Here is a 63,688-nt window from a genome sequence, read left to right as displayed (position 1 = left end):
TCAATATGAAAATCAATGTGTTCGTAACCTCTTCTTCTGGAATCCACTACGCAGCCAAGCTCTTCTCTACTTCTATAAACACAGCCAGCAGAGCAGCTCAGAGCCAGAATACATGCATCATTCAAAAGGAACAGAGTGGAGAAAGATGCTCATGTAATCAGACGCCACAGCTGCAGAATCTGACCCGGGGTGATGAGCGTGTGCTGCGGCGCTCCTCATGTTTGTGCACATGGGCATTTAGGTGCCCGCGAGTCTTGACATATGCTCATCATGCATTCATTTTTATAAAAATGAACAAATATTCAGTTAACATTTTAAATAAAAGCAAATTATGGGAAAAACTTAGTAAGAAAACAACCACAGCCTTAACTGATAGTTGATAGCGCTGAATAAAAGGAACCGGGCCATTCACAGTGGAGAAGATTTATTATGTCTGAAAACATCCGGCAAATGACATCAGACCACTACAAACGATCAGAATGCAAAGATTACATTGATTAGACTGAAGTTAATAGATTACAGGCTATTAAAGGGCCTGTATTCTGTGTTTTTCTGCTATTTTACTTTTTCCTCTCAAGGTCCGCTTATGACGTTTGTGTGGTTTTATGTACCACAGAGGGCCTTAATTCATTTTAACTTTGACACTTTTTATTTCTCTTCATGCCTTATTATAAAATAGGCCGTTTTTGTGCCTGATCCTTCAAGACTCATTTTCTATATTTAACCTTTAATTCAACCTGGCAAGTCATTAACCCTCTATTGCACGATGTTGCCTCAGGGCAACAAACTCATTTTTCCTCACTTTACAATAACATTATATATATTTAAAGACAAAAACAGGGTTAACAACAAAGGGAAGAATTTGGAGTAAGTCACTAAAAAGCATGTACTTGGTCATACTGTCTCTTAGTGTGCACATTTAAACCTCTCTTTTAATATTCAGTGTACATTTTTTTTGTTATGAGAATTTGCAGAAATAGGTTTGTTGCCTAGAAGCAACATTGTGCGACAGTGAAATAGACTAAGCCAGTCACAAGCCGGGTCTCACCACTATGTCCATGGCTCTACGTCATTTCTTCCCGTTCAAGGCAACATACTCCAAAAAGACCCCTGCACAAATTATGTTTTAAAAATGTTTTTGAACGTAATAATCATGTTTGATTATTAATAATCATAATATATTTTATAATTATGTAATTTAATAATCTGGACCACTTTATGTAAGAAAGTGAAGTTTTTAAATTGCTCTCATCATGTGTGCAGTAGAGGGTTAAGAGCATATTTTTATTTACAGTTGCAGCCTGGCAAGCAGCGGAAGCCACTTGTGGAAAAGGGAAATACAAAAGAGGAATAAAATAATAATGAAAAAGCAGCAGACAAACCAAATAACACAGCAGTCAATAACAAAAAAAAACAACATAAAACGACAAACACCAAAAATGAACAACTATAACAGACACATGATGAGCCTAAAATAAGTGTAATATATGTAAAACATATGCAAATGAGCTCTGCTGTGCCTCAAATGAAAAGCAGTCCAGGCTGAAACTCTCCTTATAACTTCAGGGTAAATGGGCGGAGCTAAACATCTGAAGGCTGATATGTGTAAACTGTTAATGTGAATTAAAAAATGAAGCTTTTCAAAATTGCAGCTCAGTCTCCACGTTTGGATAAATAGATGATATAATAACTGCTAATTGACCTTCAACCCTGAAGGTTGGTGCGCAGACTGCTGGTCACTATAGCAACGCAGTCTTGTCTAGCTAGGAGCTAACGAAAAGGCAAAGAGAGAGATTTAAGACAAAAATTGATAATTTGGTGATGAATTGACTTATTTGTATTTATAATCACTCCAGCTGGTTTCCTGATACGTTTAATCTGCAATGAGAAACTGTCAAGCAAGAAAAAGTCGCGAAGCCTCTCGTTCGCCAGCTTCTTGTTCGAATTTTCCCGTTCCACCTTAAATGGTGTAACGTTAACGTTAGCTAGCAGTTCCATTCTGGCGCCTGAGGCACCATTTAAGGTGGAATTAGAACAAGAAGATGTGAGAAAAGCTTAAAGCAGAGCAAAGTAAGTCTGCATTTCGTTTATATTATATTTTTAGCCTATACTAGAACATCAGCACATACTGAGACATATTTACCTCCAAAATAGGAAAACGGACATAAAATCTTGGGGCTCCCAAGGTGGTTTGTCTTTTGTTGAAAGGATAAAATGGCTCTTCTTAACATTTGGGCCTAATGATTGTCCCACATTAACATCTCCTCACGTGCCTGTCGTGTGTTCTCCTGTCCCACAGTGGGAAACCTGCAGCACAACTTCATCCACACTTCAGGGTCCAGCCCCAAACACACTGCCACCATCGGTAAGCTTGTCTCAACACTGTTACGGACCGCTGTGAAGGGGAAAAGCTTCTACATGCTCTTAAAGCTTTGGAGAAACCTTCTCTTAATTTGAAATAGTTTACACTTTTTTTGCTTTTAACCCCTTAAATGGCCAAAGTGGGCCCAAAATTTTATTACACACTCCTATAATATAAGAATAGCTCAGCCAGTTTGCACTGAAGTCCCTGTAGTTACTGAATAATAAGCCTTGGAATGTAATAAGCCTGAGAATTTATGGGGTTAATATTCATCCAATGCATACGTCCACTTTAAATCTACACACCATGTCTTATGAAACAGTATGTATTCATAACCAAACACAAAGATGTGTTTAAAAATGAAAATGGGGGAAAAAAAGTGTTCATTCACCACTTTAATAACTTTAGCACTTTGTAGTTCCACAGTTACAGACTGTAGTCCATCTGTTTCTCTGCATACTTTGTTACCCTGTTCTTCAGTGGTCAGGACCCCCACAGGACCCTCAGAGAGCAGGTACTGTTTGGGTGGTGGGTCATTCTCAGCACTGCAGTAACACTGATGTGGTGGTGGTGTGTTAGTGTGTGTTGTGCTGGTACGAGTGGATCAGACACAGCAGTGCTGCTGGAGTTTTTAAACACCTCAGTGTCACTGCTGGACTGAGAATAATCCACCAACCAAAAATATCTAGCCAACAGCGTCCTGTGGGCAGCTTCCTGTGACCACTGATGAAGGACTAGAGGATGACCAACACAAACTGTGCAGCAGCAGATGAGCTATCGTCTCTGACTTTACATCTACAAGGTGGACTGACAAGGTAGGAGTGTCTAATAGAGTGGACAGTGAGTGGACACAGTGTTTAAAAACTCCAGCAGCACTGCTGTGTCTAATCCACTCAAAACATCAATTTTACCATCCAGAAAAAATGTCAGTGGTGCAACCATACATTAATAAAAATATTTTAAAAAGCATAAGTTATTTATCTATACTGAAAACATGTACAAACTAGTCTTTGTATTTGGACACCTGTATAAAACTTTGTCATTGAACTCCAGTTTATACATTTTTTTCAAACAATAAGCATTATAACAGTAACAGGTTCCCTGTTTTCCTGGGGTCGCACTAGCTGACCTGGGAAAGCGAACCAGCCCTACCACGACCGTGGACCTTAGCATTGCGCAATGAAAGTCACTTGGGGTCTTCTTTGTGATGCAGTACGCCGTCCACGCCGTCGTAGAAACATGTCAGAATAAAAGTCCTTTATTGGCGGTTGTGCCGAGTGACATTTCAGGAAAGGAGTTTATGACCAAAGGTTGAACACGTTTAAAGCTGTTCCTTTTTCACAACATGTTATATTATTTCAAATGTTTCAAAGATGAAATCCTGCCTATTTCATTTAGATTTTTATAGTAACCCTTTTTAATACTTGATATGCATGTATGGTTGAACGATCACACCACTTCACATTTCACATAAACAAGGTTTTTGTAGAATAATGTGATATATGCAAAGGTTTTTAAATAAGTGTAAACACGTTAATACATCTTTTACAGAGGACACACTTCAGCACATTTTAATGCACAATTACTGTTTATTTGGTGTATTTATTTCGTGTATGGCAAAACAAACTGTGGCCTGTGCACATTTTATATTTCCCTTTTTTTTTTCATTGTGTTAAAGCTAATAAATATAAATTATGTGCAAAAATCAGCATAAAAAGCCATATTTACATTTGTTTGTTTCTTTAGATGTGTTAACGTATTTTCACCTGGAAAATCAACTAAACGTGTCATTTAACTGGGGGTTTTAAACATTTTTGAGCTTTTACTGAATCGGGAAAATCAGCTTTTAGCTGTGGTGCACTAGCCAGCTAGAACTGATCACAGGAATCTCTAAAACACCTCTCGCTGGTGTCACTCGACCATTTAAAATTTTTGATCTCTAACCACCTCCACTGCTATCATAAATTCATATTTACTCTTTTAAATCCCTTGTGTTTTTTGTATAATGCTCAGCTACACTGTAAATGAGGGTCACCCTCAGTGTTCTCTGAGTGTAAACAAAGGTTGATTGATTGATGGATTGATTGCATACAACTGCCCATGTCTGTGAATATGTATGTGCCTATTTCTCTTTGTATTCGCGTGTCACTGCGTCTGCGTTCCTGTCTGCAGAGCACGCACCGCGTATGAACAACATGCAGTTGGCCACCGGCGGGACACTGAAACCAAGCAAGCACACAAACGCCATGAAGCCCCAGCCGTCCTTCCACCACTCGCTCCACAACCTGGCCCAGTTACCGCCTTCCTATGAGGCCGCCATGAAGCCCGAGATCAACAGATACTCGTCCCTCAAACGTCTGGGTGAGTCAGCACGAGCGTCTTCACTCCAGGGTCTTCAGAAATACACTGCACTGTCCAAAAGTATCCAGACGGCCCTTCTAATGAGTGAATTCATTGCAGGCATATATTTTTCAAAAAACAATAAAATATCTATTTTTAATTGAATATAAGACTTACATGATTTGCACATCATTGCATTCTGTTTCTATTTATATTTTGCACAGTATCACAACTTTTTTGGAAATGGTGTTGAGGTATAGTGTATTTTCACAACCTATATAATATCCAGGTGAATAGGTGTATTCTCAGTTAAAAAGGCTACTATATTTTTATATTATACTGTCACTGTCGATTTTATTAGCAATCAAGTAACCTAGTGATTATTTTGATGATTAAATGAGTAATCACGTACACGCAATTTCTAGCTGCAAACGTTTTATTTTACTTTATAAACACAAAACTGCGTTAGTGAGATCCTGCTGGTGTGGGTTTCCTCTCTTTCAATGATACATGCAAAATGAGGTCTTTACACCCCTCTAATCACCATGTCACCATGATGCAAGTACACTATGAACAGCCTTGCAACTATCTAGGAATATCTTAGCAACCACCTTGCAAACCTCAGCAAAGACCTTTACAACAACCTAGCAACCAACAGCCTAGCAACCGTAGAAACCACTGAAATAACATATGAACCATTTAGCAACATCCTATCAACCACCTAAGATACTATAGCAACCACATAGCAAAATTCTAGCAACCATTTAAGATAACATAGCAACTGCCGTGCTAGACTCCAGCAACCACCTGAAACACTATAGCAACCTTAGCAACCACTTATCAACACCCTAGCAAACTCCTACAATACCATATAAACTGGTTAGAAACACCCTAGAAACCACCTAAGATACTATAGCAACCACCTAGCAAAATTTTAGCAACCCTTAAGAATAACATAGCAACTGCATGCAAAACAGCTCCCCCTTGTGGAGAATCTTCTGCCTGCTTTATTATAACTTGTGGATTCCCAGTTTAGCACTCAAATTGCAAAGCCAATTCAATTAACTTGTAAATTTTAATCTATTAATGTTTTTAATTGCATAATCACGACAGTCCTAATAGGAATAATTAGCTGAAGGACATATCCCTGATAGGGGCTCCAGCACAGCCTTGCTTAAAATTCTCATGAGGTTTGATTTAAGGCAGCGTCAGTGTTACACAAGAATGTCAAGCAACTCTAAATGTTTGTTAAGGTCATTCTAATGAGGGCAGATTGCAGCAAGGCAACCTCATTCTAGCGCAGATGCATCTAGCCTTCAGGCTTCTCTCTGCAAACTGCCTAGATGGGAAGAGAGAGAGAGAGAGACGGGGGGAGGGTGGTTAGTTGGAAGTACAATAACAGATACAAGCAAAAAAGGCCGACATGATATTTAACTACATGGGTTTGTATTTATCAGTACTTTAAAGCTTAAATGTTAATAATGTGATTTACCCGAATGTATCTATGTCTCAGCTGAAGGTGACAGATGGTCTTTCATCACTCACAGAAGAATCGCTAAAGTTAAACTAACACCTACAGTGTTAAGCTGGTTTCCAGTGGACAATTTGTAGTAATATCCCTTCACTGTGCACTGTAAAAAAAAGGGGAACTCTGTGGATTTTTCAAAATTACTGCATGATTAAACGGTTGAGATGTAAACAAAGTCGTTCAGAGTGGTTTGGTGTGAAACACTCTGTTATAGAGAAACTTACAGAGTCAGAATTGTTCACAGTGGTGGTGATAGGAACCAGACGTCCACCTCTAAAAGCTCCCTCACAGACAGATATTACATGAAATGGTTATGAAACGCGGTCTTATGTCTGAGAAGTTGCTTTACAGTAGTTTTGAAGCAAAACATGTTTTTAACCCTATTCATGGTGGAGGGATACATGCAGGTCGTTCTAAGGCAAAATAGTGCCCAAAGAAAACTTATTTTTTCAGGTTTTCCACTATTTTACCATCATCTACATTCCATATAAACTCAGAAGACATGTGTGGGTTCACTGGTGGTTTTGGACAGTGACTATGTTTGTGTTGTCATGACGACCCCTAGTTCCTATCACCACCACTGTAAAGAAATCTGAGTCTCCACAATCAATGATTTCACACCAAACCGCTCCCCTTTAAATGAGTGCTAGTGATTTTTGCTGTATGTGCTGGGGAAGTCAATACCGCAGCATTGACGTTTTCCCATAACATTTCCTCTTAAGATGAAATTCAACGATTTCAGATTTCTTTAGAAACAAAACAAAGGTAAAATCAAAATGTTAGCCAACATCCACAACTGCTTAATAAAGATATTGCTGATTGAATCAAAAGAATTGACTGTATGAGGGCCTGATAAGACTGCTAATGGACCAGTGGATAGCAATTAGCTTGCCTAGTCTCATGCATAGTGAAAAGCTGGTGTTTCAAAGTGAAAGATTGAGCAAAAAGATTATGACTGGATCTCTGAACACTTAACAGTGAAATAAACATTAACCACCCACAGAAATGGTGATTTATATAATTTTCTCAGATGCCAATGACTTTTGCACAGTACTGTAAGTGTATATGACTAGCCGGGGTGTGAAAATGCATCAGTGCATCATGATGGATCGATCTGAGGGAGGTGATTCACCTGCAACTGGAACCCACAGCAGAACGTTTGGTCTGGTTATGATTGTATTCAGCTTTTTGATTGAACGTACAGTTTAACCGCAGTAACCATTAAAAGTCCCCTTGGGAATGAATGGCAGAATCATGTAAAGTTTGTACACCCCTCTAATCACCATGCCACTATGTACAAGTACACTACCACCACCCTAGCAACCACCTGGGAACATCTTAACAACCACCCTGCATACCTCAGCAAAAACCTTAGCAACAACCTAGCAACCATGTAAACCACTTAGCAACAGCCTAGAAACTTTAGAAACCACCTGAAATACCGTATGAACCATTTAGCAACACCCTAGCAACCACCTAAGATACTATAGCAACCACCTAGCAAACTTGTAGCAACCATTTATGATAACATAGCTATTGCCTAGTTAGACCCCAGCAACCACCTAGGGACACCCTAGCAATCACTTTGGATACCTTAGCAAACATTTAGCAACACCATAGCAACCTCCTAAAATACCGTATTAACTGGCATAACCACCTGGAATAACATATGAACTACTTAACAACACCCTAGCAACCACCTAAACTACTATAGCAACCACCTAGCAAAACTGTAGCAATCATTTAAGGTAACAAAGCAACTGCCTAGCTAGATCCTAGCAGCCGCCTGAAATACTACAGCAACCAACTAGGAACACCCTAGTAATCACTTTGGATACCTTAGCAACCACCTGCAAAACCCTAGCAACCTCCTAAAATGCTGTATCAACAGGTTCAAAACACCCTAGAAATCACCTGGAATAACATATGAACTGCTTGACAACACCCTAACAACCACCTGAAGCACTATAGCAACCATCTAGGAACACTCTAGCAACCTCCTAAAATACCTATCAACTGGCTACAAACACCCTAGAAACCACCTGGAATAACATATGAACTGCTTAGCAACGACCTGAAACACTATAGCAACCATCTAGCAACACCCTAGCAATGCAGTGGAATTAAGCTGTGCCATCTTTCTGCTTTTTCTTCAGCAAATGTACTTTTCCAGTTATTACTATGATGGTTAACCATTCAAGCTTTTGTCAGAAGTGTAATATTTCTACCTGATTGTCTGTCTGTCTGTGAGAACTTCACATTAAACATCTTTTCTTCTCCCTGAATCACAGAAAAAGGAGGTTTGGAGGAATACTCTGGTTACTGCACCACTAAACGGAGACCCAATAATGCCCCTCCATCCTTCCACTCTTCTCAGCACCACCTGCCTTGGGGTGGCGACTACACCCTCGGGGGACGGGGCACGCTCCCCACCCACGCCACCCGCCCCCGGATACCCCACCCGCAGTCCGCCCCCAGCCACACTCCTAACCCCTATCCCCTCGACCCACCGGAATCGAAGCACAACCCGAACTATGACACACTCTCCAAGCCGCCCCGGCGAGTCAAGTCCACCGACCAGCTCCTGGCACTCGCCGATGGAAACACGCTGTCCAGGATGAACAAGAACCAGCAGCACCAGTACTACAAAAACGCCAAGAACTCCAACAACCAGAACACCCTGCGCAAGTCCAAGGACAGGCTGCTGATGTCACCGGACCACCTGGAGGAGGAGGTGGGCGTGGGTGGTGTGGAATACGGAGGTGGGGGGAGCGGCATGGGCATGGGCGACTACACAGGGGGAGGAGGCATGGTGCCCACGCTGCCCCGGGTCAGCCACCAGAAGGCTCAGTCGCAACAGAACGTGTGCGCCACGCCCTCGCTCGACCGCCACCACATGATCAAGATGAACTCCCACCCCACCTCGGGCCGGGAGCAAGAGCGGAACGCGGCCGCCATGTCCGGTCACCTGGGCGGGGGCGGAGGCGGAGGCATGGGCTGGAGCGACATGCAGGGGACGGGGGTCGTCATGGGTACGGGAACGCTAGCAGGACACAGCGCCAGGAGGCTAGCGTTCGCGGCAAAGCGGCAGAACACCATCGAGCAACTACACTTTATCCCCGGAGGGGGAGGGGCCAGCGGAGGAGGCGTGGCTGGGAACCAGGGGGTTAGAACAGGGAGCAAGAATGAAGTGACTGTGTGAGAAAGAGGATGGAGAGAGAGAGAGAGTGAGAGAGAGAGAGAAGGAAAATGAAGGAGAAGTGGGAAGATGGCGGAGAAAAGAGTGGGCAGAAGAGGGAGTGAAGTACCGAGAGAAGAGTGTAAAGAAGGAGTGGGCGGATGGTAGAGAGGCAGAGGAAGAGAAAGAGAAAGAGAGTGAGGGAGAGATGGAGAGCGAGGAGATAAAAGGAAGAGCGGAGAAGCCGAGGGAAGCGCAGAAGCTGTACATACGGAGAGAAGACAACGGTCTAAAGCTTCAAAAGATGTTTTCTTTTTTTTTCTCTTTGTAAAATTTCAGCCATAATTACAGTATAATAATTCTGTATATGTTTGAAGTTCGATGATAGCCACCTTCATGAACAAACATACATGTATACATACATGAAGAAGCAGAACGGTCTGTTGTTTGGCTGGAAACCTGGTGGAGACGCAGAATTTTCATGCCACTGTGTCTTGTTTTTACTGGATATTTACATGACGTTTAATGCCATTATAGAGCCATATGTTCGGGAAATGTCCAATGGAACATTCATCCAAAAAAGACAGAATTAGAATATATATATATATATATATATATATATATATATATATATATATATATATATATACACACATACATATATGGAAAGGGAGAAGACCGGCAGACACGTGTGCAATGTGCTTACATCAGGAGTTCCCTTTGGAACAAGGATTGGTCACTCCAAGTGTGCCGAAGACAGTTTCAAAGGAGGTCAAATGTCAAATGGAGTCCACCTTCATGAGAGCTTTTTAATGTACCACCATACACAATATACTGCCACAACAAAACGACTCAACATTGCATTCGAAAAACTATTGCCACGACCTTCTTGCAGTCTGCAGTATGAGATTACATGGATTGTATTCCTAAGAAAGCCCACAGGATTATTGCCTTTGTCATACACCATAAACTCTTCACATCTTCTGCCGGACCCGGCGGTGGACGTACTGCTCTTTTGAATCTAGTTTTGAAGGGATATTGATATAGCTCACACAAAAAAACACCTATCCTCAACTTTCTCCATGGAGTAAGGTTATTTATTTATATATTTACCCCCCTTATATCTCAAGGAAGGGACTGGCAACCTCTCTTATCAATAAAAGCCATTCTGATTGGGCAGAAAAGCCCAGCCCTGAGGGAAAAAAACAACGACAGATATGTCTGACAATCATCACGATGAACTCATTAACGATCAATGGCACTTTTGTTCAGATTCTGAGCCAACACTTTCTTCGACGTCCGAGTGCGTGGGCTGAAGGATGATGGCTGCGAACGCTGGAGGACACTTCTATAAGGCTGTGAACATTATGTTCATGGACGCTATGTATGCTGTACGTGTTGTAGAGACATTCTTAAAGGGGAATTCTGCCGATTTTCCAAAATTGCTGCATATTTCAGCTGTTGCACTGGTCATTCAGAGTGATTTGATATGAAGCGGTTCATTGTAGGGACTTGGATTCCTCTACAATAGTGGTGACAGGAACCAGGGCTTGAGATGTCTACAGGCCACCGCATACTAGTCATGTTGCGCAGCATCCAAAAATTCAAAACTGTTATTTTTAATGAAGGTAAGCTGACATTTTGCACACTGGTCAATTCCTCAGCACACCTGCCATCACTATGGTAAATTAAAGCCATATGAAGAGCACAGAAGGGCACAGTAGAAAGACAGTTTACACAAAGAAAGATAGTCTTTTAGATAAGTAGTCAATATTAGTGCTAGTGCAATGTTACCTCAGCTAACGTCACTAGCCTAGTCTGTTTTTCCCCTCATACTGAGTTTGTGAAGTGGTAGTAAAAGGATGCCAAGTGTGATCAATTATGTTGAAAGTTTTATTTAATCAAAAATGAACTTGAACTCGACTCAATATCAATGCTCACAGTGCGATGCAGTATAGCAGTGCTCTGCTATGTGATGCTAAGTGGCGCAGCCATCGAAAAATATGAAACCACTGTTTTTAAAAGAAGATATACCGACATTTTTTGCACTGTTCTCATCATTTAATCATCACTATGTTAAATTAAAGCCATACTGAGAGCACAGAATGCCATAGTAGATCACAAGTGGCTTAAAATTTACACAGAGAAAGTCAGTCTTTTAGATAAACAGGCTAATGCTGATGGTAAATTGCCTCAACTAACATTACTAGCCTAGTCTGTTTTTCACTTTGTATCTTTTAATGAGTGACTGAGTGTGATAAATGATGCTAATCATTAAATTCTTACATGTAAAGTGTTAAAAAGAACTCAAACTTGAAATTTTATCCTCGTTCTTACTGCGACACATTCTATGTAGTATAGCAGCGCTCTGCTGTGCGATGCTAAGTGGTGCAGCCGTCCAAAAATTCGAAACCACTGTTTGAAAGAAGATTCAACGACATTTTTTTGCACTGTTCTCATCATTTAATCATCACTATATTAAATTAAAGCCATATCGAGAGCACAGAAAGCCGTAGTAGATCACAAGTGGCTTGAAAATTACACAGAGAAAGACAGTCAGACTTTTAGATAAACAGGCTAATGCTAATGGTAAGTTACCTCAGCTAACATTACTAGCCTAGTCTGTAAAGTGATACCGAGCATGATAAATGATGCTAAACCTTAAATTCTTACATGTAAAGTGTTAAAAAGAACACAAACGTGATATTTTATCCTCATTCTTACTGCAACACATTCTATGTAGTATGGCAGCGCTCTGCTGTGTGATGCTAAGTGGTGCAGCCGTCCAAAAATTCGAAACCACTGTTTGAAAGAAGATTCACCGACATTTTGCGCACTGTTGTCATCATTTAATCATCACTATATTAAATTAAAGCCATATCAAGAGCACAGAAAGCCGTAATAGATCACAAGTGGCTTGAAATTTGCACAGAGAAAGTCTTTTAGATAAATAGGCAATTGCTAATGGTAAGTTACCTCTGCTAACATTATTAGCCTTGACTGTTTTTTCACCTTCTATCTTTTAGTGAGTTTGTGAAAAGGTAGGTAGTAAACTGATATTGAGCATGATAAATAATGCTAATCATTAAATTCTTACATGTAAAGTGTTAAAAAGAACTCAAACGTGATATTTTATCCTCGTTCTTACTGCAACACATTCTGTGTAGTATAGTAGCGCTCTGCTGTGTGATGCTATGTGATGCTAGGTGCTGCAGCCGTTGAAAAATTCGAAACCACTGTTTGTAAAAGAAGATATACCGACATTTTGTGCACTATTGTCATCATTTTATCATCACAATGTTAAATTAAAGCCATATCGAGAGCACAGAAAGCCGTAATAGATCACAAGTGGCTTAAAATTTACAGAGAAAGACAGTCAGTCTTTTAGAGAAACAGGCTAATGGTAAGCTCTGCTAATATTACTAGCTTAGTCTGCTTTTCACCTTGTATCTTTTAGTGAGTTTGGGAAGAGGAAGTAAGCTTAAAAGCGAGTGTGATAAATCATTAAGTTCATACTTGTAGAGTGTAAAAATGAACTCAAACTAGACATTCAGTATAGCAGTGCTAAGTGATTCTACACATTGAGTCGCAGCACCTCCAGTATGTGGTGGCTTTAAAACACAAATCTAGCCATTTTATTAACAATCCAAAACCACCAGTGAACCTACACGTGTCTTCCCAGTTTTTATATGTAACGTTGATGATGGTAAAATAGTGATAAATCTGAAAAACATAGGTTTTCTTTGGAGATCATTTCCACAATGCCCTGCATGTACGCCTCCACAATGAACATGTTTTTTTTTTTTAAAAAAATCATTTTAGGCCAAAATATTATCTAAAAACGTTTGTAAAACAATGTCTGAGACCATCAGGCAGCATATCTATAACCATTTCATGTAATAAGTTTCTGTTCTTATCCTTATTTCCTTTTTAAAATGGTATATTCAAGTATTTTAGTTAGAAAATGTAGTGTAATGTCATAAAATTGGCATATTGGCTAGATTTGAACCCTACCTACCTTTGTTATTTGCACATTGCTGCATATTTATAAGTTCTCAGAGTATGAAAACTTGATCTATGGGCCATTTTTTGGTCTTCTTGGCTTTTGGCCCACTACAAACATTGCACTTTGGCCAAAACTTTAGGCACACCTGTCCATATTTGAGAGGCATTGAACTTTTCAGACATCTGGTTCCCTTCACCACCAATCAAACCATTCTGAATGACTTTGCAGAAATTTTGGAGAAAAGAATTGGTGGAACTGTGTGAATGCCTCAAACTGTTAAACGTGGCTCGGATGAGCGGTTTTACAGAGGGAGAGAGGCTTGTTTAAGGGTCATCTGTGTCCGTTAAAGGCAGCAGTGGTAAATGCTGACCGCGTATCATAGCTCAGGTGTGCACAGGCACTTAGATGAGCTCTTGGAACTGGGTTTCTCCCTAAAGCCATGACAGCGTCAGTGCCGTGAAAGCAGCGACTGAACAGGGGCGAGAGGAAGAGTCAGCTCGAACGGTTCAGCTGTACTTTCATATCTGCTGTCATTCGGAAGCGGAACAGAGCACCACACCCAATATCATAATCAATAATGCTTATCAATATTAAGGGCTATACTACATGTGTGTCAGTGGTACTTTGCCTACCCGCAGTTTTTGAATTATTATTTCAAAGGCAATGACGACATTGATGGCGGTGAAACACTGATGTACATAGACAGAGATGATGGTGAACCTGTGGTAGGAGTGAGGTGACGATTACGTCGGCCTAGCCTATAGGATAAGCTACCCTATAAACCAGTTTAGTTCTTCTCATGATTATTTTCGGCTCACTGCAAGTACTGGCGGACGTTTCGGTAGATAGTCACACACGACCGCGCGTCCCAGTATGAGCGGTTTTGCCTCCGTAAAAAAACGGAAAGACGTTACGGCAGTTTACTTTCTGACGGGAGCTAAAACGGGGGTCTTTACGAACAAAACTTAGAGACAATCTTCCTACAGACTCTTATACATAAGTGTTTGTTATTGTCATTACTATGACAGTTAATATTATGGTTATTGGTGATATTTATTCTTGCTGTTATGATTACTGATTATCTTCTCATTATGATGGTGATATTTTTTCTTCTGTGGTTTTAGTGTTAACTTGTTTTTAGATATCTTTCTCATTTACAAGAAGAGTTACTTTTAAAACTACAAGTACAAAAAAACACAAGCACAAAGCAGGCACTCGTTCCTCTGCTAACTTCTCAGTGCATCCTGATTACGAGTGCGTTCGGACATTCCTTAGTGTGATGTCATAGTGTAACCATCATGAAGAAGCTTGCCAGTGTCACTGTTGCAATGACATCACAGTGATGTCACGGTGTGTATGTAAATGAACAATAGATTGATTTTAATGAAAAATATTCAGCTGTTTGAATGTTTATTTCAGGGAATATTAGAATAGCTAAATTAATTTAGCGTTTTTATTTGTCTGTAGCAACGTCTGTTCGGTTTTGTACCCACAAGCCATAACCGTAAGTTTTTAATGAAACGTTTCAACTAAAACTGCATTGAATAAGATGCCATCAGTTGAGCTAATGTAGGCCTACGACCAGTACGATAAGACGATGCTCAGTGACCAACGTTGGCGGTAAAGACTACACTCTTAAAAGAAAAGGCTCCAGGTTGAGTTTCCAGGTTGTCACTAAAGGAAACCCTTTTGTAAATAGTCTTAAAGGAACGGTTCTATGTTCTACTTATGATTAAATACAGTGCAAAAGAGTGATAATTTCATCATTTGGGCCTTTTTAGTGGAGGAGGTCCCTAACTGTAACATCCTTCCCTTGTCTTGGTCAGTTTTCCCTTCTTGCTTACCTTCTTTTATGTTTATGGCCATGTGCTCTGCACTTTTTGTCATCCCCCTCACCTGTGTCTTGTCTGTAGCCCTGTCCTGTAATCATTCCCAGGTGTTTTACACTTGTTTTCCCCAGTTTATTCACCTCACCCCTTCTTGCTCTTAGCCTGGCATTGTTTATTTGTTCTTGGTTGCCCTAGTTGGCAAGCGTTTCACAAAGCAGGACGTCTGAGTTAGCCAGATAACTTAAGCCCAAAGTTGAGAATTCTCCAAACAGAAATGTCCATCAACTTAACGTCAATCATTTAAGAACACCGCTTTTTTAGCAGAGGAAGCAAATCATCCTACAAAGATATTAAGAAGCACTTATTACCCCAATAACACCAACGCTAACAGCGCTGCTGTGTATCGTTATGAATGCTTTACTTTCTACATATTTACATAGATTCCTGTTTGCTTCTTTGAAAAATAAGCTGCTTAATTTCTCCTTCGTTTCAGGCGATCAGCTGCGTGTTATAAATGTCATGCTTTCATATCCAAACGCACAAGCTTGAGTATCTCAACCTTAGTTAACAGAGAAAGTTGTTAACTGCCTTCATAAAACGATTTAACCACAGTTTCATTTGTTAGGTTTTCTGAAGCTGAAACTTCAACTGAAACAGGAAGCTTCAGGATGAGGAACCCTGTCTAAGCTGAACTTACTTTGTGAGAAAGGCCACCGGGCAGTACTTCACAAAGCTGGATTTCTAAGTTAGCCAGATAACTTAAGCCCAACATTAAGCATTGTCCAGACTGAATGCCACTCAGCACTATTTCTATTGAACAGGCTTGACTTTAGGCTCCAGTTATCTGACTAAACTGAAAAATCCTGCTTTGTGAGACCCCCAGGACTTTGCTCCTTCTGTTGTCAGCTCTGTTAGCTCCTTTGTTTTGTGGTGTTTCAGGTGTTCTTATGCTGCTTTCAAGTGCAAGTGGGTGGGTAGTTTTCTCGTTCACCCAATATGCATGTTAATGTGGTTTATATGAGAGATTATCAGAACACTGAGGTTGTGAAATAGGTGCTGTAGTTTATTAGCTAGCTTGGCCTATTTTACTGATGTTTTGAACTCATATGAATCACTGTTTATTGTATTTGTACAGTTTATCTGATTGCTTTCCGTTTGACTGCGTCTATACAGAAGCACTGAAGGGTTAGATGAAAAAAATTTAAAGTGCGGTTCACTTTCTTGGTTTTTTTGAACACTTAGCATGTTACACCAGCTTTAACCAACAGGGGGTGGCAGTTTTTTTCCCCACTTACCCTTCAGGGACCACATAAATAAAAAAAAAATTGGGAAGCTAAGTGGCTAACAATTAGCATGCTGTACCAGCTTTGATTTGATGGTCCAGCGCTGTTAATCAACATTTATAAAACAATCACTGAACAATTTGACCTGTACAATAGCGAGCTGTCTAGTTGGCTCTGGATTGGCAGGCTATTGAAACGGATCTCCCCCTTGTGGTCAAATCTGGTATGGTATGCTAATTGTTTGCAGGTTAGCTCCTGTTTTGTGAAGTGCTTTGTTTTTCACCTGGTTCACGTAGGGCTAGGGGGAAAAAATCATCTGCCCCCTGCTGGTCAAATCTAGTGTTACATGCTAAGTGTTAGCTAATATATGTATTTTTTATATGAGGGAGAATTTTGTTTTTTTAGGTTTTTGATGGCTATAATTGTACAAGTGATGCCAGAAATACTTTTTCGTTGTTTTTGGTACGTCATACAGGCAGACAGAAAATATAAAGTTGAACGCACATTTAATTGTTTTATTTCAACCCTTCAGAGCGTCCGTACTCGTGTCCTCTGGCATGATGATAATGGCGTTGACATCACAACTCGGCCATTTCGAAGAAACTGGTGCGACTTCATCATCCCACTTCTACGGGCACTTCCTGGCGGGAATCTTGCTTTTACAACGAAACAATAAAAAAGATCACTTGAAAGCAGCATTAGTGTACAATTTTGGTTGTGTTCCATTTGTTGTTTTTGCCCCTGCATTCCTTGTTTTCTCCTTCACGTTCTACATTTTCGTCATCTTGTATCTTAATAAATCCCACATCCTGCTTCCTTTTCAGTTTGTTCTGTTACACTGATAAAGAACCCTATTTGCAAGTGAAAGAAGGGTTTTAAATGGTTTTCACAACCTTTCGCCCTCTTTCTTTTAAGAGTGTAGTGCGGAAAAAGGTGAGTCTGGTTAAACACCTTTGAATGTACTTTCAAATTTGTAAGGGAATGTACAAGAACAGAACCGGAGAGGATGTTTGGTCAAGCTCTTATTCACTAAAATGTCCAAATCCCATACTATTGTTTTACGAAGTGCTTTGTTTCATATATCCCTCTTAGGTAACAAATATAAGGCAAATTGTGATAATTTCACCTTTGTAAAATAAAGTCAACTGATGAAAATGCTGTGTTTGGGATCACTGCCTCGACATTGGAAAGCATCCAAAATCTACATTTTTCTTTTTCTGAACTCCATTGTGATACATTTTGTTTGGGTTTATGCACCAAAAACACTCTTAATTCACTTTTTATGACCATTTTCTAACCTCTCTTCATCCTCTAGGATCAAACTGGCTGTTTTTTGTTACTGTGCATTCAAGACTGATGTATGTAAATAAGCTCTGGAGTTGTGACGTCACTCTGTTGTCGGCATTATGCCCATATTAGGAAATCCAGGTGTGGTTTTAAAAATGAAAAGCGTTTTCAAAAAAACGCTGCTATCGTGTTCTGTGGTATATAACAACCATACGAACATTTTCTTCTGAATGTCTCTGCTTTATGAGGTTGTTAAGGAGCCAAACTATGAATATTTCCAGTCTGAAGCATATATCAGTCTGCTAGCTTGATAAGGAGGCACCCCGCTAACTGTATGCCACTGCCGGTCCACTGTCAGACCACCCAGATTATTGTCCTGCACACAAGGTCTAACTGGTTTTTGACCTCCTCAGACAAAGTTTAAATGCACACAGACTTTTATTTTGGAAAATAACCTAGAAACTATTACAAACAATTGAAAGAAAAATAATGAGGCTTAAAATAAAATTATTTAGTTGAAAATGCTGTTGCTGACATTGTGCTAGATTAGTTACAGCTGTGTAATCAGCTTTATTAATTAATTTATTTACTGTTAAAATGTACTGGTGTACTAATGTACAAAGGATAACGAAAGGAAGAAAGGAAAGAAAAATAAGTAAAACTGGACTGTAAGTTCAAAAAATAGGCACTGAAAAGTGGCATTTTGTCTACACTCTGCTTAACCACCAGTGGGCCGCCTGGAAAATGCTGAGTGAAAGCCAGTGGGCCGTCAGCCTTGTTGTTAGCGGGCCAACAGTGGCTCTCTATCTTCTTTCTATCTGGGTTGCTGCATGTTAACACTGTTGTATGCTGAACAGACATCATAAGACACTAAAATGCCCCACAAAAACCAGCAAGCTTTGTCAGTTGTGGTAGTTCAGAGGCTTTGACAGTGTTAGGCTGCAGTTTGAGTAGCTGGTCTTGGTTCATAACAGTGTTAAAGTTTAATAGACTTAACCTCATTTCAGTGCGCAGAAGTGTTAGCTTGCTAGCAGCAGTGTAGTTTCAAGTTTATTTGTCATTTGCACAACATGTCAGGACATTCATGCACTGAAATGCTTGTGGTGAGGCTCAGCTAGTCAGTCTACAGAAAGTAAATAAGTAAAAATAAAAATACAAGAAAAGCAAACTGAAATATATTAAATATACACAAAATATAGAGACAACATACATTTATGTACATAGCATTATTCATGTTTTGACACCTTGACAACCTCATAATTCAGATCATCCGGTGACACTGAGGGAAAAATGTACTAAAGAGAAAACATAACAGGTTTGGAACCTTTTTGTGAACCGCAGCAGCAATTTATGAAGAAACCATTCATTTTTCGCAGAGAGAAAATCAGCTTAGACCTGGACTTCCTGATATCCTAAAACAGAATGAGTGTGTTTACATGGACACCACTAATAAGATCAATATCAGATTTTGTTAGTTATCTAATTATTTAAGTGGTCATGGAAACAGCATGATTTCTTGGATTTAATCAAGGCCGTAATCAGATTTAAAGGATTTCAAGAGCTGGATTTTAGCTCAGTAACCTGGTCGTCCAGCGCATGTAAACCCTCACTCTGATATCTTTTGTTTTTCTCAGTCTGCTTTCAGCGAACTGACCAGTTTTTAGCTTTGCAGCACAGTATTTAATTACAAAGGCAGTTTTGCCTGCCACATTACATCATTCACACTGGAGTTTTGCTTCTAATCTATTATCATTCCCATCAACAGTTTTTTCTTTCTCAGATTTTACGCACTGACTCTTTGGCAATTATGTGCCAAAGTAGCCTTGGGAAATCATTCTGTTTTGCACTGTATAATACAAACGAGGACCCGCCTTTCTTGGTTGCAGCCTGGCTTTTGGAACGCAGCTCTTATGACTTTAGCATGGCAGGCTGGAGCTACACTTCCATTGGCTGAATAGGTGAGTATATGTAAATGTGCTGGTTTTAATGACATCACAAAAGCAGTTCAATTCAAAACGGGCAGTTTTTTCAGCTTTGTTTTATGTTTAGGGAAGGGTACATTTCAAAACATTCAACGATTTTTCAAATTTTCTATCTAGTTAAATTGTTAAGACTCCGAATGTGTAAAAAGCTCCATTCTAGATAAGTTCTAGATGTTTCAGATACAAGATGGAGTCAGCAGAGCTGTGTTGTAGTCATGGTGACCCCTGGTTCCTGTCACCCCCACTGTAAAGACATCTGACTTAACTAAGCGCTTCACATCAAACCAATCTGAGAGACTTTGTTTACATCACCACAGATGACTTATGCAGAAAGTTTGAAAAATGGGTGGGATTTCCCTTTAACAGTGTTTACATACTGTATCCAACACTGTATCAACATTTTTCATAATATGGGCCCCTTAACGCTCACTTCCATATTTTAATGCAGTACATGTTGGAATCTCTGACATTATGAAAAGAAATTATGCGCCATGGTGATTATTTTTTAATGCCCCGTGGCCACAAATTAATATATTAAGGCCACAATTTATTACATTGAGGCCACAAGGTCTGAGAAACTTAACTTGTGGCTTCAATATATTAATTCGTGGCCACGCCTTATTAAGAAATAATCACTCTGTCACTTCAGGGGTCCTCAAGAAACCCAGGGAAAAGCTAGATTAAAGCGTTTAACGTGCCACTCCAACATGTGTCTTTATTCAGCCTCCACCTGGAGAGGAACTGTGCCAGAGGCAAGGCAGCCATTTTGATGCGAACAGGGATTTTCAATTTGAGCTGCTACGGCGTAATAAAATGGCCCCTGTCTGCTCACATCTCACAGAGACAGAGCCGGACAAGCCGAGGCATCGAAGAGGATCAGACATTTAAAATCACAAACGCCGTAGGGCGAAAGAAGCCGCGGCGAAATGTCAGTGAACACTCAATAAACGCTGGGGCTGCGTTGTTGGCGGGCTGGCGGCTGAAGTGACGGAGAGCGCAGTGTTTAATACGCTGTCAGCGTTTCTATCATCGAGCACCGTGTTTATATAAAGCGCTGTTTCTGTGTTATAACAGTTTACAACGGTAGAGATTTAAAATAACCACAAATCCACCGCCTGTCGTTAGCGTTTTCCGTTCCACCTTAAATGATTTTTAAGGTGGAACGGAGCAGCGTTCGGCTATCCGGAAGTGTTATAAAAGTCCGGGTGTTAAGGGTCTCCACGTCATTGTTTTGCTTCTTTTTAAATACAAAATATTTTAAAAAAGACAGCGAAAAATTTCCAACGCGAGGCATATACAAACAAGCAAAACCAAGCACCGCCTGTCGCTGCACAAAAAACACTTGATCGCATTTTCCGTTCCACCTTAAATGGCCATTTAAGGTGGAACGGCGAAGCTAACTAACTTCTCCGCAGATTCGCGTATCCGGAAAGTGTAATAAAAGTCCGGATGTTAAGGGTCCCCACGTCAAAAAAAAAGAAAAAAAGAAAAAAGAGACAAGGCTAAAAAAAAAAAAAAAAAACAAAACAAATGCATCGGACGAAATTGAGGGGTTTTGGAGCCGTTTAAAACCGGACGTCCACCTTTAGTCGTTAATATGACGCACAAAGTGTCTGCGGTGAACAAATAACTGTAGCCAGCAGGATAAACAGCAGGCAGAACAAGGGGGCATATGAGGCAGAGGGGCAGCAGGGAGGGAGAGGGAGAGAGAGGGTAGCAGGCCCCGCTCATCTCATGCTCTCATGCCCAGTCCTAAACAGATGGACGCCTAGGTAAAATAAGGCCTGTTTTATTGTCTCGCGGTGCGCTCGCGGTCTAAAGTGTGTGTTTTCGTTTTTTTTAATGCACGCTTGCAGATGTTGGGGGCTCGCGCATCATGACATAGCAGGCTCAGCTAGCTGAGTGTGTGGCGTTTGGTTAGCCAGCTGTTTTGCATGCTAACGACGTGTTAAGCTCGCTGCTGTGTGTCCGTATTTATTTACTTTGTTCGCATTGCATTCCGTGCTGCTGCGTCCAGCTTGTTTCGTTGTTGTTGACGATGTTTTTGGGCAGAAGCTCGTGCGCCGTTCTCCTCCGCTCCCCCGAGCTCCCAGATGGACATTTTCTTTCCCTTTCTCGCCTTTTGTGACACGCAGTGCTCTCGGCAGATGTAATAATTACTTCAAATTCACCTCTTCCCCCCCACTGACGATTCGCACGCGCGTCTTTTTTTTCCCATTTAGAACCAGCAGCTCGCGAGCGAATGTGCAAGAGCGCGTGCAACTTTTGCACATGTAATTTTTTTTCGCTCATTGTTCTTTATTTTGTTCTTGCATTTGGCCGCTGCATTTTACCACTTTGTGCACTATTAATAGTGACGATATGACGCTTGTTATATGCATTCAAGATTATGAGTGTTGTTTACACTGGAGGTGGGTGATATGGCAAAGATAGTATATCACGATACTTAAAGACATTTTCACGATACACGATATGCATCACAATATTTAGTTTTTCTGAGATTTTGTAAGTTGGAACGGGCAAAATAGAGCCTGTAGTGCCGCATATAAAATACTACACTATTATTACTACTATTACTACTACTAATAATAATAATAATTTTATTTTACAAACTTGTAGTGTTTTACTAAATAATTTAACAGGCCTAATTATGCTTACTTTGTAATGAAACATGCGGTTAGTCAGTGTTCTTCTAGTACTGACGATTAACGATATGCTCTGAAAAGCGTATTGTGACAGAATTTATCGAAATAACACTAAAATATCGTCATATCGCCCAGCCCTAGTTTACATCCATTTTTTTGAGGTATTAGATAAATCCTGCCTCAGTCATCCATTCAGAACGTTTTAATGATTGTTATTATTTCACTCTCATGTGAGGAATCATGACATAGAAGAAGGATTTCATACTCATCACCACTTTCTTTCATTTTCTTTCCTTTTTTTATGGAGGAAATCTAACCACTGTATAGTGATTAATGCCATCTTTATTGTTGCAGTATTTTGGAATGAAAGTCTTAATATTACTTGTGAATATGAGTATGAATTCGAACAGATGTGGTATTACATAGATAATTACTTGTAATCACTCAGACTGCAACTACAATGAGATGTATGCGATTATATATATATATATATATATATATATATATATATATATATATATATATGTATATATATATATATCATTGTGTTTTCCACTGATATGTGTACTGTTGGTTAAGATGTAATGCTGGTTAATGCATAAATGATTTGTGACATAATTATATGTGGTATTAATACTTTTGTATATCTTTCAATCAAAGTCAAATCTGAACAGCTGTCCAATGCCAGTCCTTTTTGAACTATTATCTCCCGATAACGATATGATTCTGATATTACCGTGCATTCATAGACTTAGAATAGAATTTTACTTTATTTTATTTATTTAGTTATTTAGGCATTATTTAGGTATTGTTACCTTGTAATTGTATGAGACATTAGTACAACATTAGAGGGATGTACTATTTAAAAATAAGAATGAATATGGAATTTAATAATATTTATTTAAAATCATATAGACTAGAGTAAGATGTGTTTACCATAAAAGGAGGGAACTATGGCAAAGTTCACATCACAGTTTTTAATGTTAATGCTATTTTTGTTTGATAAGTACAGTAAATACAATTATTTTTATTCCTGCGCTGTGCTAAATCAAATTAAACAGGACCAATTAGGCCCTCTTAATGAAATGTGCAGATGGTCAGTGTTCAATATGTACTGACAGTATTTACAAGATACTCAAAAAAAGCATATTGGGACTGAATGTGACAGTTTATCATGATAAAGATAAATATTGTCATTTTGCCCACCCTTTGTGCAATGCACTGTAGACAAAAACTGCTTTTAGTAGAAACTCTTACAAATATATATTTCATTTACAGTGCAGGACACTGTGTAGGCTAAGTGAACACATGAAACACACTAGCACATTTCCAGTTATTTCTGTTAGCCAAACTCACAATATAAATAGCATTATTTGTTCCTTAATGTGCCAAACTGGCTTAAAAATGTAGTGCTTCATTGAATGTAAGTCTAAAGAGTATACTTATGCTTCCCCTTATTCGCATAAAATACAACACACAGCCAAATCAAAATATTATTAAAATAGTAAATAATTATGACTGTGCACCTTATTAATAAATGATAGCTATGTGGTTTGAATGTTATCAACAACAGTAAATAGTCCTCTGCTACTTTTGCATTGTAAAATTACAGTCTGTATGTGAGCATGTAAATTGGTACACAGATGTTTGAAAACCTGGGGTCAGATTACATGTTTTGTTGATTTCTTAAGTGAAAATAAGTTAACGCATCCTCTACAGGGAGCACACTTGAAATAGAGTTTAAGGCATTGGAATAAATAAAAACATAAAATATGAAATGTGCCATAACTTTTGCACAGGCCATTACTTGTGCCCACATTTCATGTTTTAATTATTTCCCAATATGTTAAATTTAGCAGATAAACAGTAATTCTGCATTAAAATGTTCCCTGTAGACCATGTGTTATCATAAGACATTTTACTTATTATCAAGTAAACATGACTGGGGCACCAAAAATTTTCCATATGATAGTATATATTAGCATGTTTCTGGTGCTGTAGGACACTCCTGAGTTGATCATTTGTGTCTCACGTTTCCTCTTTTCCGTCTCACAGTGAGAAGAGGAGCGGCATGGAGGAACTGACCATGCCTGAACGAGTAGCCAGGAGGAGGAGGATGTTTATTTCGACAGTGGAAACAGTGACCAGCGTTATTAGCTGAAAAATGGAAAGAGAGTTGTACATCACTTGGCCTTGGATGATTTAAGAATTAAGTCACTTACTGTAACAAATGAAACACATGGCACTTCGAAGGAACCCATCCTTATCTGGGATGGTCATGAATTCAAGCATGTAACCAAGCAAGACGTAACGACCAGTCAACTACATTTTGTCTTTTGAAAAACATAAGGCACTTAAAATGTGAAAATTAAGTGTTAAATTGTGATTCACACCTCCTCACTGACATTACATGAAAGACAAATTCTGAACGGGACTGAACGATGTGCAATAAAAGGAAAACATTTGACAAGGATACCCATGGCGAAAACAAGAACTTATTTATTCATCAGAGACAGTGATTCAAGTATCACTGAAACCACAGAACTGTTAAAATCAAATTTTAGCAGTTGCAGAACCTTGGGATCATCACAGTCCGTAGAGGAAAGCCATTCTGTGCCTGAGCCTTGGCAGTATTGGCTATAAATGGGAACAGCTGGTAATTGTCATATCTAACAGCAGATGAGTTGAAAGCAGACCATCCGTGAGAGTGGGCTGAAACAGGGTAAAGACTCTACAGTGTTTCTGTTAACAGGTTCCACTTGTCATTGTCGCATCTCATCTGGCAATTTTATTGAAATTGTCACTGCTCTTTGAGCAGAAGGTGTTGCTCCTGCACACCCATGTTTCAGTGACTGGGCAATGTTCCAGTTTGGAAAATACAATGTGGACATCATAGAGATGCTGAGTGGACACCAGGCCCATCAGCTCAAAGGTCTTGGAATAGAGCGACAACTACAACACCAGCAGCAAGTGCAGCTTCACCAGCACCAGTTGCAGCAGCAACAGCAGCAGCAGGTAGAAACGTCCGGGGCTATTTTATCTGGACTCGGTCTGGGCCCACTCCAAGGATCAAGAAGCAGTGCCTTTTCCAATTCCACATCGATTTTCACCAAAATGAGCGCGCCTCCTCCACCCCTGCAGCAACAGTCACTGTCTTCGTCCTCGCAGGGTTCGAGGAAATCCAGCAAAATGTCTGGAGGCAGCAGCGGTGGAAGTCATGTGAGTGGGTATCCTCAGTTTTTGCGCTCATTTCATCCAACAGAGGCAGCCCTTGCACAAGAACATTTGCATCCGGGAGTTGGACGGTTTGACCAGTTTGCAGGTGGTGGTGGAAGTGGAGGGAGCTCGGGAGGAATTGGAGGGCTGGTATCATCCGTTCCACCACCTCCTCCTCCATTACATCCGGGCCTTTCCGTCCCTCAGGCATCCCCAGGACCATCCTCCTCTTCTCCATCTCCTTCAAGTTCCGTTTCCAGTTCCAACAACCCTCCCAGCAGTAGTACTGTAACCTCCCTGGGTCACCAGTTGGCGGGAGCTCAGTCTGATGCCCGGAGCTTGCATCAGCAGTTTAGTTGCATGCTAGCAGCTAATCAGTACTTTCTTTCTGGAGTACCTGCCAACTCCAGCTTAGAGCAATTTTTGGTCCAACAAGGCAGCCACAACCATCTCGGTCTTGGTCTGGGTCAAAGTGGGGGAGAGTCAAGTTCCAGTCTCGCTCCACCTCCTGCTCTCCACCCCTCGCATTCACATAGCCACTCGACCACCCTGCCACAGCCGCAACAACCACCACCACAGCAACAGCAGCTACCCCCTCACACGCTGTCACACCCCCATCCACATCCGCATCACCCTCTTCATTCCTCATCTCAGCCTTCTTCATTAGGTAGCTTTGATTTCCAAGGGATTCCTGTCCTCTCCTCAAACCAGCTAGCATCTCTAATGCAGCAGGAAGCTGGTCTACCACTGCCCCTACCGCTACATCTGTCCCTGTCCAAGGACGAAGGGAAAGGAGACAGCGCATCAGGAGGAAGTGGAGGAGGCAGGAGAAAGAAAGCAATGGCTGGCTACTTGCCTCAGCGGAAGGCTGATAACAGCAGCAACAACAATGGCAGCAGTAATAGCCACAATTCTACAAATCCTAACCCCAGCAGCAGCACTTCAGGAAGTCTCAGCCAAGATAATGCATCCAACCTTGGTGGAGGTGGGGGGATTATTGGTATTGGTGGAGAGCCTCCTTCCCACATGACGCCTTCATCTTCCTCTTCGGGTGTGTCATCATCTTCCTCTTCTGCTCCCTCTTCTACGTCAGCGTCAGTCTTGGTGACAAATAGTTCCAAGACAGACAACCACGGTTCCATGCACCCTCCTTCATCTCAGCCTGAACCAGAACCACTTTACCATTGTGGGGAGTGTGGCAAGAGTTTTACGCACTTATCCAGCCTGCGCAGGCACTTGCGGAGTCACGAAGTGACCACAGCAGGCACGGCAGGCACAAGGAGCAACGTTGTAAATCCTGTTCTACACCCTGCGGATCCCTGTATTCCCCATTCAACCCAGGATGTTTCAGCATCATCCTCGTGCCCCAGCCCTGACAAGACTTTCCACTGCTCGGACTGTGGCAAAGGGTTCAAGAAAAAAGGCCACCTGCTCCAACATGGTGTCATTCACTCTGGTGCACGCCCATATGCCTGCAGTACCTGTAGCCGTGCATTTAATCGTCGTGAATCGCTCACTCGTCACGAAAAGATACACGAAGAGAAGCCGTTCCGTTGTCCAGCCTGTGGCCGCTGTTTCCGTGAGAGCACCTCTTTGCTGAACCATGCAGCCTCGGGCACCTGTGGCAAGTCAGGAAGAGGGCCGAGACCGAAGAATGATAGCAGTAACCCTGTTGGCGGCAAGAGCAATAAGACAGGGGCTTCCAGTGATGGAATGGTAACTAGTGCGGTGGGTGAGTAACAGAATAAATATATATGAACTAGGGTTGTAAAAGTTAATGTTAATAAGGGGATAAATTAGTGTCAGTTTTTAAATGGCATTAATGCAATTTCCTATGATCTGTAGTAGTGCAGGCTGAAGCCCAGCTGCAGCGCGCTGTATGTTTCTGTGATGGAATCCGCGATTGTAGCCTTCTCATTCAAATACAGCTTTTACATGGCTTTTACAGCAATACCTTCAACACCTTTGGCAGACTACGCTGGACAGTGCTCGCAGGAGACCTATGGATAAATCAACAAGCAGCAAACTAACAAAAGCAACACCAAAGTGGAAAGCTCCAGTTCCCCTACCCTGTAACAAGAATCTCCGAGCTGCATGAACGAGAGCAAGAGGGCTACAATCGCGGAGGAGTTGTAACCATTGACTGTATATATGATAGATGATATATACACCCATTGGTTGGAACATGCAGCCACTGTTGCTGTCACTGGATGTCTGTGATGACAATTGGAAATGGCGGTCGCTCTGGAAATCACATAACTCACGTTCAAGTGAACTCTGTTTGCAGGATGAAAATACTGTTACTCAGTTATTGAAAGCAATAAACACATTCTGATGAAGCTTATTTTGATCACTCATGGCTATAACAAAATGCACTGTCATTAAGGTCAGTTTTGAGAAAATAAAACAAATGACATACAATACAATGTGATTGTGCTGAAATATTTAAATTTGACAGCCCTAATGTGCACCAAATAAATTATTGATGTTTATACTATGCTAAGGAGATATTTATATGTCGTCATTGTGGGAACAAAACCTTGTATCTCCGGAATGGTAACTTTATATAACTTTGTTAGTCTATTTGTTAGTCTATTTTTCACACAATGTGAGAGGGAGGCTGGCATTTTTAAATTATTCAAAAAAAAGACAAAAAAAATTCTGCTTGCTTTTGTCCTGACAATTATATGCAGTATTAATACTATTTGATTTGTCATGCAGGGTCTTACCGGAGTGACAGTTACAGCGACAACTACAAAGAGCAACGCTCTCAAGGCAGCCTTTACTCCGGAACCTCCTCATGTGGCGGAGGCTTAGCTGGGCCAGCTCTTAGAAAGGCCCCTTTAGCCCCTACTCTGCATCCCCACCCACAAAACCAAAGCCAAAGCCAACAGCATCACCATCAGCAGCCACATCTACCCCTTTCTTCTCTGCTGGATGATTCGGAAGACGACGTTACAAGCTCTGTTAATAATGCTATTTCTGCCATCACAGCTGCAGCAGCAAATTGCATGGGTGGTGATCTAAATACTAGTGGGGCTCGAGGAGACGACAGACGGGATATCATTGGAGGGCTCCTTGGAGGTCTTGGTCTAGGTCCTCTTACATCTCCTGGTGGTCCGTCTTCAACATCCGGGATGGACAAATCTTTTAGGGGTGGTCCAAACCAGGATGCTTTAACTTCTAGCCAACAGCCAAACCAACAGACTCCGAGTGGAAAGCCCAAGCGTCCTCGGAAGCCCCGAAAAAAGAAAGAACCTGGTGCACCAGGTTCTGAGCCTCCTAAAAGAAGACAACCCTCGCAGAGAACAGTGGGAGTCCTCGGGGAAGTTCGGCCATTTTTATGCAGCATCTGCGGCCGAGGATTTGCCAGACGAGAAACCCTAAGAAGGCACGACCGTATACACACTGGAGAGAAGCCTCACCACTGCACGGTGTGTGGCAAATACTTCAGAGAGGCGTTTCACCTTAGCAAGCACCATACAGTGCATTCTGGAGAGAAGAACTACAAATGTCTTCTTTGCGGAAAGGATTTTGGATATGCACAGAGCCTTAAAAGACATGGAAAGCTGCACCAGAAAGGAGAAATGGAAGAAGTACCAGCAACACCTGGAGGAGAGAACCTCAACAGTTATCCCTCTGCTAGTGGGAGCATGATCCAAGGAGGTCAAGGCGGTTCTTCCTCATTCTACTCGTACTCGCAAGATGTCAAACCCCAAGGAGCAAATCCTCAGCCTGCTCCCAGACTCTACACATGTGCTATATGCTGGAAATCCTTCCGCCATCACTTCCATCTTACGGCACATCATCAAACGGTGCATGAGGGAGGTGGCGACAAGCTGTTTTCTTGTGAAGTGTGTGGGAAGGCCTTCGCATATTCCAACAGCCTTACAAGACACAGGTTATCTCAGCACGGCCTGACACGTAATGGTCAAGGAACATCTCAAGGGGGCAGTAGTGGCCCTGGAGAAGACAGCAACGTTGCTGGTTCCATATCTGAGAGTGAGGCTGCCACAAACGCTTTGCTCCAGCTTGCACCCAGCAGTGGAAGCCAAGGGGAGCAGCAGTCCCACCCTGGAGTACTTCACAGTCACCAGCAGCCTCCACCCCAACCACAAGCTGGTTACTCGCCTCTGTTCTATGTACCCGAAGCCAGCACGTCGCTCCCTTCCTCCTCTAATGCCACCCCTTACTCGCAGCCTTTGTCTTCTAGTTCCTCCATATCATCACTAAATCATCAGCACAGCGTGGTGAAAGGAGAGCCAATGTATCAGACTGGCCAAAGACACGTGCTCAACCCAAACTTGCCTGTTCACCCACTTGTGCTGCCTCCGCCAGATCATCAGCACCACTCTCACCCTCAGCAGCATCCAGAAGACATCCAGCCACACCATCACCACCACCACCACCACCACAGCTTTCACAGCGAAGACGAGCTGCGACGACGCAAGAAAAAAAAAAAAAGACGGATCGGGAGAGAGAAGATAGGCTACGAATGGAGCCGGACCGCAAAAATGGACGGGGGACAGGGGGTTCTCTCGGCTGGGCAAAGGAAGAGAAATGAAAGGAGAATACTACAGAAAAGAAGGAAGAGGGCGATTCACAGGAGGCAACGCAAATTTAGGAGGAAGATGGCTATGCTCCTGAGGATCAGGCGAGGTGGGAGTACTAGGGTTGTCTATGAACTGGGCTCTACAGAAGGACTTGAACTATATAGACTGTTCTCTTGGCAGGTTCCTCTCAAACGTTTCCCTTGCCCCTTCTGTTTTCTCACGACGTTTTCGCGACGAGCAGCACTTATGGTCCACATAGCGGCCCGACACTGTCCCAAAGTCAGTTACCGCGTGGATCGACTGAGATGCCTAGTCTGCGGGAAGCAATCTCGCAGATTCCTCTCGGCCCTCATCCACAGGAGCTCTCATTTATCCAACAGAGCATTTTCTTGCAGACGCTGTCCCTCGCGTTTCTGGAACGCTGCGCTCCTCACGAGACATAAGAGAACTTGTCGGGGAAAGTTGGCGGAACTGAGACAAGGGAGAACACTTTGTTTTAAATTGACCGCGGGAAACTTTTTCAAGAGGGTGGAGGGTAAAGGGAATATCTCGACCCTGCAAATACAATACAGTCACTGAGTGCCCTTCAGTAATTAAACCTAAAGACTTTAATATGTAGTAGGAAAGAAGAGGGAGTTTTGCATGAAAGAATAGAGACTCTCTAGACTTGGTATCCGAGTAAGTCTTTTGAGTGCTTTTAGAGCTTATTCTTTTCTCTCTCATTATCATCATAGATTACTCCCGTAAACCGAACCTCCACGCAAACTTGCAGACGCATCGCAGACATCTTTTATAAAGATATCGACGTTCCTGTCTTATCCACCCCCATCCTAACCTTCGAAAAGGATTCTGTACCCTCGTGTGCGTTGGCTCCTCGGCTGACATTAGGTGAATCTATAGTAACGTTACTAATACAGTACTTTCCCCTAACAGTAATGCTTACTGTAACTCAACAAATGCTCTGTAGAATTACTCTGTCTCGGTATGTATAATGTGTAGTTGATGTTCACTTAGAGCAAGTGTGGGGATGTGAAGCTCTTCAGTGTAAAAATAATTGCATTAGTAGCATAAGGAGAAAAGAAAGATTCCTAAAAGGAAGATCAGTGTTTTGTTTCAATCTGTGCATGTTGGACACTGGTCTCGATGTGTTGGATGAGTGTTGAGATTGTGGACTCTCTGTCTGAAGGTTACGCAGTCAGTACAATTAGAATTGTATAAAACGAAATTGAAGAATCCCAGAATAAGCTTTACTTCATGTTTCCATCTTCATGCTAGTGACTGATGGAGAAGATTACAAGAGATTTAGTCGGTTGTGTGTCAAAGTATGTCTTGAAAGCTAGCATGAAGAAGGAAGCACCAGCACTTACATTTGAGACAAGGCTTTCCTAGATAATCAGTAGTGGGGACAATGTCCAGCCCTGCTCCTGGAGCACTACCTGCATGCGGAGTTTAGAAGGTTGCCAGTTTGTTAGGTCCACTTTCCTATTACCTACATTCACTGGGCATTTTATGAGAAACACCTACAGTTTAGGTGCACTGGGTACGTTTGCAGCAATACGGGAAACAGTGGACAATAAGATCCGACATTTTTCATGTACGTATCTGCCGATGCTGATACTGATGTATAAGCACTTATAAAATGTGGAACACATGATCCACTATAATTAGTATTACAGAGTAATGTACCATTCACGAATGTTACATAGGGCTGCAAATTGAGGTAAAATGAATCAAATGCGGATACAGTTGTATGCAGAAGTTTTGGCACCCCTGGTCAAATGACCTTTTCTAAGTGAAAAGAAGTTCTCTACAGAGAACACACTTTTAATGCACAGATACTGTTTATTTGCATATTGGGGAAAAAATGAAACATAAAACATTGTCTGTGCAAAGGTTATGGCACATTTTATATTTCATTATCAATTCTTTTCCAATATGTTAAACAAAACATTCTGATCTTGCAGATTACAATAAATTTGTCGTTAAATATCGCTACTCTCGGAGGAAAACCTCGTATCTCCATTCTCAATGTTTTTGTCATTTTTCAGTTTTTGACATAATTTGAAAATGCTTGTTGTCCTTTACATTGTGTGCAAATTTCATGATGAATGGACCAAAAGAAATGGCCCGAAATTACATGGAAAAAAGTCTGGATCCATTGACTTACTTTAAAAGTAAAGTAGGTTTTTTCCTTCTCCTGTAAAGTTATCATTTTGGAGATATGAGGTTTTCTTCCGACAGCAGCGATATATAATATTTTAATATTAAATATTAAATCTATTTCGAAACATCTCTTTTTAAAACAGTTTTCTGAGAATTCAAATCAGCTCAAAACTATTTAAAAAATAGTGAGTGGCGATACGCTGTAGCACAAAAGTTTTTGCGGTTAAATATGAATTTTACTTGAATATTTTTTAAACATAAGACTCAAACCTGTTGCTTGCTTACAACAGTAAGCTGTGACGTGTCGATATAGTCTGCTTAGGCCATCTCAAGCAGGTGCACTGAAGAGGCGCCCTTGCATGGCCAGTTCTTGTCAACAAACATTTATTGTCTGTGGAATTATTGGAATGGACGAAATTGTGATCCATATTCAATTATGAAGTACCACAGAGCCTTAATCTATAGATCACATGTTCCCTGATGGTAATGTAAGTACAGTATGTATGCACAGCAGGCATGTCAAACTGGGGACCTTCTGGGCCAAAGTACTGCAGACATTAGCATTTACTCTCATTTAACACTCTGTATTCAGTTCATGAAGGCCTTGCTAATCAGCTGATGAGCTGAATCCAGTGTGTTTAATGAGGCAGTGAGCTGAAGTCTGCAGTGTTTTGGCCTGCAAGGACTGGAGCCTCACACATGTGCTCTACTGAGAACACATTTTAATGCAGTATTTATTTGCCAAATTTAATATTTTGGGGGAAAAATAAAACCTAAAGTGTGGCCTGTGCAAAAGTTATGGCACATTTTGTATTTATATTTTATGCTCCCCCAATATCTTTAACTAAATAGAATTACTTTGTTCCCTGTAGAGCAGGGTGGTCATTCCTAGTCCTGGAGATCTACCACCCTTCAGATCTAACACACCTGGCTCTAATGCTCAGATGTCCCTGAGGGTCTTCATTACCTGGATCAGGTGGGTTAGATTAGCATTGCAGCTAAACTCCGCAGGCCAGTAGATCTCCAGGACCAGGATTGAGCGCCCCTGCTATAGAGGATGTGCTAACTTATTTCAAAAATCAAGAAAACATGTTATTCGACTGGGGGTTTTCAAACCTTTCCGTCCATTTTGCAATATGTGTGTATATGTGCGGTTAAGTACAATCTTTTTTATTGAGTATGTTTTTGAACTAATCGTGAATTAGAATGGTTGGCTACAGTCTCTAACCAGTGATGTGAAACTAAAGGGAGGGGTTTCTGATAAAGTGGCCACAGAGCAAGGCATGTTAGATGGTAAATTAGGCTCGCAGGACGGTAGCGCTGCAGGAGCATACATGGACATACAACAGAATTGCAGGAGAATTTCAGTGGAACGAGGCGAAGTCCTCCTCGTATTGATATCTGCCCTGTTAGCACAGTGATAACTTTATTATATATAGAGTCTAAGTTAGAAATAGAAAGGAACAAGTGTACTGTAATGTAAATTGTGTCAATATTTTATTATTATTATGATTTTTTTTTAAAAAAGCAAAGGTCAAATATGTTTTTATCATAACTACATTGCAGGTAGTAGGGAAAGATAGTGGAAGTTATCACTTTAGATCAGATCTTGATTAATGTATTAATGTGTCTGACACGGTCTGTCCACTTGCCAACTATGAACATATCCCTTATATCTTTCTCACTTTTTTTTTCTTATGTAGAGATGCCATTACTACTCATAGACCATCTCTCTCTCTCTCTATCGCTCTTTTTTTTTTTTTGGAAAATACGTTAAGTAATAAGTATGTTTCTATCACTTTATTTACCTATGATAAACTGGTTGTTGATGATACCCAAGCATTTAATAAAATTTTAAAAGCATCCTTGTTTATTAGCGCCTCTATGGACATAAGTGCGCCTTTGTAGGTTTCGAAGGGCAATTCCACGCATTTTTCAAAATTCATAATTCAGTGCTTAAGACGTAAATAGAGTGATTCAGAGTGGTTTGGTGTGTCTTCTGAGTTTTATATGGAATGTTGATGATGGTAAAGTAGTGGAAAACCTGAATAAATAAGTTTTCTTTGGGGACTTTTTGCCTCACAGCACCCTGCGTGTACTGTGCTAAAGTTTTGGCGCCCCTGGTCAAAAGGCTTTTATTGACTTTCTGCGAATTAGTACACAATTTGTATTTTTGCTGTTTAACACAGTGGAAACAAATAAAACATGGAATGTAAAATGTGCCTTGACTTGTGCGCAGGTCACAGCGAAGCATTTAACATCAACAAAACATGGGGTGTACATTTGCATACGACTGTTGCTCTCTGCTATGGGAAAAAAAGACATTTTTAGACCAAAACTTTTGTTAAAAAATGTCACCATTTCATGTAGTAACTGTAAGGGAGCTTTTAGAGGTGGACTTCTGGTTCCTATCACCACCACCGAACAATTCTGACTCAATAATTCTGAAGTTTCTCTAGAATGGAGCGTTTCACACCAAACCACTCTGAATGACTTCACATCTTAGCCATGTAATTATGCAGAAAATTTGAAAATGTGGGGGAATACCCCTTTAACCCATCCAGTCCTGGCTTGGGTGTCTTACCACTTCATGTTAGTCGTGTGATTGCTGCTCTATTTGGTCTCATTGTTAAGAAGTGCATCATTTTCAAGATGTGCTCCTCTGATTCGGCCACAAGGTGGCAGCAGGGGATTTCTGTGAGTTTAGGGCGCGTTCAAAAAACCAAAACCCGTCACTTTCTCTGTGTACTTCCACTAGAACAAATCCACTCCTCAGAGATACACAGTAGGCATAATGTGACGCAGCTTGTTTATGTCTACATAAAACTTTTAACGTGTTATTGATCCACCATAGACAAATGTATAGTGGAAGTACGGAAGTGTGCATGGAGTACACTACAGAGATTTCATTCTCTTTGGATTGGAACAGGGCCCGTGTCTGCAGTGTTAGGCAGAGTATGACAGCCTGTCACATGGATTTAACAGTGACAGTGGGTGGGAAACAAGCGGAGTGTACGGCTCTCGTGTACGTGCAGGGGGGGAGAGGAGTGCATGGCAGAGAGACGGCAGTCAGTTGTAGCTTGATAGCTGGAAGCTAATCTTTTTGTAATTTTATTTAATTATTGTCTCTTTTTGATGGATCTGTATTGAAACTGCACTGTGAATTGCATCGTTAAAGAGCCCATCCTACATTTTCCTGCATTGTATTTTCTCCCTGAAATGCACATACAGAATTGGATATCTACCAAAAACAGTACTTCATTTATATATGATCAGTTTATATATTACTCATTTTTACACAGCCTCACTTTATCCCTCAGAACTGTGTAAACCTTGTTTATTAGTACCTCTATGGACAAAAGTGCACCTTTGTAGGTTTTGAAGGGCACTTCCACCCATTTTCAAAATTGATAATCTCAGTGTGTGAGATGTAAACAGAGTGATTCAGAGTGATTTCGTGTGAAATGGTTCAGATGTCTTTTCAGTGGTGGTGATAGGAACCAGGGGTCGCCATGACTACAACACAAACATAGACGTTTTATTTACTATCCAGAACCACCAGTGAACCTACACGAGTCTTCTGAGTTTATATGGAATGTTGATGATGGTAAAATAGTAGTTTTCTTTGGGGACTATTTTGCCTCACAGCGCCCTGCATGTACTGTCATATGCAAAAGTTTTGGCACCCCTGATCAAATGGCATGTTTTATTGACTCTATTTGTTTGCGGAGTTTAATGCTGTGGAAAGAAATAAAACATGATATGTGAAATGTGCCTTGACCTGTGCACGGGTCACAGCAGAGCTTTTCATATCAACAAAACATATAATGCGACCAGGGGTGCACAAACTTTTGCATACAACCGTTCCCTCCGCTGTGGAAAAAAAAACATTTTAGACCAAAACCCTTGTTAAAAATGTATCCATGCTACTGTGTCTTTAAGACTGATGTATGTAAATGATCTTTGCTCTGGTTGGCTGTGCCTCAGTCAAAAAGCAGTCCAGCCTTAAAACACTCTTTATAACTTCAGCTTCAATTCCATACATGGCCATTTTATCAGCTCCACTTACTATATAGGTGCACTTTGTAGTTCTACAGTTACAGACTGTAGTCCATCTGTTTCTCTGATACTTTGTTAGCCCCCTTTTACCCTGTTCTTCAGTGGTCAGGACCCCCATGGACCCTCACAGAGCAGGTACTATTTGGGTGGTGGATCATTCTTAGCACTGCAGTAACACTGACGTGGTGGTGGTGTGTTAGTGTGTGTTGTGCTGGTGCGAGTGGATCAGACACAGCAGTGCTGCTGGAGTTTTTAAACACTGTCCACTCACTGTCCACTCTATTAGACACTCCTACCTTGTCAGTCCACCTTGTAGATGTAAAGTCAGAGACGATAGCTCATCTGCTGCTGCACAGTTTGTGTTGGTCATCCTCTAGCCCTTCATCAGTGGTCACAGGACGCTGCCCACAGGACGCTGTTGGCTGGATATTTTTGGTTGGTGGACTATTCTCAGTCCAGCAGTGACACTGAGGTGTTTAAAAACTCCAGCAGCATTGCTGTGTCTGATCCACTCAGACCAGCGCAACACACACTAACACACCACCACCACGTCAGTGTTACTGCAGTGCTGAGAATGATCCACCACCCAAATAGTACCTGCTCTGTGAGGGTCCATGGGGGTCCTGACCACTGAAGAACAGGGTAACAAAGTATACAGAGGAACAGATGGACTATAGTCTGTAACTGTAGAACTACAGAGTGAAACTATCTGGTCAGTGGAGCTGATAAAATGGACAAACAAGGAGGTGTTTTTAATATCATGACTGATCGGTGTGTCTATGAGGTTAAAACGCCTTGTTTGGTTTCATTAATGATAACAGTATCAGTCTGTCGTGTGTTTATTCCTCCTGGTGGTTTATATTTCCCTCTCAGTGAGATATTCTGTCTGTGGAGCTGCTCTGTGGATTATCAGGTTCATCCTTGGCGAACCTGTTTCCTCTAAATCTCTGGATCTGTGGCTCAGACTCGCCGTGCACGGTTTCTGGCTGCTGCTCTGGCGCTGTGCGGCCTCACGCGGCTGTAGCATGGGGGGAATGTGTGGGCGGGGCCGAGCGCCACGCCCCAGCCAATCCGCGCGCGCGAGGTGGGCGGGGACGCTGCGACTCGCGGCCAATGGCAGCGGAGCGGCTGTCCTGCCGGCAGCTTGCGCGCGTGCTGCTGCCATGTGCTCTCGTGAAGCGCCTCGGTGTTTTTAAGGGACACCGCGTGCACGAGCGGCTCACGTTTTCAGCGGATTACCAGCGAGGTGAAAAACTCTCACTCACTCTCTCTCTCTCCCTCCCTCTCCCTCTCTCCACTCTCTCTCTCCCTCTCCCTCTCTTTCTGCCTTTTATATTTTTATTTATTTATTTATTTATTTTTCTCTTTGATGAATTTTAGAGGTGTGTGAATGCTTAGTAATAATAATAATAATAATTATTATTATTATTTTTTATAGCACCTTAGGTGAAGAGCAGCTTACAGCATGTTTACAAAAAGCAGTAAAAGATTGTAAACAAGTGAACAATAGTGTATGTTAAATAATAGCATTAGCACAAAATTAAATGAAGATTACTTGTTGAAAATAAAAAAAATAAAAGTAAAAAATATATATATAAAAAATAAAAGTAAAAAAAAGTAAAGAATAAAGAAATATTTGTAAATATTTAAAGAAGTCATATATAAAATTATATATTATATATGTATTATTTTTGTATAAAATGTATAATTATTTTTATAATTATATATAAATCATTTGTATACTGATTTATATACACAATAATAAAATACTGAATTAATATAAAGTTAATTTAATAATAAGTGTGTTCAGCTGTTTTCTTAAAATGTAGCCTGGCTTCATTATAAGACTTTTAAACTTTTAAACAGGGACTTTTATGAACGCTGGCTGTTATTATATCGTATGTTATTTATAATCATTGTTTACAGCTGAACTCTGTACGGAAAACACCAAACAGTCCCCGCACATATCGCTCATGTGAGGTTATTATTGATTGATTTATTAGTTAATCATTGATGGATACCGCCCTCCCCCCCCCCAGCGTTCGCGCGTGCCTCTCACGAGGAGGCGTGTCTCTTCAATATTCATGAGACGGAGAGAGCGAGAGAGGTGGGGGGGAGGGGGAGGTGTGACGTCACGTGACTTCGCCCGTGTTCGTTCCAGCTGAGCGCGGACACAGCGCACACACACACACACACACGCACGCGCGCACACACGCACACACACACGGAGGACGAAGAGAGGGATCACCAGAGAGAAAGAAGAGGAAAAAGCGATAGAGCGACTGGATGAGAAAGAGAGAGAGAGAGAGAGAGGAAAAAAAAAAACACGATAACATCCGACCAATCACACGCGCTGCTGCGACTGGCGTCTCGTGCACGGGTTTTTTTTCGCTCGTTTTGTTTTCATTTGCTGTTTTTTTTCTTGAGAAGGACGACGCTGCTTTTCCTGCATTTCTGCCACTATTTTCTGGATTTTTATCCCCTTAAATAACTTTTTTTCATCTGGTTTTTAATTGCAAGATCTGCTTCAAGCAATATCTGAACTGGCTGAATACAAATAATAATATTTTTATTATTTTTTTGCGAAGTTTTTTGCTGGAGCTGGAAAGCCAGGCTGGAAGGGATTGTACAGATTTGACAGATTTGACAGATTTTACTCTCTGGATTACAACCACATGCACATACATGCATGACTCCCCTTCTCTGAAATCCTCTCCTGAGAAGCCTAAAGGTGAGTTTGCACAACTATTAACTGCGTTTATGTCTTCATGGCTCTTGATATGCAGGCTGGACGTTAGTGTGGTTGGCTGTTGATTCAGCTGTCACGATAATACATTATTAAAGGGGAACTCCACCAATTTCTCAGCGTTTCTACATGAGTAACTGGTTAAGCTAAGCCAGAATCACATGATTAATGTGAACTTATTCCACCCGAGTGGTGTCCTCCCAAGCCAGGTCTGGGTGAATTAAAGGGGAATGCCACCACACTTTCAAAAATTTCCACGTAATTTAGTGGTTAAGATGTAAACAGAGTCATTCAGAGTGGTGTGGTGTGAAATGCTCCGTTGTAGAGAAACTCACCAAGTCAGAATTGTTTACAGTGGTGGTGATAGGAACCAGACATCCAATTCTAAAAGCTCCCTCACAGAAAGTTATTACATGAAATGGCACTGCTTGATGCCTGGGGTGTTGTTTTATGATAATTTTGGAAAGATTTTGGCCTTAAAATCAATTCATGGTGGAGGGATACATAATATGCAGGGCGCTGTGAGGCAAAATAGTCCCCAAAAAGACTTATTTTTTCAGATTTTCCACTATTTTTCCATCATCAAAATTCCATATAAATCTCAGAAGACTCGTGTAGGTTCACTGGTGGTTTTGGATAGTAAATAAAATAGCTATATTTGTGTTGTAGTAATGGCGACCCCTGGTTCCTATCACCACCACTGTAAAGAAATGTGAGACCATTTCACACCAAACCACTCTGAATCACTCTGTTTACATCTCAGCCACTGTATTAAATGTAAATTGTGAAAAATTGGTGGAGTTACCCTTTAATGTAGGCTGGGCAGAGTGAGTTAGCTTGCTAACTATACGGTCTAAAACAGTGGTTCCCATGCCAGTCCTTGGGAAAATCCATTCCAGTCCGCAGTTTTGTTGTATCCAGGCTTCCAGCACACCTGTACCAGGTAAGATATGTTTAGGACTGCTTGGTTCATCCTGGTTAGAGTGAACATATGGAGCCCAGTGATCTGGTTGGTAAACACTGGCCTGTAATCTACTGCTCTCAACCGATTAGAGTTTGCACTGCAGTGCACCACACAAAATGACATCTAGGCAATATGGCTAATATTTCTCATTGTAAGATTGTTATAAGAACATTATAGATGTGTTAGGATCAGGTCTGTTTTATTTGCTTACACTAGAATGACAAAACAATAATACTTCATTCATTTTTTTGGGAAAAAGTTCAATATAGTACAATAAAACATTGAATAACTATGTATAGGAGAAGTATAATCTTTAAAGGGCCCATATCCAACAAGTCCACTTATTACATTTGGGTGCTTTTATGTCATAATAAATTTGTACACAACCATTTTCCAACCTCTCTTTATCCCTTAGAATAAAACTGGTTGTCCTTTTAAGACTGATATATGTAAATGAGCTCTGCTCTGATTGGCTGGCTCATTCAAAAAGCAGTCCAGGCAGACACACTCTTTATAACCTCTGCAAGAATGGGCAGGGATAGACTGCTGTAGACTGGATAGGTGGACACACATATATACATATAAATATGTATGTGTATATATATATATATATATATATATATATATACACATATGAATATGAATATATGAATGTGTTTGTTAAGTGAAAAAGTACAGGAGTGTCCAGAACTGAAACACCTGGTAGACCACTATATATATGTGTGTGTATAAATATATATATATATATATATATATGTGTATATATATATAGCGGCACATTTAATTCGACAGTGTTTACACATTACATCACACTTTTATTTCCCAGAAGGAAGGACAGTTCAGTTTTACATGATATGGGCCCTTTAAAGTTCCAAAGCTAAACCAAAACATAGCATCGTAGCAAATCTGTGGGGCCTCCTGGTGGCTTGGTGGTCAACATCTGCTTATACCACTTAATTTCCTGTTTGTACTTACATAAAGTGACCTTATGAAGTGAAATGACCTCAAGGCAATGGGAAAGAAATTTACAAGCATCGTTTCGTGAAGCAAGCAAAGTTTTTTAACAGTACGGCACAAAAGTTACACTTAAGATGATGTAAAATTAGTTAAAATGATCCAGAATCGGGCAGAATAAGCTTAAAATGTTTTTACAGCAACCTTATAAGGAGAAATATGAGATGTGTTGCCTACATTTCAGTCTTAGGTTATTTTTCTTGACACTTTTAATGAGGTTAAGTCATTTGATCAAGTAAAACGGTCAATACTTTAAAAAATAATGTTTGACAGAAGTAAAAATATAGTCTGAATAACCTTCTAATTGTCTCTGAATCCTATAATGTGAAATATTAGATATTATGCCTATATTCACTTATCTAGATGTCATTTAATGCAATGCACTACAGTTTAAGCTGCAATCTGTTAACAGTAAGAGATTATGGTCCAGTCATAACCAGCCCACTCCTGGGGGACGACAACACGGTCCGTATTTTTGCTCAATCCCAGCTGAAGCAAGCGTTTTATATGTGAATTAAGCTGAAGCTGGCTTCTTATTTGCCTGCTTCTTGTTCAGATTTTCCGTTCCACCTTAAATTGTGCAGCAGTTACAGGCACCAGAATGTAACTGCTGCACAATTTAAGGTGGAACAGAAAATTCGTAAAAGAAGCAAGTAAATAGGAAGCCGACTTCGGCCTTGTTGGTACAGGTGTATTGGAAGCTGGGATACAGCAAAACTGTGGACTGGATTTCCTCAAGGACTGGCTTGCAGGCTGTATAGATAGCAGACTTACCTGCATACGAGAATTTGTCCATTGTAAACTACATTAATAACCCATTTTCCTGATTCCATCATAAAAATGTCTAGAAGTCGTTGAATATTCTTACAGCAGTCTCATGATGAGACGTATTAAACAAACTGCCTACATTAAAGCTGCTTTCACTTGCCAAGATAGCAGTTGTTTACTCACCATAAAGGGTCATGTGATTTATTGCTGCCTGTTCATTGAGCAGTAGTGAACTCGTCCAGCATCAGCTGATGGCCGGGCCGCTCTCTCAGCTCCTGCCCCCTGACCTGCCCCCTGCTGGAGCCAGCCCGCAGTGTGGCAGCTCTAACCAGCCAGGAGGTTCCCTGAGCGGTGGACAAATAAACTCTGTGGCTAACCTCAAATCCCTACTGCAGCTGCCAATGAAGGGGGATCAACGCTTCAGAGACTGTTGTGAAATCAAGGGTAAGGACACTTCCATGTGTGTAACGTGAGACATAATGATCATAATCTTCTCTTTAGCAGTCACATGGTAAACGAATTGGGTATTTTTTGTTTTTCTATGGAACAGGTAGCTTAAAGCGATTAGCGAAGAATCAAAAGCAACCAGTTTCCTCCCTTTCACTCCAAATGTAGTTGATCAGCCAAGAAATGTTTGCTTCTTTAGTTTTGAGCTTGGGCTACGAGGCTAAAGGCTGAATTATTCAGCTGCATCTGCATAGCCCACAAATATTGGCCGGGTTTTATGCCCGCAAACTTGCACATAATGTGAATGTGAGCACTAGGGGGCAGTGTTCAAAGGAGAATGTACGAAAATGAAGACTAAAGTCTGACATTTTTTGCCTCTCTCTAAAGCCAGCAGTATACTTCAAAACACAAAAGAGCTAAATGAGACTGAACTACAGAAACACTTGTTGTAAGAAGCCCGCTTTGTGCAGTGGACCAATCACAGTCAGGGGGAGGTCTCAGAACAAGCAAGATGGTGATTAGGACCAATCACAGTGAGGGGGAGGTCTCAGAACAGACAACACAGCTATTAGAACCAATCCCAGTCAGAGGGAGGTCTCAGAACAAGTAAGGTGGTGATTAGGACCAATCACAGTAAAGGGGTGGTCTTCGAACAAACGAGGCAGTAATTAAAACCAATCACAGGCAGTGATTAGGACCAATCAAAATCAGGGGGATGTCTCAGAACAATGCAGTGATCAGGACCAATCACAGTCAGGACGTGGTCTTTGAACAAACAGGAGGCTGATTAGGACCAATCAGAGTCAGTGGGAGGTCTCAGAACAAATGGCACAGTCATAAGGACCAATCAGAGACAGGGGGAGGTCTCAAAAGAAACAAGGCAGTAATGAGGTGTTCTTAGAACAAATGAGACAGTGATTTAAACCCGTTACAGTCAGGGGGAGGTCTTGACACAGTGATAAGGACCAATCAGAGTCAGGAGGAGGTCTCAAAACAAATGACACAGTGATAAGGACCAATCAGAGTCAGGAGGAGGTCTCAGAACAAACAATTCGGTGATTAGGACCAATCAATATCAGAGGGTGGTCTCAGAACAAACAAGGCGGTGATTAGGACCAATCACAGTCAGAGGGTGGTCTCAGAATAAACAAGGCGGTGATTAGGACCAATCACAGTCAGGGGGAGGTCTCAGAACAAATGACACAGTGATTAGGACCAATCACAGTCAGGGCGTCTCAAAACAAATGACACTGTGACTAGGACCAATCACAGTCAGGGGGAGGTCTCAAAACAAATGACACAGTGATAAGGACCAATCAGAGTCAGGAGGAGGTCTCAGAACAAATGACAAAGTGATTAGGACCAATCAGAGTCAGGGGGATGTCTCAAAACAATTCCTAATTAGGACTAGTCACAGTCAGGGGAGGTCTCAGAACAAACAAGGCAGTGATTAGGACCAATCACAGTCAGGGGGAGGTCTTAGAACAAATGACACAGTGATTAGGACCAGTCACAGTCAGAGGAACGTCTCAAAACAAATGACAGTGTGACTAGGACCAATCACAGTAAGGGGGAGGTCTCAAAACAAATGATACAGTGATAAGGACCAATCAGAGTCAGGAGGAGGTCTCAGAACAAATGACAAAGTGATTAGGACCAATCAGAGTCAGGGGGAGGTCTCAAAAGAATTCCTAATTAGGACTAGTCACAGTCAGGGGAGGTCTCAGAACAAACAAGGTGGTGATTAGGACCAATCACAGTCAGAGGGAGGCGCGCCATATGCTCCCCGCGCCATACGAACTTAAACCGTTTTGCTTCAAAGCCACATGTACAGCAACCCACCAAACATCTACCCATTTAGGAAATCTACTATCTTCCCAAAACATACAGCATATGTCTATAATGCAGCCAATATCCTAGGGTTTCAGTCACATGATTTTTCTGTTGTGACTAGAGGTGAAAGATGGCTAAAATTACTCTCCTTACTTTGGAAGAGAAAAAACGTTACCTCTGCAAAGTCAAGCCCCCCCCCAAGCTCCTGATCCCACTTAAACTGGTGGAAAGCTACCAAATTAGTGTTTTCCAGACATTTATATTTATCTCATACTCAGCCCCTCTCCCTATTCTGGAGAGTCTCAAAGCATCTAAAAGCACAGAAGCCCACCGGCTCTTCACGTCAGCGTGGGTAAAGGATCCCATGGTGCTGCATAAAGAGGAGATAAACTCTGTGATCATAGGAGGGTAACGACAGCAGCTAATTAACACAGATGTGAACAATGCTAGACTGTTAACAGCCGAGAGATAAACAGTCGTCCCCCTAACGGAGCTGCAGACAGCCGGTATAACTTTACTCTCTGCTTCTGGAGATTTAAATGACGTCTGAATGGAGAAACATAAACGTTAAATATCAGACTGAATGTCGTGGGTCGGAAAACGACGTCGTGTTTCGACAGACGTGATTCTGTAAGTTTGCTAGTGCAGTTAGTTCAAAGTCCAGCTTCAGTCCTGAAACCTCTGCACTGCATAGTTATAGTTATGGTTAAAGTACCTGATATTATTAGCTAATTAATCCCTTCTTGAGCTGAACTAGGTGTGAACAGCAGAGAGAAACACTAAAAGATACATTGAAGGAGCTCCAAACCCTGCTATGCTAACTGGAGCAGTTTTTTATATTGAGCATGTGACGTGCAGAGGCAGCGTACAGCAAATTTAATTTCACTTTGACTGTGTTTTGCCGCCTGCTGCTATAGAAGCATGTGGGGGTTTAGCGGGGCATGAGGATTGGCTAGTGGGACATTGCCTCGGTAAATGATCTCCTGACGCCGGGCCTGCGGCAGCAAACCACCACAGTCAGATGTCAATAGTTCAATTTGACAAGCTTTTGCTGTTGTTGACATGGACCTGTTGAAGTCCAGGTGCATCCAGTATTACACAACACAATATTAAGAGTGCAGAGTGTCCTCCCGCCTTTTCCCACCTTAAAAAACAATCGACCCTGCTAAACCTCACTTCTGATGATCACTCATTTTTGCCAGTAACACTGTCACCATGGCAACAGCATCGGTTGCGTATGCAAGGCTGAAAATTTGGAGGTCATTTAATGGTTTCAGCAAGCTACATTTACTCAAAAACCCCATCTTGACGTAGATACTTTACATGTATCAAGCCAGAAGTATAAATTAGCCTTAATGTAGCTAACAAGAAATGGAATTAGCACCCAATTAGCATTGTGCCGTTTGCATACCTAACTGCACACAGCGTATCATGCTTGCCTTAAACCGTGCGGACATCTTCAGTAAACTCTAATAAAATTGTTTATGTGGTTTCTAACACTGTATCACACGCTGCTATCTGTAAACATGGACCAAAGTATGTTAGCATAGCTAAAAACAGTAGCAGCAGCCATCTTGTAGCCTGAATTTTGTCTGTATGTTTAATAAAGGGACTAAAACTGGATTTACAATTTAAAATACGGCACTGTTATTTTCTTCTAGGAAATTGAAAAGCTATAGATGCAATCAGTGAAGAATTTTCCAGCTTCCAGCTCCTGTAAAATCAATTAGATTCAGATCGAAACGTGGCCCTGAGCTGTGCCGTACGCAGAGAGGCAGTTCTGTGGAAAACTGACAGGATTTTCTGAATGCAAACTGACTATATAGAGATGATGTCTCTCCTTATTCACTATAGAGAGAAAATTGCTGAATTCATAATCAGTCCATGGTCAAAAAATGTTTTTCTGGACAAGGAAGATGCATTTGGATCTGAGACTGCACAGACTTAACCCGCTTCATTCATTCCAAGGGTTTATTTGCAGCAGTTCAGATTCCTGATTGTGGACATTTTGACCAGATATATGAGATCTAGCTTCATTGCTTAAAAATGGCTCTAAGTGATTAAATGTAACAGTTATTTAAATACAGAAAGACGTTTTAAAGTAGTATTGAGGTTCAAAAAGAGCAGAAAGGGGCAGCCGTGGAGCTACGCTAACACGTTTACATGTAGATCATTTCTGATATATATACACACACACAGACGCACACCTTAATGGGTACATTCACTTTCACAAGGGAAAAGAGAGTGGTTTGGTGTGAAATGTTTGTAGAGACTCAGATGTCTTTACAGTGGTGGTGATAGGAACCAGGGGTCACCATGACTACAACATAAATACAGACATTTTATTTACTATCCAAAACCACCAGTGAACCTACACGAGTCTTCTGAGTTTATATGGAATGTTGATGATGGTAAAATAGTGAAAAAATCTGAAAAAATAAGTTTTCTCTGGGGACTATTTTGCTGCACAACATCCCGCATATTATGTATCCCTCCACCATGAATGGAGTTTAAGGCCAAAATCTTCTCTAAACTATCATAAAACAGTGTCTCAGTCATCAGGCAGTGAATTCATAACCATTTCATGTAGTAACTTTCTGTGAGGGAGCTTTTAGAGGTGGACGTCTGGTTCCTATCACCACCACTGTGAACAGTTCTGACTTGGTAAGTTTCTCTGGAAAGGAGCATTTCACACCAAACCACTCTGAATGACTCTGTTTACATCTTAACCACTAATTATACAGAAAATGAGAAAGTTGTTGTCATTTTCCTTTAACATTTTGTTTGAAAGAAAAATAAAGAGTCAGCAAAGGGTGTATAGAGGCAATACAACCTAAAATACGTAACTGAAGCAGAACATAGAACAGCTAACTAAACGTACTGAAGATGCACGACCCCAGTGACGGTGTTTGTACCCCGAAAGGTACAGTATTTTTCTGAGTGGACTCCAGCCTTACATTAGGACTAATAAGGATTGCTACATATAGAAACACAGAACTGTTAACGTTAGCTGTTGACGACATATTACTTACAGTCTGAGACAGAGTTAAGAGTATTGGCATGCATAAGTAACTAAGCAGGGTCAGCAATGAGTTGTTTGTTTCTGAATCAAAAGAACTTGTTTTGATCCTTTGTGATTACACAAGAGAGATTTTGGTTTACGACTTACTAGACCTTAAAAGTCCAAAAGCAGCCAGGAATGCTTTTTTTTATTTTTACTACCATTTTCCTTCACTTTCAGCCAAAAACTCTTTAGTGAGAATGTTACTGCTTTTTCAGTTTTAGGCCTACAGGGGAATTCCACCAAATCCAATTCACATATTCTGCATAATTAAACGTTTAAGATGTAAACATAGTCATTCAGAGTGGTTTGGGGTGAAGTGCTCTGTTCTAGAGAAACTTAATAAGTCAGAATTGTTCACAGTGGTGGTGATAGGAACCTCTAAAAGCTCCCTCACAGAAAGTTATTACATGAAATGGTTATGAATTCACTGCCTGATGCCTGAGACACTGTTCTACGATAGTTCTGAGAGGAGTTTGACCTTAAAATCCATTAATGGTGGAGGGATACATGCAGGGTGTTGTGAGGCAAAAAATAGAGAAAACTTATTTTTTCAGATTTTCCACTATTTTTACCATCATCAACATTCTACATAAAACTTAGTCTTGTTTGATACATTACATGAATAATAAAAGTCAGTTTGAACTATAATTTGAAATAGCATGAATTGGCTCATGCTAATGAAGTTATTTTCACTGAAGTCAATATTTTGTCTAAAATAAAATGTTTGCTCCCACCTGAATAAAAGTTGGGGCGCAGATGTTTCCCTCCTTACCGCAAATGTAGTCGATCAGCCGAGACGTGTTTGATGTCTGAAGTTTGCTTCTTTATTTTTAGCACTGGAGCTACGAGGCTGATGTACCTAACAGGGAATGGAACTTCATTAGCAATTAGCATGGAATTATTCAGTCTGACACACTGTTATCTGTAAGCATGGAGTAAAGTCAGTCACATAGCTAAAAACAGTAGCAGCCGTCTTGAAAACTGGGTTTTGTCCATGTTTTGGTTATTTTTAATAGATTTAAAGCTTTGTGAGGTCATAGATTTACACCACTGCTACTTGCATAGCTTTGCTGTCATGATGAATGGACCAACAGAAATGGTCCAAAATGACTTTTACGAAGTACAGATCTTGTTACATTAATGTATGTTAAAGGACTTATGTTTTATATTTTCCCTGACATTAACTTATGGCATTTTTGGAGGTTTATGTGCTCAAAACTATCATAATTTTTCTACATGACCTTTTTTAACTTCTCATTGTCTCTTAGAATTGAAGAGGCTGTTTGTTACTATGCCTTTAAGACTGATATATGTAAATGAGCTCTATTCTGATTGGCTGCCTGATACAAAAAGGAGTACAGGCTACAACACTCCTCATAACTTCAGTGTGAGTGGGCGAAATTGGTGGATATATGTAAATGCCTTGGTTTTTGTGACAGCACAAATGCATTGAGTGATCATAATCGGATTTCTGCAGTTATCCGATTATTCAAATAGTCATGTAAACACCATATTCTGATCTAGAAATCTGATTAAGAAATCCAATAAAGAGGCTGGATTTTAGCTCAGTAATCAGATTTCTCATGCATGTAAACTCTTACTCTGATTTCTTTCGGATGTCTCAGTGCATGTGTGAAAACAGATGGCAGTACCAGAAATAAGCGAGCAGCGTCATCAAAGAGATGCAGCAAAACACTTTTGGAGCGACGCTGAAACCAAATACGAAATAAAAGATTTACTTATTCTTCATCTTCTAGATGATGGATGTTCATATTTTCAGCTAAAGTGGCGCAATGTTTTATAAAAAAAGCTGCGGCATGAAGTTTTAGTTTTACGTTGCGTTTACGTCACGTCTTCTTCTGTGAGTTTATTGGCTGGTTGCAAAGTAGAAATCTGATTACTGTCTGACTCATGTAGACCCAGAGTTTCCCCATTATCTGATCACTTAAGTGCATATAAACCTGTTAATCGGATTACTGACAAAATCTGATTTTCTGCAGTTATCGGATTATTAAGCGCATGTAAACACACTCAATGTGATGTTTTTGCCCCCTAGTTTACATATATGGATTGCATGGTCTGGGGAGGGAACAGTACATTTCAAAACTTTAACAACTTTTGCATACAACGTTAAATTCCTAAAAGCAAGGACAGTTTAGTTTTCAATGCTATGGACCCTTTAAAGTAAAGAATGGGAATCACACAAGGTTTTATAGCAACACTAAATTTGTATAGATACAGTAGTCATTCAACAGGCAGGAAGCTGAGTTCTGAGCTGGTTCTCTCTCTCTGTCCCTCAGATAAGGACCGGTTAGATGTGGATGAGGACTCTATGGGACGTTGTACCATGCGTGGGAGGGGCACCGGTGGCCTCGCGTCAGATGGCAGCGGCACGAGCACAAGTTTCTCCAGCGGTGCTAACGGGTTCATGGGCGGGCCGCTGTGGGAGCGGACGCTACCGTGCGACGGCGGCCTGTTCCAGCTGCAGTACATGGACCTGGAGGAGTTCCTGACGGAGAACGGCATGGGCAGCATTAACGGCGCCTCCAACGCCGCACAGGTCCCCTCACAAAGCTCGCAGTGCACGCCCACTTCTCCACTGCCCTGCTCTTCATCTTCATCGTCATCATCTTCATCTTCATCAGCCTCCGCCTCCTCCTCGCCCACGCTGCTCGGCCTGGACATGATGAGGAATAACGACTGCCTGCACGGTGAGTTTTGGTCTTTTATAAAAAAAAACCTGATAAATTTACTTGTTTCAAATGTGAATAAAACATGTTAGACCAACACAATCATTGCCGTCCAATTAACTTACATCAGGCAGTTGTGTTGTAATATAATTTATTCACATTGACCATTTGAATTCAGTCACTTTTTTCAGTGTGGGCTAGTGAGAATGCTAGCAGCTTCTGTTCAAATAGTAATGGTTCAAATAGTAATTGGTGTAGTATGTAAACATCTGCAAAAAAGAAGGCTGTTTATTATGGTTGTGATGTCACTACAAACACATTTCCATAAGACCACCCAATCAGACAAAAGCAGTTTAGCCCCGCCCATTCTCATTGAAGTGATGCGGAGTGTTGTTCCTGCAGACAGACTGTAGTTATTGGCGTGGAAGATGTTGGGAAAACGATTAAGCGTTGTGCTGTTCATGGCTGTTGGGAAGCAGTGAAAGGAGCAATATTTGCATAATGTCGCTGTCGGAACAAAACCTTTTGTGTTTTATGTATGTCTAAAATGGTAACTTTTCATGAGAAGGAGGTCAACATAAAATATTTCCAAATAATTTTAGAACATTTCTGTCCGTCCATTCAGTGTGAAATTTTCACAAAATGTAAGGGGCAGCTGGTGTTTACAAATTATATATAAATATGTATATATTTTTTAAATATATAAAATTACAGTAGTAAAGGGAACTAAACAGCCTGCTTAGTTCTACTGGATAAAGAGGGGACGGCAAATGGTCATGTAAAAATGAATTATGTTTTTGGTAAAAAAAAACCACACAAACCTTTTGTAATTTTATTAACTCCAACTTAAAGGTACAATAAAAATTTAGAATATGGGCCCTTTAAAAGAAATTCAGTGCATTAAAGAGCTCAGTGAGGTCAGCTTGAAGAGCTCATCAATGAAAACTGGTAAAAAAATATTTGAGTGGTCATAGATTATAACGCTGCCGTCGAAAGAAAACCTTTTTTTCAGTTTTGTACATAATTTGAATATGTCTGTTGAATGGACCAAAAGAAATGACCCAAAATGGCTTGGAAAAAAGTCTGGTTCCATTGACTTACATTAAAAGTAAAGTAGGTTTTTTGCTTTTCCTGTAAAGTTACCATTTTGGAGATACGAGGTTTTGCTCTGACAACAGCGATAAGTAGATTAATTGAGGTTTAATTAAAAGTTTATGTCTCTCAAATGTTTTACAGCCTATGTTTGATTTTCGGTTTCAGACTGAGCCTCGACTCATTTAAACTTCAGTTAGTAGTGCTGAAAAAGAAAGACACACAATCTGTTTGTTTGGTCCCATTTAAAGAATGTCTGTGCTGATTAAATGTAAATTAAGATGGACTTATGTATTAGAGCACTAGGTCAGACTGTTGCAGTAATATACTGGTGGGTGAGGATACACTGTCCAGCACTGTTAGCTCAGTAAACACTGGGGGACCTCTGTGGTGATCCTGAGGGGCTTGTGTCGTATACCAGCTTGTTAGCACTGTGGATGAGGTTGCAGATGAATATTATGCGGTTTCATCTGTTTTTAGGTTTTTGGATAATCAGTTGTGTAAATGTTTAATCTACATTCTGCTTCAATTCAGTGGTTCCCACTCAGCCAAGACATGTTTGGTGTCTGAATTAGCTTCTTTAGCTTGTTGGAGAAATGAGGCTAATGTAGCTAACAGGTAACAGAAGCTTGTTAGCATGGTGCTAACTGCATCCCTGAGGCAGACGCTAGGTTAGTCTCAAACTGTGTGGAGCTGTTCAGTGTCTCTAAAGGACATGATTATGTGGTTTCTGATACAACATATATATAAATATGATTATGTGGTTTTGGACACAGTGTATATAAATATATAATAATAATAACAATGGAAAGGGCTCTTTGAATGTTCATTGACACTTTTTTGGCTACAAAAGGTAGCTTTATAGCTTGTAGCCTCAGAGTTAAGGGTGAAACTAAACAAATATGTTTATTTATATATCAGTGGTGATATTTAGAGTCAGTCCTTTAGGCCATGGATGTCAGAATACAATCAAAAACGAAGAAAAAACACCTCTCCAACCTCTACAAATGCTAATTTCTGCTAGCACCTTTGGGATTCTCATCGTATGTGTAGTTGCTAGCTAGTTGTGTCTAGTATGTTAGTGCTAAGCTGACACTGGAGCAGCTAAATGTTTTTGGCTGCTCTAAATTTAACTCAAACATTTAGGCCCAGTCCCATTTCACCCCTCGCCCCTACCACTGAGCCCTTAGCCCTCTGTTTTGCTCGTTCCATCTAGGAGTAGGGTGTCCCTATTTTTCTTGAGATAGCGGGGCAGAGCGAAGTGTTAGGTTTTTCAGAGACTCCAAACAGAAAAACAGGTGAGATGGCGGAACAAGAGACCAAAGAAACCCACAAATTTAAGTATTTTCTCTGCTAAAAATTACGATAACCACTGTATTATTTTTAGTTTAATGTCGTTTCAGTGTATTATGTTCGTTTTCTTCATAACGAGCATAAAAATTTGCGAATAGCATGCTAATGTCTCGGTAGCTAGCTAGCTAACTTTCCCGTTCCACCTTAAATAGTCCAGCAGTTCTGATGCCTGAAGCGCCAGAATGTAACTGCTGCTCTGTTTAAGGTGGAACGGAAAAATTCGAACAAGAAGCTGGTGAATATCTGACTTCAGCTTCATATCACTGAAGAATTAGCGATGGGCGATAATAAATAACTGCTCCTCTTTGAAGACATTTTTACATTTTACATTTTTTAATGTCTATAAGGCCTTTGTTTATCCTGTACAGTTAATGGGCCCATATCCTACATTTTTTTGTATTTCATACAAGATGAAACAGAATTTCATAGAAAATCAAGCATAAGCTGCAAAGCCATGAACTTCTAACGTTAACCTAAATTAATCTGCTCAATTTATTTTGTACAATACATTTTTTATATTCATTTTATTGAATACACCCCTAAAATGAAAACCTCACCAGCTGTTTTAAAGGGCCCATATTCTACATTTATTAGTAATATATTGTTATATATTATATTGTATTTTATTGTATTATTTTATTTCATTTAATCTAGTTAAACAGTTTGTGTGGTGTCAAAAACAGCTTGAATTCATTTTTCCAACCTCTCTTTATCCCTAAGAATTAAACAGGCTGTTTTTGTTACTGCACCTCCAAGACTGATATATGCAAATGAGCTCTGTTCTGATTGGTTGTGCCTCGTCCAGAAAAGAAGTCTGGACTGGGACGCTTCTAATAACTTCAGTGTGAATGGGCGGGGCTAAACAGGAGTGGGCTGAATAGGCAGATATATGTAAATACTTAGATTTTTGTTACATCACAAAAGCAAAGAATTTGAAATGGGCTGTTATTTAAACTGGGGGAGTGTCTGTTTAGAAACTTGAACATTGTTTATGACTATTTCAACCCTTTATTATTAAAACAATATAGAAGTTTTCAATGATATGGGCCCTTTAATGGCACAGCGGTCGTGCAGCAACCTGAACCACCCTGAAAGGTCTGATTCATGAGGTCTCGTGTGTTTGTTTACCGTGCCCAGCTAAGATTGTTGGGTTGGGCCTGGAATGTACAGTAACTGCTATCAGTCAGAGGGACAGTACACGAGATAAACGAGAGAGAAAACGAGATTTGGGGAGGGATGAGAGATAACGGAACAGCAGGACAGTTTGGCCAGAACCATAAAAAAAAAGAAAAAAGAAAGGAAGTGAGTGAGTGAGCGAGCGAGAGTGAGTGAGTGAGCGAGCGAGCGAGGGAGTCTGTCTCTTCGCGTGTTTTCAAATCTCTTCCTCATTTCACACACGTGGTGCGGGTGCACGCGCTCCCTCACGTGCGGAGGACGAGAGGAACAGAGTGAGGAGGAGTGGGAGGAGGAGTGGGAGGAGTGTCGGCGCATGTGTTTGCGCGAGCGTGTGAGTGACGAGAGAACGTGGAGCCGAGCTCAGGAGCAGAACTTTCTGCTTAGACTAGCAATCACAAAGAACTACACCACACGCTTCAAAAAGAAGGGTTCTCCAAGGGTTCTTTAGTGAAGGCGGTGGTCCTATTTAGAACCATGAGCTCTGTAAAGAGCCATTTCATCCTTAAATGGATCTTTAGATGGATGGGGATTGTGTTGTTTATGTGATTCTATTAACAATCTTTTTGAAAATGGTTCTATATAGCACTAGAAAGGGTTCTGCTTTTGTGACAAGCTTGACAGCAGAACAATAGAAGAACCCTTTTTGGTGCTCTATAGAACCTTTTTTAAAAAGGTTCTATATAGAATCACATTCACAACACATTCTCCATTTTGCTGTGCAAAGAACCCTTTCTGGAGCTATATAGAACCATTTTCAAAAATGGTTCTTTGAGTGTTCATTGTTCTATATACCATTTCATGCATAAATGGTTCTCTGCGTGGTGAAATTGTTCTTCAGATTGATGGAGAATGTGTTGTGTATGATTCCGTATAGAACCTTTTTTAAAAATTGTTCTATAGAGCACAAAAAAGGGTTCTTCTATTGTTATGTTATGTTATGTTACGTTACCCTTTCTGGTGCTACATAGAACCATTTTCAAAAAGGTTCTATGTAGAACCATATACAGCACATTCTCCAATAATGTGAAGAACGCTTTTGCCATGCAAAGAACCATTTATGCATGCACATGGTTCTTTGAGTGTTCATGGTTCTATATACCATTTCATGCTTAAATGGTTCTCTGCATAGTGAGATTGTTCTTTAGATTGATAGAGAATGTGTTACGTGATTCTTTATAGAACCTTTTTGAAAGTGGTTCTACACAAAACAAAAAAGGGTTCTTCAATTGTTCTGTTGTCAAGCTTGTCACAAAAGCAGAACCATTTTCAAAAAGGTGCTATATAGAACCATATACAGCACATTCTTCATCAGTCTGAAGAACCATTTTGCCATGCAAAGAACCCTTTAAGCATGCACATTGTGAACTGTTGAGCTGCACCAGAGTGTTCATGGTTCTATATACCATTTCATGCGTAAATGGTTCTTTGCATGGTGAAACGGTTCTTCAGATTGATGGGGAATGTGTTGTATATGTGATTCTATCAACAGTCTTTTTGAAAATGGTTCTATAGAGCACCCAACTGTCAAGCTTGTCACAAAAGCAGAACCCTTTCTGGTGCAGCTGAACAGTTCACAACAGTGTCCTAGTTGATCTGATAACAGCGCTAAGAGGGAAAACTGATATTGATATTTGATGATGTAGTTATTGCACTTCAGAAGAGGAGAATGTTTAGGGTGGATCGCTGCACTAAATCAGGGCTCGGCAACATGCGGCTCTTTTACTGTCCTGTTCGGCTCCACAGCAGAATTAGATTTGTAGGTAAAAATAAAATAATCCTCCTTTACAGTAAAATAAAGCTCTGCTAATCGTTCAACACAGTTTAACAATAAATGGTCTTAAACTCTGGAGTTAATGTAGAACTGCTAATTCACCCTTTAACCCTGAAGATCAGCGCACACTGCTGGTCACTATAGCAACACAGACAACAGTGTCGCCTAGCTAGTAGCTCACGAAAAGGCAAAGAGAGAGATTTAAGATGGACATTGATAATATGGATGTGAATGGACTTATTTGTATTTATCACTCCAGCTGGTTTCCTGATACGTTTAATCTGCAGCGAGAAACTGCCAAACACTAAAAAGTTGAAGTCAGTTACTCATTCAAATTTTCTTGTTCCACCTTAAATGGTACAGCAGTCACATTCTGGCACCTCAGGCACCATTTAAGGTGGAACGGGAAAATTAGAACAAGAAGCTGGTGAATGAGAAGCGACTTCACCCCCATAAGAACTTGAACGTTGAGAGACATTTTACAAGAAACTTTAGCTGAGCTAAAGATTAAAGCAGAGTAAGTCTGTGTTTTTGTTTATATTTTTAGTCTATACTCGTTCATTAACACATACCGAGACATATTTACAGTCAAGATGGTAAAATGGACATTGTTGTAGCTCCCAATGTGGCTTGATTTTTGTTGAAAGGGAAAAATGGCTCTTCTTAACAGTTTGGGTTCTGACCCCTGCACCAAAACATCAACAGTTTATTCACTCACCGCGCTGTAACTCTCTTTAAATACGTTATATATTTTTAATGCAAATCCAGGTTTCAGATGTTTTGTAAGTGTTTATGTATCAGTATCGGCAGATATGCACATAAGAAATATCGAATATCGGTATCGGTACCACTTCCCACATTGATGCGTGCCTGGTTTTATGTATTAATCATTTTTACAAGACTGTTTTCCTCTCTTTATCCTTTAGAATTAAAAAGGCAGAGCCTGTTAGACTGATATATGTAAAAGAGCTCTGTTCGTGTCTTTTCAAACATATTTTTGAATAATGCCTCAGAAAAATGAATATAAAATTTTACTGAAATACACTCTCCTGATATAACATGGTTTATATTGACATGTTGTGCCCTTAGGAGTGTGAGAGAAAGAAAGTAGAGAAAAAAGAGAGAGAGAGAGAGAGAGAGAGATAAAGGAGAAGAAGAGTGATGGAGAAAATGAGGGAGAGGAGACAGATAAAGGAGAGAAAGAGAGAGAAAAGAGGAGAAAGACAGATGATGGACAGCAGAGGGAGATGAAGGAGAAGAAGAGCGAGAGAGAAGAGGAGGATAGATAGAAAGGAGAGAATGAGAATGAGGAGAGATACAGAGAGAGAAGAGAATAATAGGGGAGAGTGAGGGATAAAGAGAAGAGAGAGAGATAGAAGAGAGCGAATGAGAACGAGGAGAGAGAGAATGAGAAGGGAAAGAGAGAGAAAATGAGAAAGGGCAGAGAGAGAATGAGAAAGGGGAGAGAGAGAAAAAGAGGAGAGGGATAGAAGAGAGAGAATGAGAAAGAGGAGAGAGAGGGAATGAGAAAGGGGAGAGAGAAAAGAGATAACGGAGAAAAAGAGGAGAGAAAAAGAGGGAATGAAAATAAGGAGAGATAAAGAGAGAGAAGAGAATAATAGGGGAGAGTGTGAGATAAAGAGAGGAGAGAGAGAAAAAGAGGAGAGAGAGAGGGATAGAAGAGAGAGAATGAGAAAGGAGAAAGAAAAAAGATTGAGAAAGGAGAGAGAGAATGAGAAAGAGGAGAGAGAATGAGAAAGGGGAGAGATAAAAAGAGGAGAGAGATAGAAGAGAGAATGAGAAAGAGGAGAGAGTGAATGAGAAAGGGGAGAGAAAAGAGAGATAAAGGAGAAAAAGAGAGGAGAGAGAAAGAGAGAGAATGAGAATTAGGAGAGAAAAGGGAAGAGAAGTGAATGATAGGGGAGAGTGCGAGATAAAGAGAGGAGAGAGAAAAAGGAGAGAGAAAAGAGAATGAGAAAGGGGGGAGAGAAAAGAGAGATAAAGGAGAAAAAGAGGAGAGAAAGAAGGAGAGATTGAGAATGAGGAGAGATAAAGAGAGAAAAGAGAATGATGGGGAGAGTGTGAGATAAAGAGAAAGAGCGGAGAGAGAGAGTTAAAAGAGAGAAAGAAGGAGAGAGGGAATAAGAGAGAGATACTGAGAAAGTGACAGAGAGAGAGAGAGAATGTGTTTTCTTATCTTATTTTCCAATATTATGTTATGTATGAAGAATGTAGCCTAGTTGAATATGATGATGATATTCCTGTAGCTCTTATTGTGTCTTCATAACATTGTAACCTGTGTCTTTATAACATTTGTACTGATATAAAATGATCTTATCGAGTGAAGTTATTTATACATCACAGTCTCACCGAATCATCGGTTCCATAACATGCTTATTACCTCAATAATAAACCACTATTAACTGACTCTGTGCTCTCGTATGAACATTTCAGGTAACCTGCGCTAAGAAGGGGTTAATCTGTGGTTTTCAGGTCTTATCAGAGTCTGCATAAACTGTACTTATTAACAGAGTCAGTGCGTGACCTGTTATAGCACCACATGTCTTCATATGAATGAACGATGTGCAAAAGATTAGGATGTGAAATACACAGATAGACAGCACTCTGGAAAAAGTTCATCTCAGCCAAGTTACTGCTTAATAAAGTAGTAATTAGCACCCAGTCAGTTAGCAGCTACCAGCTTAATAAGGCTTAATAAGAGCATTATAATGCCTCCCAATACTGAAGTGTTACTAAAAAGCTAAAACTAAGTGAGAAGAGTCTGATTTATTGAGCTTCAGGTCTGGAATTAATAAGCGGCGTCAGTTTTTCCCTCAACCAGTTTGATTTTTCCACTACTGGTCCAGAAAATGATGAAGGAAACATCTCTGGAAAGCATATTTCAGAGAGATGTTTTCACTTGAGACTTCTGACTGTAACCACCAAAGATTAAATAAAGGAGAAATTGAGATTTATATGTAATGTATGGAGCATAAGGAGTTAATAATGGGTGATGCAGTATTTGACCTGCTGCTGCCCTCTGGTGAGACTTTAGAAAACTGCAGTAGGTAATATATTGAGGTCTTCTTGAGCACCACATTGTTAGACAAAAATGGAGTCAGTGTTTTCAGTAATATAAAACAAGTTACTTTGCAGATTAATGTATAAAGTAATTCTGATAATTAATAGTGCATATGTTGAATAATTCATAGTTCATACTCAATGTCTTGTAGTGTTTTTTAATAATCCATAGTAAATGCTGAATATTTCATAGTGGTTTCTGAATAATTCATAGTAGATACTGAATAATTCATAGAGGTTACTGAATATTTCATAGTAGATACTGAATAATCCATAGTAGGTACTGAATAATTCACAGTAAGTACTGAACAATTCATAGTAGATACTGAAAAATTCAAAGAGGTTGCTGGATAATTCATAGTGGTTACTGAATAATCCATAGTGGGAACTGAATGATTTATGGTGGTTACTGAATATTTCATAGTAGATACTGAATAATTCATAGTAGGTACTGAATAATTCATAGTGGTCACTGAATAATTCATAGTGGACACTAAATTATTCATAGTGGTTACTGAATAATTCATAATGGTTACTGAATAATTCATAATAGACACTAAATAATTCATAGTGATTACTGAACAATTAATTGTAGAAACATAATAACTCATGACAGATACTGAATCATTCATAATGGTGAAACAATTCATAATGGATACTGAATGATAAGTCTTAAGTTTAATAACTGAATAATAAGCGTGGGGCTTAGGGGGTTAATAAGTTCCTGTTCTTTTCTGAAATACTTGGTACTTAGTTTTAGTGTTTAAAATACATTGTATATGTTATTATTCTATAAAAATGAATAACATTAAGTGATTGTACATTTATGTTGTGTATACAGCAGCACTCAGAATGAGTCCCTGACACAACCACAGTTTTTAAAACTGATTTTCTTCTGCCTTGTTTTGTTCAGGCACTCCTCAGGGCAGCCAGGACCCCTCCCCATCCCCCTCCTCCACTTCCACCCCCCCACTCACTGCCCCACCCATCACCAATGGCAACGACATGATGGGGACCTTTGACCCCGACCCTGTGGACGTGGCCCTGTCGAGCGTCCCGGGTCAGGAGGCGTTTGACCCCCGGCGGCATCGCTTCAGCGAGGACGAGCTCAAACCGCAGCCCATGATCAAAAAGGCCCGCAAGATGATCGTCCCCGACCACATGAAGGTAAACGGCACAGCGCAGTGACCGGGGGTGACCTCTGACTCGTAAAAGTGCACCGATCTTTACTCGATCTCACCAAACCAGGATCGTCAGAATCGTTCGATTACAGTAATTTTCAATACAGTATGAACTCACTTACTTTTTAGCCAAAATAAAATAGTGTTTGAGAGCATAATATAAAAAAGTTGGATCTGCAGTCTTAAAAGGGTTCTTTGCCCTAGAAGAACCACTGTGCTTCTCTAAAGAATCTTTGAAAGAAGCAAAGAACTTTGCAAATGTGAGAGTGAAGAACCAGTAACATTTAAATAAAGAATTAGCTGGTTGAGATGTAAACAGAGTCGTTCAGAGTGGTTTGGTTTGAAACGCTCTGTTCTAGAGAAACTTACAGAGTCAGAACTGTTCACAGTGGTGGTGATAGGAACCAGACGTCCACCTCTAAAAGCTCCCTCACAGAAAGTTACTACATCAAATGGTTATGAATTCACTGCCTGATGACTGAGACGATAGTTTAGAGAAGATTTTGGCCTAAAACAAATTTTTATTTAATCCATTCATGGTGGAAGGATACATCCAGGATGCTGTGAGGCCAACTGGTCCCCCAAAAAACATTATTTCAGATTTATCACTGTTCTACCATCATCAACGTTCCATATAAACTCAGAAGACTCGTGTAGGTTCACTGGTGGTTCTGGATGGTAAATAAAATGTCTGTATTTGTGTTGTAGTCATGGCGACCCCTGGTTCCTATCACCACCACTGTAAAGAAATCTGAGTTGGTCAGTTTCTCTGTGATGAACCATTTCAATTCAGTTCAATTCAAGATTTATTTCTATGGTCCTTTTTACAGTGGACGTTCTGTCTGCGTAGCCCCGCGAAGACTGAACCTAATTGGTGGGGTGTAAGCCCAGTGACCTCAGAATAAAGTCGGTCACACCAGTGACTTCAGCTAAAAGCTTCATATGAAATCATGAGCTAAATGAGAAAATCTCTGATAACTGAAAGTCACAGTGGACTCACCATGTGCTTTTCTTCATAGATCCTCAGAAAACAGGTAAAAGGAAGTCAAGTGATGTCATCAGTGTGATTATTTCAAAATAAGAGATTTTTGTTACGCAGTAACACCAGCGACTCCTGGGGAACTTTCATTAAATATTTTATAATATTTATTTGGCGTTTGTTTTCTTTGTTATTTAATTTACATATTCCATAGTTAACTATAGATTATTGCAGTTAAAATATCAGAAAAACGTGTTTTTTTCTTCAAAATATGGCCTCAGCCTTTACACACGACTGTGGGGACAAGATCTTCTGTGGTGCTTAGAAATCTATATGATTGATTTAAAAACCAATATTGCTAAATTGAGGCTCAAGAAGGTCTAATTGTTGTTTAAATGAAAATAAATTGTAAGCCTAACGTTTTCAAGTGTAATATATCTGTAAACGCTAGGGACACAAAAATGGACATATCTGTAGAATGACCCATCACTGACCCATCACTGACCTGAAAAATCTCAGGTTTATTACATACTAAGGCTTATTATTCACTGACTACAGGGACTTCAATGCAAACTGGCTGAGTTATTCTTAGACTATAGAAGTGTGTAGTAAACTTTGGGCCCACCGGTGGGCGCTGGCCATTTAAGGGTTAATATACTGGATAAGGCATAGTGGTATAACAGTGTAGCAGTACAGTGTTTCTTGCCATATTAATCTTTCTTGTCTGCTCTTCTGTTTCTCCTTCTCTGTTGTCTAGGATGAGAAATACTGGAGTCGGCGCTCAAAGAACAACGAGGCGGCGAAGCGTTCGCGGGACGCGCGGCGGCTGAAGGAGAATCAGATTTCCGTCCGGGCCGCGTTTCTGGAGCGTGAGAACGCCGCGCTCAGGCAGGAAGTGGCCGACATGCGCAAGGAACTGGGCCGCTGCCGCAACATCCTCAACAAATACGAGAGCCGGCTGGTGGACCAGTGAGGACGAGGAGGAGGAGGAGGAGGAAGAGGGGCGAGAGAGAGCAAGAGAGAGAGGGGGGGGAGACCACTGAATGTGATAAAGGAAGACATGCAGGGATCAGGGCTGCAACGATCATTCGAAAAAGTCGATTAGTCATCGGCGATTACGGAAAAGAGCTGACTCATCATTCGCTATAATGTTCATATGATCCACACAGTCATTCTGACAGACTGTAATACACTACAGGAAGTGTAGGGGGCGATATGGCTTCTGTTGTTTCATTTACAAAGCGCTCTATAATGGTCAAATGATCCATGTGGTCTTTCTGATAAATTGCAATACACTACAGGAAGTGTAGGGGGCGATATGGCTTCTGTTGTTTTCACTTCAGAAGAAATCAACTTTCAGAAGAAGGAACTTTGAAATGAGAGGCTTTTAATGATTCACTTAGTCCATTAATCGAGTAATAGTCCATAGATTAGTCGATGAGTTGCAGCCCTAGCTGTGAGAGAAGTGGACGGACAGTTCAAACGCAGGGAGATGGACAGTAATGCCTGTTCCGGACCTTCTGAGCGGAGATAAATGTTGGCTTTTGATATTGGAGAGAGTTGTATATTTTTATACAATAGAGTCATGTGCTATGGGAAGAGGACTTTTTTGGAAAACAAAATGTTCTATAAAAATATTTTCTATATTTTCTATATATATTAATGGCAGGGCTGTTCAGTTAAAAACAAGGTACACTCTTAAAGAGGAATTCCACCAATTTTGCAACAAGTCTGCATAAACAGTCATGTAAACAGAGTCATTCAGAGCGGTTTGGTGTGAAATGGTTAGGTTTTTACAGTGGTGGTGATAGGAACCAGGGGTCGCCATGACTACAACACAAATATAGACATTTTATTTACTATCCAGAACCACCAGTGAACCTACACAAGTCTTCTGAGTTTATATGGAATGTTGATGATGGGAAATAGTGGAAAATCTGAAATAATAAGTTTTCTTTGGGGACTATTTGGCCTCACAACACCCTGCATATTATGTATCCCTCCACCATGAATGGATTTTAAGGCCAAAACCTTCGCAAAACTATCGTAGAACAGATGGTTATGAATTCATAACCATTTCATGTAGTAACTTTCTGTGAGGGAGCTTTTACAGGTGGATGTCTGGTTCCTATCACCACCACTGTGAATAATTCTGACTCGGTAAGTTTCTCTAGAACGGAGCGTTTCACACCAAACCACTCTGAATGACTTTTTAAAATCTTAGCCATTTAATTATGCAGAAATTTTTAATGGAATTTCCCTTTAAAAATGAAGGTGCCAGAAAGGATGCTTTATGCTTTATTGGGATCCTCAAATTGGTATGGAACCTTTACATTATGTGAATATAAAAAGTTCTCATTTTTCAAACATGTTTCAAAAGTGGTTCTTTTATCTATGGCTTTGCTCATAGAACCCTTTGTGGCACCTTTAATTTGAAGAGTGTTGAGGGAGTTTGTAGAAATAATGCTGGAATCGTCTTGAAATGGTGAGCACTTCAAAGGGGGTTCCACCCATTTTTTTACATTTCTGCATAATTCAGTGGTTGGGATGTAAATGGAGTCATTCAGAGTGGTTTTGTGTGAAATGGTTCATTGTAGAGACGTTGTAGGAACGTTGATGATGGTAAAATAGTGGAAAATCTGAAATAATAGGTCTTCTTTGGGACTATTTTGCCTCACAACACCCTGCATGTATCTCTCCACCATGAATAGACTAGAAAAATATGCACATTTTAGCCAAAAAGGGGATCTCAAAACAATCGTAAAACAAGCAGTGAATTCATAACCATTTCATGTAATAACTTTCTGTGAGGGAGCTTTTAGAGTTGGACATCTGGTTCCATTCACTATCACACATTTCTCCAGAACAAAGCGCTTCAGAGCAAACCACACTGAATGACCATATTCAAATCTCAGCCATGCAGAAATTTTGAGAAATGGGTGGAATTCCCCTTTAAAAGGGGTTGAACTGGGGGTGATGATGGAATAGGCTGTAATATAATTTTCAGATTAGTTTAAAAAATTATGTGGATTTATTCAAGCACTTAATTTGTCATGTAGTTGCACATCCATCGGAAGGAGAGAGGGATACGTGTTCAT

The 63,688-nt window shown here is 40.5% G+C and overlaps 3 protein-coding genes across 3 annotated transcripts in view; all 3 read left to right on the top strand.

The window, feature by feature from the left end:
• LOC118825216 (protein shisa-7) overlaps positions 1-9,726 on the top strand; it is a 15,084-nt gene extending 5,358 nt beyond the window's left edge. Inside the window, exons 3-5 of the mRNA XM_036595794.1 lie at positions 2,300-2,365; positions 4,535-4,723; positions 8,522-9,726. Coding sequence (XP_036451687.1) covers positions 2,300-2,365; positions 4,535-4,723; positions 8,522-9,432 — 1,166 coding nt within the window. The 3' untranslated portion in view covers positions 9,433-9,726. The remainder of the gene's footprint in view (positions 1-2,299; positions 2,366-4,534; positions 4,724-8,521) is intronic.
• Positions 9,727-21,309: 11,583 nt separating this feature from the next.
• si:dkeyp-69b9.6 (zinc finger protein 865) lies at positions 21,310-34,235 on the top strand. The gene is made up of 3 exons (XM_036595782.1): positions 21,310-21,567; positions 24,496-27,388; positions 28,378-34,235. Exons 2-3 carry the CDS (start codon positions 25,300-25,302, stop codon positions 30,786-30,788), a joined length of 4,500 nt encoding a protein of 1,499 aa, XP_036451675.1. The 5' UTR covers positions 21,310-21,567; positions 24,496-25,299; the 3' UTR covers positions 30,789-34,235.
• Positions 34,236-38,222: 3,987 nt separating this feature from the next.
• On the top strand, positions 38,223-61,710 carry dbpb (D site albumin promoter binding protein b). Its single transcript, XM_036595604.1, has 5 exons — positions 38,223-39,162; positions 42,150-42,367; positions 49,568-49,978; positions 59,344-59,597; positions 61,348-61,710. Exons 2-5 carry the CDS (start codon positions 42,175-42,177, stop codon positions 61,561-61,563), a joined length of 1,074 nt encoding a protein of 357 aa, XP_036451497.1. The 5' UTR covers positions 38,223-39,162; positions 42,150-42,174; the 3' UTR covers positions 61,564-61,710.
• Positions 61,711-63,688: the final 1,978 nt, after the last annotated feature.

The sequence above is a fragment of the Colossoma macropomum genome, unplaced genomic scaffold (assembly GCF_904425465.1).
Source record: "Colossoma macropomum unplaced genomic scaffold, Colossoma_macropomum, whole genome shotgun sequence".
NCBI lineage: Eukaryota > Metazoa > Chordata > Actinopteri > Characiformes > Serrasalmidae > Colossoma > Colossoma macropomum.
Note: the sequence above shows the minus strand (reverse complement) of the source record. Positions and strands in the feature narration are given on the sequence as shown.

Coding starts and splice junctions, on each gene's coding strand:
- si:dkeyp-69b9.6 (XM_036595782.1), top strand. CDS start 25,300: ATGTTCCAGTTTGGAAAATACAATGTGGACATCATAGAGATGCTGAGT. Junction 27,389..28,377: donor AATGGTAACTAGTGCGGTGG/GTGAGTAACAGA, acceptor TTTGTCATGCAG/GGTCTTACCGGAGTGACAGT.
- dbpb (XM_036595604.1), top strand. CDS start 42,175: ATGGCCGGGCCGCTCTCTCAGCTCCTGCCCCCTGACCTGCCCCCTGCT. Junction 42,368..49,567: donor AGACTGTTGTGAAATCAAGG/GTAAGGACACTT, acceptor TCTGTCCCTCAG/ATAAGGACCGGTTAGATGTG. Junction 49,979..59,343: donor GAATAACGACTGCCTGCACG/GTGAGTTTTGGT, acceptor TGTTTTGTTCAG/GCACTCCTCAGGGCAGCCAG.